The following is a 60,948-nucleotide window of genomic DNA, read 5'->3' as shown; positions in this document are numbered from 1 at the left end:
AGGGTTCTTCATTGAGTAAAATTCACTTACTGGGCTGTAAAGTCTCTGTTTCAGTCCAGTAGCAAGCTTCTTCATAGTCCTTGTCCTCTGAGATATTAGACTTTCTGATGTTCTTGTTTGCAAACCAGAACTCCAGCAATTGTGCCAGTTTTGATTTTTACTCACCTTCCTTCAATTCCTTTAAGGTAGATGCTGATCCCACGGGATGTTTTCAGGAACAAGAAACAGAATTTTTACAAAGCAAATAAAATTATTATGATTAATAAGTTTTGTTTATTCAGCCTATTATTTATAAGAAACCTGATCCAATTGAAGATGTTCCTCCTCACTGTAGGGGGGTTGGACTAGATGACCTTTAACTGTACTTTCCAACCCAAACTATTCTATGATTCTATGATTATAACGTGGCCCTTCTGGAAAATACAGCCTTCATGTTATATAAAAACAGCCTTTCTTCAAATAACACCCAGTACATTGCTGGCAGCTGTTATCAGTGTAATGAAAGCATCAGAGTTTCTCAAAAAACAAGTAACCTTAAATGGGTAAACAGGACTTCAGCTAATTAGCCTTTCTTTGTATTAGGTAAGGAACCACCTCAAAAGGTATATGTAGAATAAAGGCTTTCTGAAGAAAAAAGACTGTAGAGGAAGGACTTCTTATTGTAAGGTAGACACAGTTTTGGCAACTACAAGAGTCAGCCACAAAGATGCAGCCTTCTCTACTTGCCTTCTGCAAAAAAAAAAGGTGTTCTTAGCAGAGGGAAGTCAGCCCATAAGTCAATTTATAAATTGGATAAAGTTAATTCTTAGGAAAGCAGAGCAATTTAACCCAAGCAGATTTGTCTCACACTTGGATTTCTTAAGAATAGTTTTCTAATAAAACTGAGTGTAAAACCGGGTGCTTGTAAAGTTTTTAAATTCATATTTCCCCCTTCCTCAAAGTCTGCTGTCACATATGACGTTATTCATACCTCAGCCCTGTAAACTAATCAGTTTGACAGCAGCTAAACTAAGGAACTCATGAATATCAACACTCAGATAATTTTAAAAGGTACTGTATAACATGTATGACTTTCATGGAAAATATCATAGAGGACAATAAGAAAATATGTAAGTGAAATTGTTTGAAATCTCAAGGACTTCATTCCATAAAACCCAGAAATACTTCAGAATTACCAATGAATGTGGACAGTCATAAAATAGGATGACACAGTGAGTGTTTGCAGAGATGAAGCAAGGACAGAAGAAAGTGCTGGAGGCAGAAATGACACCTGCTTCTGAGTGCTAGCATAATATTTATAATGATATGCTGATACTGGTCCTAGCTTTCTCCTTAAAAAGCAAGAGAGGCAACTGTGCTGCTGAAAGTGCTAAACTCTCTGGCTGCTGTCCTTGGCTGACGCTAACTGCCCCAGGAAGGAAAAAGCTCTACTCTGGCAATGGGATGACTGCTCTTTTTACTCAGTGCAAAATCCACATCCTGCATGAGTTATTGTGGATATTACTCCACTGGATGTTACTATAACATGTATTGTCCCTCTGGACTTCTGGAGAAAGAATTTTGGAGGTATTTAACAATGTAAATCAAAGAGAATAGATGTGAACACCATGGGTTTACAACTTGATTTTTAGTTCTCTGCTGCTTCTCTTGCACTTAAGGTTCCCAAACTGTTTTACAAAACCATCATACACAACTAGTGATCCGATGACAGTTGTCAGCAATTCCTAACTGATGGGTAATTCACATTAGACTCATGACTCAGAATGCCCCCTTGGAAAACATTCAGCCTTGCAGCACACTACAGCACAATCTCTTCTCCTACCAAGGGACTTGGGATGCCAGGAACAGCTTTCACAACAAAAGATTCCCTGTCCCAAGCCACACAGCCGTGTTCTGGCCTTCAAATAAAAATATTTGACTGCCACTACATTGCACAACAGTTAGCACATCACCTGAATAATAAACACTAATTTGCAATGGGCAGAGGTTTAGCTGCCCCCTCAGCTGATGGTGAGTGAGATACAGGGATAGTCGTCTTCCTCCTCTGGAGAAAAAGGAAAAAATTGCTTTACTAGAAAAAGTAATGCAGCTACAAGACTTAAGATCTTAATGAACTGTGACATAATTTTATGTTTAGAAAGTCTGAGAGTCTGTTTCAAGTAAGTACAGAAAAGAAGTGTGCTTTCTTTTCCCTGTGATGTGCTGTCCCTTGCATACCCTAAGTCTTACAGCTCAACTGAAGTTTTGCATTTGGAAAAGACTCAGACCCCAGGGAGACAGCACAAGGTACAGACAAATTTATTAGGTATCGGTCTTATCCAGATATGGGATCTTGGAGCAAGTGTGAAATACGTATGGGGCATACATCTCAGGCGTGAAACATGAGATAGGTGAGGGAGATGTGCCCATGGAGAGCACTGCTCTGGAAGGAGAGGAACAAGTAAGTATGAAAGGTAACACGGTGTATAAAATGCAGTGTAAAATGGTGTGTAAAAGAGAGCAGATGCTTACAACCAACATTTCATCCTGGTGTCACAGCCGATGCCTGGCTGCATAGGGATCACTGTTACCATCTACTCCAACAGGGTACACAGCTGCAGGGAAGGCTCTGCACTTGTAAACAGACCCCTTGCTCACCTCCACCACCACAGACATCCCAGGCAGTTGGTCCGGACAGGCAGCCCCCATGTCCTAACCCATGGCAGTGCCTTGCATGCCCCGGCATGGAGTAAGTGCAGAGATGCTGCTTACTTCACCATTATGTGAAATGTCAGGCTCCAAGGTAAAGTCTGAGATCATGCCAGTGTGGTGCCGTCTTGCAGTCAGCACTAGTTCACCCTCTCTGTGGGCAAAAAAGCCCTTCAAGCAGAGCACCTGACAAACATGGCCAGGTTGGGTTGAAATACTGAGGTTAGTGAGGCAGAAATGTGTGGTCTGCCAGCTGAGTGCTGAGACAGCCGCAGGAGAAACTCATGAATGGAGAGGAGGACCCACCATCTCCCCCTGCATCCCACAGTTAGGGGCTATCACCCACAGCAGCTGAACATCGCAGTGGTTGAAGTGAAGGGGGAAGTCAGCACCACTCACAGCCAGGGTGTGGAGATGAAGGATAAATCTCCTTCATGGAAACAAGGGTTTTCAGGAATAGGTACCAATCATGTAATTAACACTCAGTTACATGAGCTAAATTAATATTCTGCAGTAAGTGGACCTTATGCTCCTTGTTATTGGGCAAAATGAGTATTCTAGGAATGGGTACTCTGAAAGGACAATCTTGGGTAGCTAGCTGGAGAAAATGGGGAAAAGGTAGGCTCCCATTAGAGGAAAGATGATTTGCCACATGATTAAGCCTATAAATATACTACAGGTAACTCCACCCCTGCCTAATAGCTAATATTATCCATTAATATTCATCAGTATAAGCTACTTGCTCCTGCTCTAAAACCTGTGACAGAATTAACCATAAAACCAAAGCAAAGGGGTATTATAGAAAAAAAACAGAAACATTCACTATATGGCAGCCTAGGATGAGCTGTTAAAAAACCTGTTGATTATAAGGGTTGATATAAAAAAGCTGCCCTTTCCACTGCCTCTGTTGCCAGGCATTGTTGATATAGTCAACACAATAAATTGACATGCTTTTCCATGGATGGGAGTGACAGGTATAAAACATACGTTCTTTATGATCACGATACAAGAGTAAGACAAAACAAAGTCTGCTTTTACCCAGGGTGCAGTTTAATACACCTTTAACCACCTCTCCCAAGGCTTTAAACGCAGCCCTGCCATTGCCCTTAGCGTGTTCCCTAAACAGCTGGAATCCACCATCCTCCCACCTGAAGTAACCATTTCCCAATATACAGTTGATATCTTAACTAAAGGTCCAGATAAGGAAATAGTTTGCCAAACTGTTTTTACATACCTGATATACAGGAGGGCAGAAAACTGTCAGGATCTGTTTCAGCAGAGATACAGAATATTCTGGCACATTCTGATAAAAGTGTTGTAGACTTCACCGAGGTCCTGCAGGTTTTGGAGTCACACATGTCAGGCGTCCATATTCCTGCAAGACCCCTGTGCAATTTGCTGAAGAAAAACACAGTGTGGAATTGGGAAAAAAAAAGCATTGTGAAGCATCCAGTGCTTTAGAAGATGACATTTTTTCATACAGTCTACAGGGCCCATCTTCTCTAACCGCCCCTTTTCACTACTGGATATCAGTGAAAGTGATGGCAACCAGAAGGGCAAGGTAAAAAGGACTGCCCTACTACCACTGGCTGTAAATCCTGGCCAGGCTCCCTCTGGGAAAATGTTGCTGGTGTTGTAGGCAGGGCTGCTGCACTGGGCTGGTCACTTGACAAAAAGGAATCAAGCTCTGTCCACTCACTGCTGATGATTTTAACCAGTGAGAGTTTCCCCTGGGGCAGCACAGAAAACTACCATGCAGCTGTATGGGGGAAACACTGAGAAAGGATTTGTGCTACAGGGCAGTCTGGGAACACATCTATAGGACATCTACGTGCCCACAGGAAAAACAAAGAAACAAACAAGAACCTCAGAGGAAAGTGATATCAAATGATTGATAGTTTGGATGAAATAAATGGTGGGGGAGCTTGGCTAGAAAGGGGCTACCTGGATGCCAGTCTGCTGCTTCTACTCCATCCCAAAAAACACCTTCTGTCAACAGGTCACAGTTTAAGAACAAAGGAGTGCAAACCTAGTGTGACTGGGATGGAGTGCATGGATTTTCCAGTTTTCCACCTGCAGTGGAAAGCGGACAACAGTGGGAGGGACTCTAGTCCCACTTCCCAGTGGGAATCCCACCATGGAGAGTCATATGCCAGCTAAACCAGTGGCAAAACCCTGTGAGAAGTCCCATGCAAGGGGTTCATGTCAACAGCAGTACAAAATCTTGTTAAAGCTGAGGTAAACCCCCCTACCTACCCCTGAAGCTCTGGAGCTGAGGTTGTGGTTAAACACACAACTTGAGGTCCACCAGGTAACCCTTGTTTCACAGTGGAAAAAGGCAGGATGCTGCTGACACCAAAGGCAGTAGGTCAGCCATAACTTAGGCTTGCATTATGCCCAAGACCTCCATGTCTTATGTCCAAGTTTTGTTCTCTTGCAGGAAAATGTGGAGATACCTGATCACTGTGGGAAAATGGTGGTTGAGGCACAGCCCTGAAACCAGTCTCCTGTGGGTTCACCTTGCCCATGGAGCAGCTCAGGTATTGAAGATTAACCACAACCCAACTTCACAGCCACAGTTAGACTCTGTTCTGTTACCGGTGTCTGGCAACATGTCTGTGGTAAGTATATGACAATGGTTGGCAGGCAGAGTATCCATCTTCAGTACTATTTGCTTCAAAGGCAATATACATTTTGGACCTGGCAGCATTTGTCATTGTAATGTGATGTGGTTTTGACCAAACTACCTGAAGAGTTAGTCAACCTCTCACACAGCTGAGCAGGTGTCTTATTCTGCACCATTTAAAACCTCAATAGCAACTGGAGTAATCTTCACTATCATAGAATCATAAAATATTTTGGATTGGAAGCGACCTTTGAAGATCATCTAGTCCATCCCCTCAATATGATATATATATATATATATATGCTATATAACTCTCTCAAACTAAATAGTAAGGTTATTCAACATCTGTCTGAAATTGGAAAATGCTTTGGGAAAAGAAAACTAAAAATCGGTATTACACTGATTCAGTTAGCAGGGTGAAAACTACCCTCATTCAGCATCAGCACCAGGGCGGTGGTGGAGTCCCCATCGCTGGAGGTGTTTCAGAGTCAGGTCGACATAGCACTTAGGGATATGGTGTAGTTGGGAACTGTCAGTATTACGTTAATGGTTGGACTGGATGATCTTCAAGCTCCTTTCCAACCTAGTTGATTCTGTGATTCTGTGAATGGTGTGGTGGTATAACGCTTCCTCCTGGGTGGCTCAGTGCTCAGTGTGATCCCCCCCACCCCAGGCCACACACCAACCCAAGATGGATTGCGAAAGGCAGCAGACCAGAGCGTTAAGGCACCCCCTTAACGTACCTGGCTCCTGCTTCCCCTATCGCTTGGGAACAGTAATGACAATCAGTCACCTCCTGACAGCCTGGTACAGGGGTCATGGCCCAAAGGGAGTGATACCACAACTTCAGAATCTGGCAAGTTCTGGGCCTGTGCAGCTGGTGGAAAGTACCAGAGTATTTCCTCATCAGAGCTGAGCTGAAATGGAAAATTACCTGACAGAAGTCGATTATCTCGGACCCTATGAATAGCAACCCTAAGTGACACCCTCTGAGCTCTCCTGGACCGCAGCAGGTGGTGACCAGCACCTCCCCTGAGCTGGGACACCGCTCAGGCTTCTCCAAGTTTGAAGATCGTCTGCCCACAAAGCTGATGAAAGGCCAGGGTGAAGTCAGATTTCTTGATTCTCAATTACCGCCCGTTGAGAAATAGCAGTGCATTGCAAGTATTTGCTCCAAACTTGAGAAGAGGTAAGTCTTAACTGTAGGCTGGCCTCCTCCATCCACCTCTCTACCCATCTATGTGTTTAACTCCACACATTTACCTTCACAAGTGTGGATATTAATACATATTTAATTGGATATCCAAGTATTTGCCTGTTGTTTGTGTGTCTCTGTGTGTATGTCTTGTGTTTTACATATATACATACTTTGATTCAGAATACCTGGTAGTAAGTTAGTGTGAATCTTGTCATTCTTGAATCTGTAATCAAGTTGCTATTTTAATCATAACATATTTTACCAAATTATTTTGTTAATCTTTAAATCAATCATTAAGAGCTGCTAAAATTTAACCTTTAATTTACCTCACACCATTAATGAAACTTAAATTGTTATTCAGTCAGAACCATGCGAGATACCTTCATCTGCAACAGATGGCTGGTCACCAAATGCTACAACTGTACTGCAATGGATGTTATACCTATGTTGATAATCATTGTATTGTTATCTGTAGTAACTTTATTACTGATTTGTTATCTTAAGACTCAAATAGTACATATGAATGGAATACTAATTCAAGTTAAATCGCATGCCAAAATACAGTAAATTGCCATGTTTTCCATTATACATATGCTCACTCTCACAGTGCACAGGCAAGAGGGCTGGTCATTCACATGACAGATTAATGAATAAAGCTCACAGTGCAAAAATAGTTAACAACTGTTAAATGTTGGTCTGAGCTGAGAGACCAAGGGATCAGTGAGCCTCTGCAAAAGCAGGGCCAGGTAAAGGCCAGGCAGGGTCTGGGCAGAGGCTCCAAGCTCATGAAGCTCAAGGAAGAGTGAATGAGTGACTAGATGTGGCTGTTGCAAAGGAAGCTGAACTTAGCTCTGTGTAAAGGAACCAGAGCCTGGTCTTGGGTCTTGATAAACAGCTCATCAGAGGCTACTGGACTTGGACAAATATTTTGCTTTATTTTGGGATCTCCATCTTCTAAAAAGTATGTTGTTTAAGTATGCGGAAATTCTTGCCCACCGCAGAGGTGTGTTTCACCTGCAAACGTGCATTAGCACTGGACTATCCTTAACCTGCCAGGCAGTTAGTCAAAAGTCATCTTCCAAGACAGCGTGAAGCACAGTCTTCCAGGGACTGCCACCAGTGTTGTTTGGTGGTTACCCTGGTAAACTGAAGCAGTCCTTCACTTCACAAACTCCATACCACAGATACTCTTAAAGCATGCAAGAGGATTTAAAAAATTTTGGAATTTGCAATGTTTATCCTGAATTAGCTTCTGTGAATAATGGGCGTTTTTAGGATAAAATCAGTAATTGATTTTGTAGTTAAAAAAATCATCTTGCTGCAACAGAATAGATGACCATAGACACATTGCAGAATACTACTGTCAGACACACCATGAACATGTCAACATCTTACTTTCAGAATTATTTCACTTTACTTATCATAAAAAATACACGATCAACACTGTGAATTCTTTTTAAAAATTACTGACTTGATAGGCAAAAAACTTGACAGGAAAAAAAAGCCATAGGTTCTTAGGTCAAAAAAAAGCAGTTATATGATAGCTGATCTGAGCACATTTCCTGCACATTCAAGTGAAACAACCTGTCCTATCTCTTCCAGCAGCTCCAGGAATATGATGCCAAGGAATACAAACCATGAAGTATATTCTAGAAGGATAACCTCTTTGATTTAAGGACGTCAGGTAACTGAGACTCCAGGTTGCTTGAAATAGTTACAAATCTGAAAGAAATCTTCATCTTTCCATTGCTCTGAATGTGTCTAGATGTCTAGATCCAGCTGTAGCCTTCAGCTCTGTTTGTGACCTCTCCTGCTAGACTAAGAACACATTAATCTGTGAAAAGTCTTTCACAGTGGTGATCAAAATAAGTGACAAATGATACAGACCAAAAAAAAAAAAAAAAAAGAAAAAGCAAACCTGAAAAGAGTAGCATTAAAAGGGGAAAGCAAACTAAATACTGAAAGTGCAAGCCTTTTGGTGATTCTGATAGCTAAAGGTTACTTCTAGACCTGTGACTTAATCCTACTTCCTAGCAGAAAAAACAGACACCAGCAATCTCGACTTTCTCAGGGGGTGAACAAAATCTAATTTCTTCAGCAAATTGAAGAGTTTTCAAACTATATTTTAGCACCAACAGACAGGAGAAATTTTAATCTAGTTTCACACGTTCCCTTTGATAAGTCTGTTTTAAGTTTTTGTGCTTTCTTCTGACAGAGAGGTTCCAGAAGACAAGCTGTTTTTAAAAAATGGCACCTGCTAACAATGCCACTAAGACAATTGTGCATTCTAGTGAATTAAGCTATTGCAGTGCAGACCACCCTTTTCATCTAGCACAGTTAAAAATATTATCTTTTTCCGCCAAGTATTACTGTTCATCAGCTGAGGTTAATGCTCTTATCAGTCAACGCAAATATGACCTTCTTCACTGCAGTGTCAGACCAGTCTGTTGTTCAGGACAACCTGACCTAACTGTTTTGACCTGGCACTGGAATCCTTTAGGCAGCAGTGGCTGGAGCCCTTCTGCAGGCAAGATGGGCATCTCCAGGAGAGGAGCAGTAACTATTCACACCATGACAGCTTTTTTCTTTTTCCCAGAATGACTGTGTCAGTGCATGTTAAGAAAATGTGCTGAGAGAAAAGGGGGAGGAAGGATCACCTGGAGACTCACTGGTGCAGGTCAGCCCTTCCACCTCAAGGCTGCTCTGCTCTGCTGACACTCACAGGGTTTAGCTGTACAACAACCAGGCCCTTGACCCTGTTACAACGTTATAATGTCATTATGTTGTACACTGTTAGCAGCTAACTGTAGTGCTGGGTATTTTTAAAAAGCTTTCTCCATAAGGAAAGACTCAGTGCTGTGATTCTGAGCAACCTATTGTGAATGAAAGCAAACTTCTGCACTGGACAAAACAGAACTGTAGTCTTTCCTGTGGCATTTAACTGACAATGAAATTATAAAAATATCAATATCATAGTAATTTTAATAGCATAAAAAGGTTATTATTTGCTGCTCATCCTTATTAAAAAGAAGTTTCAAACAGTACAGAGAAAGTAATAAAGAAACAAATTCAGAACTAACTGTGGTTGTAGATAAACAGGTTGAAAGGAGGAAGTTGAAACAGATGGAGGAGATTGAAATCCCGTTAAGAGAGCAATGTGAAACTAGAGGATATTTCAGACTGAGTGAGAACAGTAAGATCACCGGGACTCACCATTATCCTTGAAGACGGAAGCAGTGCAATAAAACTACACTTTAGACCAATACTTACAAGTAAATACAAGTGGCAAATGTTTTACTGATCTCTTAACAAGCAGTACATGTCCCAGACTGCTTGATGCCTGATCTGTCACAGCCCAGTTCTTTTCCGAAAAGTTCTATGGATGTCCATGGATGCAGGAGTGAGACCAAGGTGCCTCGAGGGGGCTGCCTTTCTGAAGCTGCTGGCCCTAACTAGGCTTGGACATCCTCTTCACACCATTTGCCTGTGTCCGTGGCTGGAAGAATGGAAGGACTGTTTGTAGGGCACTGGGATGGGAACGTAACTATGTCATCCTGCAGTATGCACTGCCACTGCCAGTAACAAGCCATAAACTTTGTACTGAGGGTGCAGGGCCTCAGGGCTGACATTTGTCACACCTGGTCTGGCTTATCTTTTCTTGACCTGCCTGCAGCTGCTATTTGGTTTACCTTTGACAGCAGTTTCTCTAACTGACCAGGTGTCTATTGCCAATTTGTTTTCCTTTTTTATCCTTGTGTTACAACCATAGTTTTTTATAGCTAGCAGTAACAAGTCACCATTCTGTGTAGAATGAGAGATTTATGGCTGTAACCTAATGATGCTGAAACACATGCCTGATATAATATCAGTGGCCTTGAGAAGTGGAGACAAGGATGTGGTGTAGAGTACAGGCATGGGGTGATGAGAGATTAGGCACAGGCTTAGCACTGGGACCCACTGCTATAAACAATTCACCCATGGTCAGTTAAAACAGTACAGACCTGGACCTGGATAAAACTGGGTTTAAGGGTAAAAAAAAAGAGAGCAAATGCATGATATCTAGGATTTGTGAATGTATATAGTAAATCGAGATACAACATGGAGCTGTAGAGCAGTGAAGAAAGAGCAAAGCGTGGTATCAAGCATACAAAAATGATGTTCAAGTGGATGTGAAAGGGAGGAGGAAGAAAAAATGGACACTGCTCAGGCCAGCGCTCCCCGTAGCAGGGAAGTACCCTGGGTAGAGGCGCGGATGCCATAGCTGTGGGCTCTGCAGGGTGGCCAGGATGATGGGGACGGTGTAGTAGCAGGGTGCCTCATGGGGACAGCAGGTGGCTGGGACCCCAGCCTAACCTGTCCTGTCATCTCTGGCCACATCCTGCCCAGGGGAGATGGGATGGGACATGGATGACAACCTGCTCCAGTGCCCTGGGGCGAGTGGGGAGGGAGGTCATTACAGTTGAGGGTCAGAAAGTAAGAATCTAGTGAAAAACTAGCAAATATAGAACTGCTTAAATTTTAAAGGGCATAATAAAACAGAAAAACTAAACTTCACCCATTTCCCTAGGTAATTCCTGACAATTAAACATGACAGGTGATATAAACAAATGGCACAATGGTTAGTGCAAAGGAGATCACTTCTGTCAGAGTTTAACAGAGCCTATAAAAACAGGTGGAAAGTAGAATACAGTGGAGAAGATGCTCTTTTGGAAAGACAATTTCTGTAGACATTTGATGTTCATGAGGGTGCAGAGGTGATCAAATTATTGCAATTTGCCTGTAGGACAGTAACTCCTCTGACTCTGCCAGGGAAGAAAACGTGTGGGTTTTGTTGATGAGATCGATGCTGAGCATGTACCTAATGCTTAGTGTGGCTTGGAGGCGGGGAGTGAAGTGTCATTATCCTGGCAGTTATTTTGGCTTGGAAGCAGGCCCAGATGTGGATGGCTGTCCCACAGGCACAGTTGTCACCACTTCCTCCTGAAAAGATGAAACTCACTGGCCACTGTGCCCTTCTCCGGACCTCTATGGGGAGAAATGCTAATTCTTTTTCTTGCTAGACCCTCCTCACCCCCTCTGAGCACTCCTTGGCCGCCCCACCACCCATGCCACTGCAAGCCCAAGACAGGGCTGAGCAGTGCCTGCCTGCTCCCTTGGGCCTCCCACACAACCTTTCTTTAACCCAGTTCCAGTTCCTTGGAGAAGGCCATCCTTGATATAACTGCCACTAACATAAATACTGAAAGCATCCACCAACCAGTTCACCAAGAGCAGATTTTAATGGAGCTCTGTCATTTACCTTTCAGCCTCTTTCCATTTTGGCATGACGCGTCCCAGGCTAGACATGTAAGGACAGACCAGAAAGTCAGTTAAATAAATGAAAACAACAGTCTTCTTGGGAGAAGAGGATAGAGAGCTCACCCTTGGCTGTGCTACCAGTGTCATTATGTGTGAACAGAAGAGAGGAGGACAAGGCAGAGAAGGCATACTAACAGCCAGCAAGGATGGAGAGGTGCATATTCTCACCCTCCCTGGGAGCTGCTTGCTCTCCATACCAAGGGCTCCCTGAAAATATGCAGGCAGGTTATAGGAGACAAGGAGAGACAAAGCTGTGCACACTGACTAAAGCTTCTCTGACACTACCACTGCGAGCAGTGCAGGGAAAGTCCTACAGAGTAAGAACAAGAATAGCAAGATGAGCTATACAGAAGATTACCAGCTGCAGAGATGCCACATAATAGGAAGAAAAAATCCCCAGTACTGGCAGTCATCATGGGAATATTGAAATAGGTGGTTGGTGAGCAAATATAAAAAATAAACATCTAAAATATGACAGTAAATGTGTAAGCCATCCATTGCTTGTTCCTTTATGCCTCATGGTTGAAGCTCCTCTGATTAAATCTCCAAACTTTTTTTTCAAATGGAAAATGAATGATCAGTTGGGTGTGGGAGAGCTGAGCACGCACACGACCAATGTGATCAAGCAATGCCCATTTATTACAACTAAGAAAGCCCTTTTATAATGTTCTCCTGCACACGTAACATGCAGTACAAGTCCTCAAGATTGGACAGTTAACTTAGCCCGCGCTTTAAACCTTCTTATGACTGGATAAAAAGTGCCACATCAGCCTTGCCAGGCTTCCTGCCTCGTGTAACTTCCTCTTCCATCCCAACCCCTTCTGGGGGTTGTTTGTCTCATCGTTTCTCCTCCCTCATTCAGGGTTACATCCTTATCACATGCTTGCTCAGGCTGAGGCTCTTACCAGTCATGTTCTCACGCAGGATTGCTCACATGGCCATTCTCTCGCAGAAAGTCCTCTTGAATCCCAACAGGTTGGTCACATCAGATTAATGTTTCTAAAGATGACCGAGTTCTTCAATTACATGTGGTATTTATAAGAGAGAAAGTATTTGATCTCTTTCTCTACAACCAATGGAAGCATAAACAGCAACAAATACAAATGTATTACCCATAATTTTGCGTTTACATGACGTTTACAACTCAGTCCATAACCCACTGATGGCAATCATTTGACTAATTTTTCTAAAGGAACAAGGGTCATTTATGCAATCCAAAACACGTATCCATGTAAGAATATGTATGAGTTTTCAAAATTAAGAGATGCAATCGCTAAGGGAAACCACCACAATGTCACTCAACAATAAACCCATCTCCCTCAAATGCCACCAATGCTGCACTGAACAGAAAGCAATATTTTTACCTTGCTTTAGTTTACAGAAATAGATAAAGTTCTGGCAATTTCTTCAAGCTATCTAAAACCACTTACAATGTGAGGAATGAAGTAATGTCTGCTGATGCATGTACTGGGAGACTGAAGAGCTCTATCTTATTGGACACATGACTTCACATATTAATCAAACAAGACACCAGCTCCTGGCAGTGAAAGATATACAATGTCTCCTTCCTCAGCTCTTTGGAAACAAACTCCAAACTCATTTATTTCAGTAGAAGCAAAAATGAATTTGTTAAGACTGCTGATAAGGAAATGGCCTCAGTTCTTTTTTTTTTTTTTTTTTTTCAGTTTGATGCACCTTTTATTGTAAAGCAAATGTAAGGTACATGACAAGTAACACACTGAAAACACATTTCTACTTATCCTGACGTTATCAGCAAGCATCCATGTGTAGCACTGTAGCGAAGAGTCCATTCTTCAGAATATCTAATGCATGTCCTAGAATTATGTTTTGAAACATATTTAATTGCACTTTATCTTCTTGCATTCACTCATTTCACATTCACCCAGCTGTAGCCAACATATCCCTCTAAACCTAAGTGGTGAACGATGACTACCAGAGAAGGTACAGGGCAAGAAGTTCCACTCTAAATGTAAAAGTAATGAGAACAGAGATGAAATCTTCAAACTAAGATTTCAAAACAGCACCCATAAGCAGTGTCAGAGAACTCCGTAACAAATCACGCAGGGCATCCTAGACAATACAGCGAAAATGTGCTTCCTCTGATCCCTCAGATCCTGAACTGGCAGGGTCATGGCCTAGATCTATGAGGTCAGCTTTCAACACTTTGGCCTATGTGACTAGCACTGCATTCATAGCTGTTATGCAGATAGTATATATTCCATGGGGTCTTCAGCCTCTGCTATATATGTATTTTTAGTTTCATTTATACAACAGGTTTAGTGGCACCTGGGATGGATGTATACATTCAGAAATCAGAAAACAAGTGAAAAGAGATGGAAGACAGTTTAATAATAAACACTAAGTACATTTTACTGTGATTCCATCACTGACAATAATCGCTGTTGCTTCATTTTCAGCAGTAAAAGAGAGCTAGATGGAGAAAGCACTAGCCTTCAAACGTGTCTACCATATTTTTACTGTAATATTTCATGTACAGCATAAACAGTCTTTTGCCTATCTGTATTTCTGCACAGGTGCATGATGTTACTAACATAACTTAAGACAAATCCAAAATGATGGAATTCTTTGTGTTTGATTCTAGACCATAAGAGCTAATGTTTGAGCAGTAGGTCAGCTCACATTCTTAGGGATCCTTCAGAGTTTCAACTAGTTGCCAGGGGAGGGAAACCTCAACTCCTACCAGCTTGATACTACTGCCAATAGAGGCCCAGATCCTGGAAAGGGATCACAGGTCAGGGAGACCACCTGGAGAGTAGCACAAAGGAATTCCAAACAGTAAGTCAGCTTAACAGGGGGCCCAACTTAAATGCCTCTATGGAAATTCATATAGCATGGGGAATAAACAAGAGCAGCTAGAGATGTGCGCACACCTGCAGGACTATGAACTTTATTGGCATCACGGGAACATGACGGGATGGATCCTATGACTGGAGTGCTGGAATGGAAGCATACAGGCTCCTTAAGGACAGGTGGGGAAATGAGGAGAGTATGTCATCCTCTATGTCAGTGACCAGCTGGAGTGCATGAAGCCCTGCCTGGGGATGGATGAGGAGCCGACTGAGAGCTTGTGGATCAATATTAAAGGGAGGTCAGGGACAGATGTTATAGTGGGGGTCTGCTACAGGCCACCCAACCAGGAAGACTGAGCAGATGAGGCCCTCTTAGACAGATAGGAGCAGCTTCATGGGGACTTCAACCACCCCAGTATCTGTTGGAGGGACTGCACAGCAGGGCATAAGCAATCCAGAAGGTTCCCAGAATGCACCGATGATAACTTCCTTCTCCAAGTCATAGAGAAGCCAATGAGGAGAGGTGCTACACTGGACCTTGTTCTCACCAACAAGGAGGGGCTGGTGGGAAATGTGAAGCTCAAGGGCAGCCTTGGCCACAGTGACCTCGAAATGGTGGAGTTCAGGATCCTTAGGGCAGTGAGGAGGGTGCACAGCAAGCTCATGACCCTGGACTTCAAGGAAAGCAGGTGTTGGCCTCTTCAGGGATCTGATAGGCAGAGTAGCATGGGATAAAGCCCTGGAGGGAAAATCAGCCCAAGAAAGCTAGTCAATATTCTAAGATCACCTCCTTCAAGCTCAGGAGTGATGCATCCCAACAAAGAGGAAGTCAGGTAAAAACACAAGGAGGCCTGCAGGGATGAACAAGGAGCTCCTGGAAAAGCTCAAACATGAGAAGGAACTCTACAGAGGGTGGAAGCAAAGACAGATAGCCTGGAACAAATACAGAGACTGTAGCTGCCAGGGATCAGGTTAGAAAGGTGAAAACCCTGACAGAATTCAGTCTGGCCAGGGATGTAAAGGGCAACAAAAAAAGCTTCTATAGGTATATCAGTGATAAAAGGAAGACAATGAAAAATGTGGGCCCTTTCCAGAAACAAAGAGGAGACTTGGTTGCCCGGGACACGGAGAAGGCTGAGGTACCCAACAACTTTTTTTCCTCAGTCTTCACCAACAAGGGCTCCAGCCACACCACCCAAGACACCAAAGGCAGAGTCGGGGAGAATGAAGAACCGCACACTGAAGGAGATCAGGTTCAAGACCATGTAAAGAACCTGAAGGTGAACAATTCCATGGCACGTGATGAGATGCATTCACAGGTCCTGAGAGAATGGATGGATGAAGCCATTATCCATTGTATCGAAGAAGCTGTGGCGGTCTGGCAACTTCCCTCTGACTGGAAAAGAGGAAACATAATCCCCATTTTTAAAAGGGGGAAAAAGGAAGGCCCAGGGAGCTACAGGCCAGTCAGTCTCACGTCTGTATCTGGTGAGATCGTGGAGTAGATCCTCCTGGGAACTATGCTAGGGCACATGGGGAATAAGGAGGTGATTGGTGACAGCCAGCATGACTTCACTATGGGCAAATCATGTCTGACAAATTGGGTGGCCTTCTACGATGGGGTTACAGCACTGATGGATAAGTGAAGATGTCATCTACCTGGACTTGTGCAAAGCCTTTGACACTGTCTCACATGACATCCTTGTCTCTAAATTGGATGGATGGACTACTCGGTGGATAAGGAATTGGCCAGATGGTCACACTCAAAGAGTTGTGGTGAAAGGCTCGATGTCTGGCTGGAGAGCAGTGACAAGTGCCGTTCCTCAGGGGTCAGTGCTGGTGACACGGACAGTGGCATTGAGTGCACCTTCAGCAAATCTGCCAACGACACCAACCTATGTGGTGTGGTTGACACACTAGAGGGAAGGGATGGCATCCAGAGGGACGCTGACAGTCTTGAGAGGTGGGCCTCTAAGAACCTCATGAAGTTCAACAAGGCCAAAGGCAAGGTCCTGCACATGGGTCAGGGCAACCCCAAGCACAAACACCGGCTGGGCAATGATGAGTGGATTGAGAGCAGCCCTGCAGAGAAGGACTTGAGGAGCATCAGTGGATGGAAAACTGACTACAAGCCAACAATACAGACCAGAAAGCCAACTGTACCCTGGGCTGCATCAAGAGACGTGTGGCCAGCAGGTCAAGGGAGGTGATTCTCCCCCTCTACTCCACTCTCATGAGACCCCACCTGCAGTACTGTGTTCAGCTCTGGGACCCCCAACATAAGAAGGACATGGACCAGCTCAAGTGGGTCCAGAGGAGGCCACGAGGATGAACAGGGGGCTGGAGCACCTCCCCTGTGAGGACAGGCTGAGAGAGTTGGGGTTGTTCAGCCTGGAGAAGAGAAGGCTCCAGGGGGACCTTATAGCAACCTTCCAGGACTTAAAGGGGGTGGACAGGAAAGACGGGGAGGAACTCTTTATCAGGGAGTGTAGTGACAGGATGAGGAGTAATAGTTTTAAACTGAAAGAGGGTAGATTTAAGTTAGATGTAAGGAAGAAATTCCTTCCTGTGAGGGTGGTGAGAGCCTGGCACAGGTTGCCCAGAGAAGCTGTGGCTGCCCCCTCCCTGGCAGTGTTCAAGGCCGGGTTGGACGGGGCTTTGAGCAACCTGGTCTAGTGGAAGGTGTCCCTGCCCGTGGCAGCGGGGTTGGAACTAGATGATCTTTAAGACCCCTTCCAACCCAAACTATTATGTGATTATATGATTCTGTAGTTCAATTGTTGTGTAAACTGCAAGATGAAAAAGAAACTACTATACTGAATTTCATTCAATCTTTTCTGTCATAAAAAGCTTACAGAGTTAAGCATATACATTTCATCTTTTTTCTAGTTTCATGTCAACTGTTTCCTTGTTTCTCTCTCACAGTCGCTATGAATACTTCTTTGATGGTCTCCTTATCCAGGTTCCTGCCTGTAAAGAGAAATAAATTAGCTAACTATATCTTACCGTGTATTACATAAAATGCATGCAAGTAGCAACCTGCCAGTCCTCTTATCAAAGAAAATTAATATTATACCAATGAGTGAAAACAGCAGTATTAAAATTAAGCTGCAGGTAACAGGACAACTTTATATTTTACAGGCAAAAACAGACTTCAAGCTGCACAAGTAAGGGAAAGGAGGAAAAATTGGGGGTTTCTGGCCATAAAAACACTTTGCAAAGCAGAAATGTACAACCTCAGCATTACAAGCTTTTCAGAAACAAAACAGATTTTACACATTTTTATGGCTATAATCACCTTCCATACAGTTACTGAATATTTGATCAAACATTCAGACCACTGCCATAACAATATTTATAATTATGGATTTTTAAAATAAAATTAAATATACCAACATAGTTTATGAATACTTAGTATTTTATTTTATATTGAAGTCACTAAATAAGATAGTGTGGATTCCTCTCAGCTAGAATGTAAAATTGCAGGAGGTCTTGATGGATAAACGTTTGTCTGAAGGTTATGCTGAACACACTGTTACTCTGGCCAGTTTAGGCTGGTTGCTTCTCACTGGACAAGTCACAGGATTTTCTGCTGAAAGAACAGCTTCTTAAAGTCAAACTAGGAGATATGTAATTTCCTCTTACCTATTAGGACCAGTCTATTTGTCCTCTTTTCGTTTTCTTTCCAGGCTACTGCAGTCTCTTCCAGATCATAGAGCTCATGGACACCTTGGACTATCACCTGATGAGATTTGCCTTGAATAGATACCAGTCCCTTATCAGAAAAATAACTGTTAGGATATATAAACAAACTTTTAAAAATGAAATATATAAGAAGGGGAAACACTCTGAAAAGAGGCCAAGCAGGGAAAAATAGTTCTGGCAACTATACACCAGTTAGTCCAAATAACCATGCAGTATGATCATTTCTACTTCTAACATCCATTCTCACATGTCCTTATTTTGTTAAAGACTAATAACTACACTTCGCCTTCTACCTTCTGTTCCTCATTTGGTCAGCATCTAGCATGTTCAAACAAAAATAAAATGTCATCAGCTACTATGCTACTTTGAATAGATATATGGTGTATAACATAGAGCCCGTGAAAGACTGATAAAATGAGCAAAAACGTTTAATTTCAGATTATTCTTAGTAAACTCTTATGCTCAGTATCTTCACTATTCTGAAACAGAATCTCTGAATATTGGAGAATGAGCAAACGCTTGTGAAGTTAAATGACTAACAACAGAATTAGAAAGTACTACTATCAGAGTAAGCCCATTAACCCACATACCAAAATCTATATTAAAAGTTTTCATCATTTCATGTAAACCTTTATAAAATATTTTAGTAGAACATATTCTGTAAAACATGTCTTATACTTTCCTACAGAAAAAAAGTGGAAAATATTTCACAAAAAAAAGGTCTGCATCTGACATATTAGTTGGTATTCTATGATTATTACTGCCAAAAGGATTATGGCTGCAGGTAAAATATAAAAGCAACAACTTTGGAACTCATCCTGTAATTACCTGGGGTTCATTTGCTTTGGTGTATTTGTGACTGAGGGCCAGCACACAGCTTATCACAGGCCTCAGATCTAAAGAACTGATCTGATTCCTAAGCTTAATATAACAGAAATGTACTTGTGCATAGCAGTACTGTCTTCAAACAGCTTAAGCTGCATCAGTAGCTATTTTCTTCTATTGATCAAGAAGGTGAAGACAAGGATATTCTCATTTTCTTACTGAAAGAGCAAGAACACAACCTTTCTTCCAATGAAGTGAAAATAGTTATGTCGCTATCCATGATACACATGTGTTCTCAGAAAACAAACCAGAACATATTTTCTTGCATTTTTTACAGCCTACCAAATGACAGGCTTGATTCTCATTTTTTAATGATTTACTTGGCTGCTTGGTATGAAGAAAATATATCCTAAATTGTCACTTACACTCCTCTCAAAACCATGCAACTGAAAAAACATATGAAGTGCCCATGAAGATGAATATTCATGGGCTGCATCTTTAGAACTGCATCCTGACAATACTGTAAAAAGTTGTAAGCATAGACCACAACTAGTACTGCACTGCTATGTTATGTCAAATTCAACTCAATTATAATTAGATAGCAATCTATGGTACCTAATCCCTAGATAAGGAGACCTTTACGTGAGATGGATGGAACCTCAAAGCAATGGAGATGAAAAATTAAGAAGTGATTTAACTACGTCCTGATTATTAACTCTGCCACTGATGTTTGGGACTGTACATCTTCTCCCCCAGTTCAAAACAAGAGGAACAATGTCAGCTGTCAGCTTCCCTGTCAGCTATCACCTTTTGATTTGTTCCACCAGACAGCAGAGAACAAACTGTCTCTGCACAGAACAACGACAGATTGCTATTCTCCATTTTGTCTGCTCTGCCACAGTGATCCAATAGCACCTTTGATGGATCTGTAACTGACAGCACACTACAGTTTTCCAGGTGTAAAAAAGCACAAAACAAAGAAGTTGGTAATTTCTGACTAATGACTAACCTTCAGTCTTATGACATCCATGGTGCACCCAGTCTTATCTTTCACATTCTTCTCCCACAGAAGATTCTATGAAAAGGAAAAATGTTTTCATGAACAGAATGGCATAAGATGACTTCCTATAAAAAGCCACAATGATTTTTCAGTTGACAGTGATGTATCACTTACCTGAATAAAAATATTTAAGTTTTCTTCTTTTATATTTCCTGGAACTTCAAATGTTACTGTAATTATACCCTGCAAATGAGAAGACCCACTTATTATTATCAAGCTGAATAAACATTTTGTTACATTAATTTCAAAAACATTCTTTATAACTTGGCCTCAAGAAACAGCAACTATATACCAATGTCAAATAAAAAAAAAAATCTCCATTTCTGTTCTGCTCTAATTTGCTTTATCATGCCATACTTTTTGATTCTGTTTCAGTGTGCATTAAAGAGGCATATGCAATACTTTGAATAGTTTAATCCCATCAGCTTCTACCACATCATCCTTTGTTGTAGGTGGTGTTCTCAAAAAAAGCCTATGAATTTTAATACTTACAGGCTAGTAAGCTCAATCATTCAAATATGTTTAGAATGTGTCCTGGTTCAGCTAGGATAGGGTTAAGTTGCCCCAGCAGGGAGAGTTGTTCAGATTGTTTACTATTACACTGTTGTATTAAATTTCTTCTTGTTTTAACCTCAGGTTTGTACCCTACTTGTGTCCGAGGGTGGGGGAGGGACAATGGCAACGTGGTCTCCGGTCCCGGCAGGGCTTAAACCATCACAGCCTTTTTGGCGCACCGACGTGGGGCACAAGAGGGTTGAAATAAGGTTCAAAAAGGGACAAATCCTGAACAGAGTGTGTTGGAGCAATCTGTTGGTGCAATTTTTTTTCTGTTTGTACTGTTTGATAAGAAAATGTTTGCAATGCTGGCCCACTTGCTTGCATGGTGGGGCTGGATTAATCCTTATATCCAGTGTATGTTCCCAGTGCTGGGGGTTGTTGTCGGTGGAAAATGTATAAAGGGTCTTATGTTGATGTACTGGCTCCTGACTGCTTACACTGTGTTTGTATCACTGTGTGTGGGGGTGGGCCGGTACCTGTTTGCTGCCTGGGCTTTTGTTAGGGGTCTCACCCCCTCTATGGGTGAGCCAGGGGAAGAGATCCTCTGGGTTTTGAAGAGTTTCCATTATCCTTGAAGCCTGCAGGCCAGTGCGATTGTGGCACAATGCTTTCTGAATGCCTGCCTGATTTTGGTTTTGGCCATGCGGCACTTCTCTAACAATAGCAGTGCCCGGAAACCTGCCCCGAGGTCAGATAATAGTGAGTGGCAAGGGGTGTGGGAAAAGACGGGCAAAGGCCTGAGTCGGTGGGCACCTCCAATGCTCTGGAATTTCACTCCTGAACAAATGCAGAGCCCTGGTAAGCTGATGGAGTGCTTAGAAAGGGTGTGTTACCAAGCTGGCAAAACCCAGGAGACACAAATCGCTGCAATGTGTTGGGGACTTGCCCATGCCTACCGTGTCCTCTTTAATACCACTCAGTGCCCTCAAGGGGGAGAAAGGGCTGCAGGATCTGAAAGTGAACTTACTGGTACAGCAGCTGGGCCGGGGGAACAGGCAGAACCAGTATCAGTCGCCTCCACCAGCACAGCAGCTGAGCCAGAGCCAGCCAGTGCCGGTATCAGCCACCCAGAGATACTAGAGGTGATCACGAATTGTCCACAGAGCAAAGATTCCGGGATGTCACCAGAACAGGAGGTGACACGTGCTAAGGAGGCCCCACCATATAACGAGCTGCCGGATGAGGAGAAGCGATATGCCCTGTTCACTGATGGGTCTTGTCGCATTGTGGGAAAACATCGACGGTGGAAGGCTGCTGTGTGGAGTCCCACACGACGGGTCACTGAAGCTGCTGAGGGACAGGGTGAATCGAGCCAGTTCGCAGAGGTGAAAGCCATCCAGCTTGCTTTGGACATTGCTGAGCAGGAAAAGTGGCCAAGGCTCTACCTCTACACCGACTCGTGGGCAGTGGCAAATACCCTGTGGAAATGGCTGCAGCAATGGAAGCAGAACAACTGGCAACGTAAGGGTAAAACCGTCTGGGCTGCTGAAGTATGGCAGGACATTGCAGCCCGTGTGGAAAACCTCGTTGTGAAGGTGCGCCATGTGGATGCCCATGTACCCAAGACTCGGGCCACTGATGAACATCGACACAACCAGCAGGCAGACCAAGCTGCTAAGATCAGAGTGGCTCAGGGGGACTTGGACTGGCAGCGCAAAGGTGAACTGTTCATAGCCCGGTGGGCCCACGAGACCTCCAGCCACCAAGGTAGGGATGCAACATACAGGTGGGCTCGAGATCAAGGGGTGGACCTCACCATTGACACCATTGCAGAGATCATCCACGGATGTGAGACGTGTGCTGCAATCAAACATGCCAAGCGGGTGAAGCCCCAGCGAAATGGAGAGCGATGGCTGAAATACAGATATGGAGAGGCCTGGCAGATCGACTACATCACACTGCCACAGACCCGCCACAGGAAGCGCCACGGGCTCACAATGGTGGAAGTAACCACTGGATGGCTGGAAGCTTACCCAGCGCCCCACGCCACCACCCGGAACACCATCCTGGGCCTTGAGACCCAAGTCCTGTGGCGACACGGCACCCCAGAGAGAACTGAGTCAGACAACGGGACCCACTTCCGAAACAACCTCATAAATACCTGGGCAGAAGAACACGGCATCGAGTGGGTCTGCCATATCCCCTACCACGCACCAGCCTCTGGGAAGATCGAGCGCTACAATGGACTGTTAAAAACCACACTGAAAGCACTGGGAGGTGGGACCTTCAAAGACTGGGACATGTATCTAGCAAAGGCCACCTGGCTAGTCAACACAAGAGGATCTGCCCGTCGAGCTGGCCCGGCTCAGTCAAAACCTCCACGTGCTGTAGGTGGGGATAAAGTCCCTGTGGTGCACATGAGGAATATATTGGGAAAAATGGTCTGGTTTAGTCCTGTGCCAGGCAAAGGCAAAGGCAAACCCATCCACGGGATTGCTTTTGCCCAAGGACCTGGGTGTACCTGGTGGGTGATGCAGGACAATGGAGAGGTCCGATGCGTACCACAGGGGGACTTGATTCTGGGTGAGAACATGCCGTGAATTATGCTGTGCCTTTGTAAATTGTTGTTTTGTTATTGTTAACTGCTAAATGGCAGCTGGACATGCCGCAGATGGTATAGAATAAAGGGGTGGATTATGTCCTGGTTCAGCTAGGATAGGGTTAAGTTTCCCCAGCAGAAAGGGGGAAGGGATGTGGCTTTTGTCACGGGGAGCACGGGGCTGTCTGTAACCATTGCAGTATTTCTCTGTATATCTTTTGTCTTGTTTACTGTTATTACTGTTTGTTGTTGTTATCATTGCTACTGTTGTTGTTCAGATTGTTTATTACACTGTTGTATTAAATTTCTTCTTGTTTTAACCCGGGGTTTGTGCCCTACTTGTGTCCGAGGGTGGGGGAGGGACAACGGCAACGTGGTCTCCGGTCCCGGCAGGACTTAAAACTATCACAGCATGTTATTTTCTTGGCATACTGATCTTTGTGTCAATTACTGATCTTCATCACAATTCTATCAGACAAAAATTAATCAACATATTTTTCATGTATCTGTACTTGCTTGTTTTGAAAGGCTTTTTATAAACACACTATGTAGGAATACATTCCTAAAATACAGATGTCTGAAGTGATGTTTTACTCCAAAGCAACCACTGGCTTACTGCTTGAAACAAATTATTATCAAAGCAGATGAAAATAAATGTGGAGTTTAAAATTAACAATTTATTAAAAAATAAAGGAAATAATGTGCTTAAACTTATTTTTCTCACTGTCACCTCTCAGTGGCATAGAAGAACTTACAGAGAATTACTTTCTGTACAACCTAAATTTCTTTCAAATGATTATTGCTTTTAGATGAATAGTCTAACTTAAGGAGAAAAAAAAAAGCAACAAGAAGCAAGTAATCTCACCAAAACAACCAAGAGCTAACACTCTGGGCAACTTCAAAACAAGACAGGCAGAAGTTTAGTGTGCCACGCATAGCACAGTATTGCTTCTGTTGACCTTCCACATGAAGACAATAAACATGCTTCATCATCCAACAAGGACTTGCAGCCTACTGTGAGTGGTGTTCTGCTCTCATTTATGCCTTATCTATCTCAACAACCACCTTAGAAATGTGGGTGTTCACCTAAACAGCGATAATAACAATGAATTCTCAGTGTTTCCTACCGGCTGAATGGCTCCACATGACAAAATCAACAATACTTTCCTTCATAATACAAGTACACTATAACTCTCATAACATTCAGGAAGGTTTCTACTTAACTTTTTTTCTATTTTAGGGATGTATTCAGACGTCTATTACTATAACTGAAAGTATTTAAGATGAACACACATTTTAATTAAACCAAAAACTAATAACTTAAGATTCTGATCACAGTTATAGTTAAGGATGAAACTGATTTTACTTAATCTTTAGTTCCAAGATGCAAGAAGACATAATTGCCTTCTGCTGCTTTCAAGACTAGCAACTTAGAAGTCAAGATTTCCAGTTCAAAAAGAAAAATATAGGCATTGTATGCATCATACTTTAACCTGAAAATTAATCATAGCAACTTGCTAGAAGGAAAGCACACTTTTCTAAGATTGTAAAATAAAACCACAATTTTTCCCTTTTTTGCAGCTCCCGAGGGGATTATTGCCCATGGGTGAACTGTACCCAACCAGGGACACCCTGGAGAGGACTGTGACTCACAACCCACCCACAGAGCAGGGTACCTGCATATGGACTGGGGCCTGTGGGTGACCCACGGAGCAGGGACACTAAGGAGCATGGCGGTGACAAAACCACTAAGAAGCAAAAGGAAGCAGAATGCTACTACACAAAAGTACAGGCCCTGGCAAAAAGTCGGTCTTCCTCCTAAGTCCCCTTTAAGTATATTGGAAGGCTGCAGTAAGGTCTCCCCAGAGCCTTCTCTTCTCTAGGCTGAATGACTCCAACTCTCTCAGCCTGTCCTCACAGGAAAGGTGCTCCAGACCCTGATCATTTCCATGGCCTCCTCTGTACCCACTCCAACAGGTCTACATGTCCTTCTTGTGCTGGGGCCCAAGGCTGGATGCAGTACTCCAGGTGGAGTTTCACAAGAAAAATGCATTACTGCAATGACTTGGGGAACCCAGAAGGAGCCTTGGTTCTGGTACTGGGAATATGTGATTGTATACTCTGGTGTGGTTGGTGTAACCATTTCATGTGTGGAGATGTGTGCAGACAATGTATAAACTGTTGGAAAAAGCAGGGACCTGTGAAAGCCCTAGCAAGACAGGAAGATGGCTGGGAAGACACAGGCTGGTGCCAGCTCCAAGGCCACATGCACACAGTATGGGGCCTTAACAGTCCCCTAAGGAAGCATCAAAAAAAATTAGCCCAGAAGTTGCATAAGAGATACAACTACGACCTGTAAAACACTGGGAGGTGTGCTGCTTTGCTGTGGGGGTATGCCAGAGTTTATCATATGCTTCAAATGGAGCCTCAGAAAGATCAGCACCACTTAAAACTCATCACCATCACAGTGACAGTCACTGTTAGACTACTGATCTGCTAAAAGATGAACTAGCAAATACTCAGCAAGAATGACAAAACTTGGATCAAAACTTAGCAGTTGGTAATGCTGAACTGGCCAAAGGGAAAGGTGTGTTTCACCTACTATGGAACCAGTAAGCCAGTTTAAAATTAAGAGAGTCCTATCAGGCAGCCCATGGGAAATGGGAGCACTGGTCCCCAAAGTGCAACCTCTCTGCAACCTTTCACTTGATTAAAGCAGTAAAGGATATCTACAGCTGCTGTCCCGAGAAGTCAATTCTCTAGTGGCTGCAGTGGTGCTGGGAAGCTAGAGGGCACTTGCAAAAATAGAAAGCTCTGGGATTTAATGATAGAGCAGTATGCTGAACTCTATCCTTCTGATCCCACAAACAAGACCTCCATGGAGGGACTGGGAAGAAGGGGCAATTGACTGTGGTCACTTTGACTCCTACTGTGTTTACAGGCAAGGGGTAAGGGAACCTAAAAAGGCTGAGGCCACAAACCAAAAGCTCTGACAGCTAGGCACAATCACTATTAGCTCCTCTGGTATCACCCAATAAGCTAGTGAGACATCCTATTGATCAGGGAGTGACCTAGAGTATGATACTGGGATGAACATGCCAGAGGCAGGTGTGAAGATCAGCCTCATGGCAAAGCATGACAAAATTGCAGTTGTGAAAGTGTCAGGAGGGGATGAAAAATCTCCATGCTGCCACCCTACAAACCGTGACTTGGAAAGGGGAAAATAAGGCCTTCAAAGATCTACACTAAGGAATAAGAAGCTCAGAAGAAAGGTCAGAGTTCAGTTAACATGGTTATAGGATATGAAGCAAGCTCTGGGAAATTAAAGTCAACCGATGCATCATCTTACTCCCCGACTGGGGAAGTATCCATGTATCAAACCCACACATCTGGGTTCTGGATGAATTTATAGCTGTTGGACTCAGTGTATATCCAATCACGGTGTTACCCTGTGGCTGTACCATTTGTTTGTTTGAATATTTGCTTGCGTATTAAGACACAGTAAGTAAATGAAACAGTCGAGTGTCTTGGTTTTGTGTTTTGCAGGAACAAGGCTTGAATTTTGCAGTAAGCAATTATAACCTTCGTAATCTACACCAAAGTGTGGAGTCTACAATGAAAATATGTAAATTCAAACCCTGATAACACTAACCTCCATCATCTCCTTCGCAGGAGACTGAGGTTAAATACAACTATTTTTAACATGTATATTCTGACTCCTACAACATTAATCCTTACAGTTTAACACTCAGTGGCAAGGAGTGGAATGCACACTAGGTGTTTCTGATAATGTTAAGGGTGGAGTCTATAACTGATACATGTTCGTAACAGCTCTTTAAGTATGTGTAAGCTTACAAGGCTTATGTAGCAAGGGGTTGCAGTGCTGAGGGGTATGGGAGGACACCATCAACTGCCCTGTGTGTCTCACAACCCATTCCAGCCAGCTCTGAAACCAGTAACAGTAAAAAAAAAATCCCACACATCTTCAGGCAGAGAAACACATGGCACCCTGTTAGAGAGACAGACACCTCCATCCACTTGGGGCTGAAGAGTCTTTGAAGGAGGCATGCCATGTCATGCCAAAGCAGGTACATACACCCCTGAGACGGCAGCTTGTTGTTTACCCACAGAACAGGGGCACTCCATGGGTACTAAGGGCACTGTATGAAACACAGGGAAGGAACCCTAAGGAACGGAACAGTGATGAGGCACAGAAAGTCATGACACAAACATCCCCAAATTCCTATGCAGCCTTGCTTATAGGTTGTGGATAGACTAAGTGTAACTCACTGAAAAAAACAGGGGAAGTTAGGAGAAAGAGGGAGAAAGAGAGAGAGAGGTTTTTGTGTAATTGTTTTACATTTCTTTTTTTTTTTTTTTCAGAACTCAAATCAGTAATTATAAGGTTTTGTTGCCTGGCAATAAATTCAGTAATTCCCTGACTTAAGACTGTTCTGCTTTTGAGAAGGATCTAACCAAAAAGAGATATTGTGATTATAACATTTTGGAAAAAAAAAAAAAAAAAAAAAAGAGAAAAACAAAGAAAATTAAAAGGGAGCTTTTCTAATAAAACCTGTAAGTCATGGATAAGACAGGTGCTTAAAAGTAGCAATTAGCATAGAACTGTTTATATTCTGTAAGGATGATGGACAAGACCTGTTTTCCTTAAATTCATCTTAGAAAGTAGCTATGTTAAACACAAAACATATTCACTCCAAAAAAAAGCCACAAAGACAGAGATGCTATTTGCAGTTGCACACAGGGAGATAAAAGTTTCTGCCTTGATATAATTACACATTGGGTCGAGTATCAGGGTGGAGAAATACATTTTAGAGTCTAATTTGACATACTAAAACTAACATCAACAGAACTGTTTCCTTTTTTTTTGCATTTAGGATTGATACCTAGTTTATAGGGGAGAAGTTACTTCACTGTTACAAGTTAAACTGTTACTATTTCATGTGAAAACAATAGGAAGCACTCACAGAATGGAAATCCACACATGCTTTAACTACTCACTGAAGTTTTATTATAGCTTTAAAGAATGCAAAGTCATGAATAACACATCTCTGATACCTACATACAGAGACAACATCTGGACAACAAACCTACAAGATAATGACTGGCTACAAATTTAGAACTTGATTCTTCAAATATTAAAAAGAGTAGTGCTATTTGTCTGTTTCAGTGATCCTCTCCATGTGAATCAATCAATTATGTGACTGGAGCAGTGGAAGCCTATAAGCTATTTTTGAAAGTAAGGCTTACTATATCCATTTAGAATCTATCTATAATAAAGCATATTCCTATATGTATTCTATGTGATCTTCCAAAGATCTTAAAACACATTAGTCCTTAACTGTGAAATGTGAAAAGGTAACATGATTAGCATGCAGTGACTGAAATTACCCTGAACATCCCTGTTGTTACAAAAAGATTGAAGCAGTAGTTTTGGTAATTACCTTATCTAGATGTGCATGCGTTGTCTTTACAAGCTCAAGCTTTTTCTGCAGACTGAAAATAAGTAAAGTTAAATGTCACATTTGAGTAGGATGGACAAAATGTCATTATTTGAAAGTTTAAATAACTCTTCAGTATTGCAGAGCAAAACTAAAATATTAAAGATAGACCGTAAGTTCAGAAAAAGCATCAACTGTTAATTCAATTTTAATCTGAAAATAGAGAAGTTTACACTGGTTTGACCTAGTTAATGATTTGTGTTAGAATGTTAGTTTTTCTAAAATATAAACACAATTAGATTACAGCATCATTCGCAGTATCTTCGGGGTTTTAAATATTTATACTTCAAAAAGTACAACACCCTTGATAATCCTTTGTGTAGGAACAAAAGGCAAACTATACCATTAAAGCAAGAAAGGAAACATAAATCAGTAGAATTTGACACTGTCCTGCATGACATCCTTGTCTCTAAATTGAAGAGACATGGATTTGATGGATGGACCACTCATTGGACAAGGAATTGGCTGGATGGTCACACTCAAGAGCTGTGGTCAACAGCTCAATGTCCAAATGGAGATGAGTGACAAGTGGCATTCCTCAGGGGTCGGTGTTGGGACTGACCTTGTTTAACATCTTTGTTGGCAACATGGAAAGTGGGATCAAGTGCACCCTTGGCAAGTTCACCAACAACACCAACCTGTGTGGTGTGGTTGACACACTAGAGGGAAGGGATGGCATCCAGAGGGACGCTGACAGTCTTGAGAGGTGGGCCTCTAAGAACGTCATGAAGTTCAACAAGGCCAAAGGCAAGGTCCTGCACATGGGTCAGGGCAATCCCAAGCACAAATACAGGCTGGGCAATGATGAGTGGATTGAGAGCAGCCCTGCAGAGAAGGACTTGGGGGTATCAGTGGATGGAAAACTGACTACAAGCCAACAATACAGACCAGAAAGCCAACTGTACCCTGGGCTGCATCAAGAGACGTGTGGCCAGCAGGTCAAGGGAGGTGATTCTCCCCCTCTACTCCACTCTCGTGAGACCCCATCTGCAGTGCTGTGTTCAGCTCTGGGGGCTCCAACATAAGAAGGACATGGACCTGCTCAAGCAGGTCCAGAGGAGGCCGCAGAGATGATCAGGCGGCTGGAGTACCTCCCCTGTGAGGACAGGCTGAGAGAGTTGAGGTTGTACAGCCTGGAGAAGGCTCCAGGAGGACCTTATAGCAGCCTTCCAAGGGGAGACCACAGCAAAGATGGGGAGGGACTCTTTATCAGAGAGTGTAGTGATAGGATGAGGAGTAATGGTTTTAAACTGAAAGAGGGTAGATTTAGTTTAGGTATTGGGAAGAAATTATTTTCTGTGAGTGGTGAGACCCTGGCACAGGTTGCCAAGAGAAGCTGTGGCTGCCCCCTCCCTGGCAGTGTTCAAGGCCAGGTTGGACAGGGCTCTGAGCAACCTGGTCTAGTGGAAGGTGTCCTGGCCCGTGGTAGCGGGGTTGGAACTAGATGATCTTTAAGACCCCTTCCAATCCAAACGATTCTGTGATTCTATGAATTTGTTCATTTATTAGATACTGATTTTTAAAAAAACCCTTTTGAATAATTATTTGAAAAGAAAAAAATGTACAAAGCTGTTGCTTGTGAGAATGAAATCTGTAACACTAAGAGCAATACAATATACCACATTCCATTTCAACTTTGCTGTACAGCTCATTCCTACTGCACAGCATATGCCCGCTAATTTAAAACTGCTACTCTCTACTCCTAAATGAACTTGGGGACTTGTTTTGTAAACTAAGATTCAGGGTCTTACTACAGGGTTTTACTGCAACTTTAGATAACATATCCATATCTGTCTTTAATCAAGATGGTGGAAGGTTTCTTCAAACACTTGTTTCAGCACCAGAGAACATTCCCTCTGTCTTATGTCCAACACGCAGAAAGAAAGAGTATTGCAGCAAAAGTCACTATGATGACAGCTTTCTGCTACTTCAGAGAAGACTGCCCATAAAAATGTCTTCTCCTGCTTTAAGGACTGTAAATTTTAAGAAGCTTTAATGGTGAATAAAATGGTGCTGAGTGCTACTGAGGTAACATTTCATACTCCTACTTCTTGCATCATCTTTGCTTTGCTGTCTTCCTCACATACTGCATTCCACAGAATTCAGAACTCTTCATGTGTTTCCTGTCACTTCAAGGCATGTATAGACTACAAGGTTCTACTAGTACAGTCACATGGATCAGATGTTGTATCTGTCTGCTGTGCTGGCAGAAATCATTACTGTAGTATGCAGTTAAAAGAGCAATTTATTAGTGTACTGGTGTGTATTTGTGCTCAAATGGTGCTGGATGCAAAGAGTTTTTCTGTTAGAGATGATAGGGCCACCACTAATACTTTACATAGAGATTTCTGTATCTATGAAAACTACGAAGGCCTCCAGTTCACTCCAATGTGAAGTGAGAAAAATTTTGAAAATCTTTAATAGAACCAGGAAAATGTACAGATCTCTACTACTAGCATTAAAGCAAAACTTGTATTTTGGGGGAAAAAGCCAAGCAATCATGCACACCCTAGCTCATTTAACTTCATAAGGTCAAAAAGCTTTTGCTGCATACATTTCAAGTGGAAAAAAATTCTCAGTCTCAGATTACCACTTATAAAGCGAGAAATTTAGACAACTGACTAGTCTAGATTTTTTAAAAGAAACTCAGATACAAGTTTGAGACAGTATTTGAATGTGTCTATTTCATTAATGATTTATACAACGGGCATTATTTCTAATAAAAGACAGTGAAATTATCACCATACCTTATTCCAGATAAACTGTCAAAAGCATGCAGGTCCAAGACACTGGAGAGATCAACTCTAAACAGGGGGAAGAAAGAAAGTTTTGTATATTTTTTATATTTAAATATTATGTATACTTAAGTAATTATTTTTAAAAAGGTTCACTGAAGCTTATGTACATTTTCCTGCCTATCATACTAATGTCATCAATCCTTAGCCTTATTTTTGGGTGCTGGTGGTGGGTATTGTCTCCTACAAAGAAACGTTTATTTTCACAGTAGTAATGTTTAGTGCAGAAACATAATTATAAATGTATAGTAAAATACATGGTATTTCCAAGAAAGATGATAAAAATTCCTCACAGTGGATGCCTGAATAAAAACTGGGTTTCCATAAAATGGAAAAATGAACCTTGAAATTCTTCCCTGCAATTGTTCTGCGCCCTTATAGACACACAGAAATCGCTAGAATATATGTAGCTTATACTGACACACTGCTAGCAAATAAAACTAATACAATAAAAAGTGCTAATATGAATAATTTCAGCTCTAACATTTGAAACAGACAAATTAAAAATGCAATAAGGAACAGTCAGCACTGATCATATTTACTTGTAAGAACACCTATCTATAAACTTGCAGAAGAAACTTTTTTTGTAAAAAGCAACACAGACTACAAGTTTCATTGCTAATAGCAACTGATAGCTTTTGTTCTGGTTCAGCTAGGATAGGGTTAAGTTTCCCCAGCAGAGAGAGAGAAGGGATCTCCAGCTGGGTTATTCATACCATGCTGAGGTCAGGTCCAGCACAGCAGCACAGGATATTTGTTTTTCCTTTGTGGCTTTGGTGGCGGGGAACACAGGGCTGTCTGTATCCATTGCGGTATTTCTCTGTATATCTTTTGTCTTGTTCACTGTTATTACTTTTTATTGTTGTTATCATTGCTACTGTTGTTGTTCAGATTGTTTATCACACTGTTGCATTAAATTTCTTCTTATTTTAACGCGGGGTTTGTGCCTCACTTCCAGTCTGACTGGCTGAGGGTGGGGGAGGGACAACGGCAACATGGTCTCGGTCCCGGCAGGGCCTAAATCAACACAGCCTTCTAAAAGCAATTAATGATACGTGGCTAAACACAAGGAACATACAAGAGGCTAAAAAAAAAAACAAACCCAAAAAGACCAGACCTCTGGAGTGTAGCCAGTAGTATTAAACTTTTACACCAAACAGTAGCAGTTTCTAAAGAAGAAACGCCTATCATGTAAAACACAAAAATAACCCCTCTCAAGTTCATGACCAGCTCGGTGTCAGTTGTCCTTTCTCAGCAGCGTTCTGAAAAATCATACAGAAACACTAAAGAAAACACTATATTGGTCCCCTTTTAAATGTGGGCTTTTGTGAGACAAAACCCCGTGAATTAAAGAAGATGTGTTCCCAAATAACATGCTAATAACTTAATTTCATGCTTATTTCTCTTTTTGAATGTTTAATCATGGGAGAGACAGTGTCATCCACTACAGAATATTTACTAGTAACACAAGAGTTGTCATTGAGGACTGAATCTGAGATCCACTTAACCTAATATCTAAAATTTAATGCTGGCATTAGACACAAGAGTATGATACAGATGTGGATACTGTACTTCACATATTGTATCTCTTCCTAATGGACATGAACAGATACTGATTTAAGACACAAAGCGTGAAGTTTAATATCCTCTACAAAACTGTTAGCCCTGCTGGATACCTTCATAACCTTTACAGAAATGTTTTGGGGATTTTTTTCCCATGTTATAAAAATCTTTGCCTCAAACTTGCACTGATTTCCTAGGGCAGTCAGACACATGCATATGCAATTTAAGAGTAATTTAACTTTATCACTAAAGAGTTTGCTTCTTTTCCCCTCCTCCAAAGCATTTCATTGACCATTTCTGTACTCTGCCTTGCAACTAAAGAACAAGGAATTCCTGATCTTCTTTCTCAAAACCACTGTTTGTTCTCAGTAAAAACATGTTGCCTCTTCTTTGATTTCAGATGGAGCAATCAGTTGCAAATCTTTTTCACACAAGTGTTTTTCTAAGTCCTGATCATCCTTCATGATTTTCCTCCCCATCCTGTGGCAAAGGTAAAATTTCCCATTCTTTATAATATAAAATAAATTCCAGAATTTTAAAAATATCATGTTCCCAAAAGTTTACTAAACAGGAGGAAAGGGAAATGCTGCAATTGTATCTCTGCAACTCTATCCCTTTGCAGTATTTGTTCTTCTTTTGTTTTTCAATCACTCATACTGCACTCAAAAGTACATATATTACATGAAGAAATATCACACTGCATAGATATAATGAAAACTCTAAGTAATACAGAGGTCTCAAAAATAAAAGATAGACAAATTTGGATATTGTGAAATTAACTGTAAGTAAACACCCAAGATTTACATTCAGAATAAAATCCTGATTAAATTTAATCTGGAGTCATTAGAGCATTCTCACCTCCATTTGCAGACAAACGCCAGTAACATTATTGTAATACACTCAACTTCATGAAACACTGCTTAATAATACTGAATTTACAGAGTAAGACAAATTAACAAAAGTCTAAATTTTGCAGCAGAATCTAGACTATTTACACATTAAAACTCTTCACATATCAAAAAAACTGATAAACATTAAAAGCTTGATTGTAAGAATTGCTTACAAGTTTATTCAACACTTCCTGTTTTGAACATTAGTCCCTAAATGGCAATAAACCCATTGAAGGAAATAACTTTATGTAAGACACACACACTGACCTAAGAGAAATGTTTGCTGAGGATCAATAGAAGAGCAAAAAATGAATGAATGTGAAACACTTTTCAGTAAGAGAATTTTCTTGTTCTAAGAATTCTTCAACAGAATTTGCAAGTTAACCAGAAAGGAGTGTGAAGCTGTCAAAACTACTTGAACAAAGTAATGAGGACAGTATGAAAATAATCTTTAAAAACTAACAGAATAGTCACTGAAGAGAATGTTTTTCTGAGTACAGCTGTTCAACAGCAGTACATAAAACTTCAGTGACCAGACTGCAGACAAAATTTCAAATAAGGTAAAGCCAATAGCAACATTAACAAGATTAACATTTTTAGAAATATAAACTGAGCTGATCTTTAGATTGAAGTCAGATAAGCACCTGCCTTCAAAATCCTGGGTTATGAAACAAAATACAGGCACTCGGTAGTCCTATCTGATCAGCCAACAACAGCAAATATTCTTCTCTACACTTTCAACTATATTTGACAATAACTTTTAAAAGTCAATTATACTTTATTATGTCTATTATTTTCCCTTCAAAAATTGCCTAAAACAGAAACCTATATTATATGAACATTTATCACAATACAGTCTAATAACTGATGTAACAGTACACAAATCAGTCCTAGCAGACTGAAAGATATGGCAGCTCTGCTAACATCCCTGGGAATACTATATCCATTTAATATCTTATTAAAGAAGAAATCTGAGTCAGAATTTCAATGAAAAATAGCAAACGCAATGCAATTACTTTTATTTCTTATCAACTTCCTTGCACAGCTTTTAAAGTCTTTTTGTAGTAGCAACTTATTTGCAGCAGCCATCATAAATGAGAAAAACCTTTCTGCTGACACAACAGGAAGAAAACATCATAGCGCACTTGATCAATGATTAGCTCAGAGACAACCTGGCCTTTCAAGTTGCTCTATAGTTACAAGACCTGGTTAACAGGATACGAGAAACCGAATTCCTACCTATACCACTCCCTTAAAAATCTGCTACATTTTTGGAATATTCTGAAGCCAATTAAACTATGTCTGTATTGGCATTTTTCAGGAACTTTCCAAATGTTATTACTCCATAAATAGGAATGTGACTAAAATGCAATTTTAATAATTAAAAACCATATTCATAATAAACTTAGAGCAAAATGCATATTTTGTGGGTTTAGCTATTATAAAATCCATTTCTCATGTAAATAAGAAATACTTACGGTTATACTTCAAAGTCCGATAACTGATAAGCTCTGTAAATTAAGCTACATCTTAACACTGATTTTAAAAAATGTTATATGTTAGAGTGTAGGATGTGAACAGTAACAAAGTACAATACAAAAGAAAAATGCGTTTTACTTATTTAAAAGAAAACCTTACCTAGATGCTTATTCATAAAATAAATATTGAGTTAAATATTTCTAACTCAATAGCTTTCCTTCACACAAACTGATCTACAGCACACTTAAATCTGTCACAAAATAAGCAGATCTGGTACCTAGTAATAGCGGCCATTTAATACCTTGATCTTTGCGTCTCCACAATTTTAACAAGTCCATTTATTGACCTAAAATAAAATAGAAAAATCAGAAGTTAGATGAAAATGCAACTGGTACTGCTTGAACAAGTTAACCATGGAAAGCAGCATGAGAAAGAGCACCACAACACTAACCCCCAACTCTGTTACCAACTTCCTGAACAAACCAACAGACATCCCAACAAATGCTTTTTGTAACTTTTTCATCTGCTAAGTAAGGGTTGGGGAACTTTAAAAGTTTGACAACAAAACTACCAGTGAGAATAGCATTTTACTATCCAAGACTCTTTATGATATACTCTGCTGAGTCTAAGCATTTTTGCTTTTGGAATTCAAAGTACTCATAAAGTTGTATTTAAAAATTTTAATGTTTAATTTTAGTTATCATGGTATTCATAGAAAAAGATGGGATATGTTTTCGATCATTAATTTGATTCAGCCCATTGCTGCTTCTACATCCATGACAATGACTTAGGACTTCCTCCAGATATCTTTGCATTTGTTCGTGAACTCATATCTACTAGCAGATTTTTTTTTTCTCTGATGCTAATTCTGAAAAATGGGAAGAGCTGCCCAGAAACACAAAAATGTGTACACTTTTAAGACAAAGACTTGTCTTTAGTAAGTAACATTAAATCTTACCCAGATAAGCAAACTGCTAAGATTGTAGAAGCACATAAAAGTATTGAAATGCCTTCAGAAAGGGGCAGCGTCTTTTCACTTCTGAGCTAATGTAATTATGAGATCTAATTTCTGTATTAACAGCACAAAGGAAGTAATTATGCTTAAATAAAAATAACCTTTGAGCCAGCAGAGTGTTACAGTTATGACAAAACTTTCATACCTGACAGATGTTCTGACTTTATGCAATTCTTCCCCTGAAACCAAATCTGTTTTATTGATGATTATAAGATCAGCTAATGCAACTTGCCTATACATTAAGGAAATCAAAAAGAAATACATGAGCAAACAATACTTTTACTGTAAGGCATAAACATCATCTCTCCAATAGCACAACAAAAATAGTATGAGCATTGTTAGTACAAAAAGGCAAGTATTAATCAAACTAGAACGTCATGGAGTATGACTAAAGTACTAGTTAGTGGCTTCTCCTTGAGGTGCTCTTCTGTGCTGTAAGAGAAGTCTAACAACCTACAAAGGCTTCCTAGTTTTGGGTTTGTTTTGTCTTTTAACAAATGTCATCTAATCCACAGTGCTTGGTGATTTATGAACTTCACAAGCCCCTATCTCTCTTGCATGTAGTCTTTCTAAAGTCATACTTGAAATCTCTTTGCTTTATGAAGTCTTCTATTGTTACAATTATCCTTACCACTGTGGCTCCACATCTAGCAAAAACATTCCTCTATCTCTGGTTCTACTTTGAGCTTCTGACAGATCCTAGCCCACAATTCTTTATTCCCCCAACACAGGTGGTTGCCTTTCACTTACATGAAATCCCATCCCTCTTAAAATATATATTAGAAGAGTCAGATCTTGTCAAAAGACCAAATGGAGCATGAAGCAGTTTTTCTATTTTCTACCTCATTACACCAATCTATCTTTGTTTAAAAGCAAAGGAGGAGAAAAAAGCCTTAGAAAAAGAAGCCATTTGTAATGAACTATACAGTGCAGTTCCTAACTGTGATATATAAAATTAATTTATACATTCATACCGAGATGCTTCATTGACAAGACCTTCTGGCTTCTCCTCTGTCAAGTGCTAGACAAAAATTAAAACAATTGGATTAAGCATATTCAAATTACATTTAAATTCATTTGCAATTAAAGAAAGTCAAAACCAATTCAGCTGAGGTATGTTTTTCAAAAAGACACTGAATTTGGTGTCTAGAATTTTTCTGTAAAATGATGGTGAAAAAGCACATTTATGCATTCAGTATTAGAGCAGCTTATTTCTTTTATAAAATAATTTCTCGTTTAATTAGGTTTATGAATAGAATGCAGAAGAGTTGGAAAACCATTTTATATTTAACTACTTTTCAGATTTATGATGAAGTTAAAAAAGTCATCATACAGTAACCATGGAAAAACATATCTGAAAAAATGAAAGTACAGTCATTTTACTAATGAGTGTGATGTCACCTAACTGCTGAAGATGGGTTAGGCTTGCAGTATTGGATTTCAAACACATAACTGCATACTCCTTTTGTCTGAAAGATATGACAAACTGTACTTTTACAGTAAAAATTTCTACCTTTTTCTGTGTTTGTACAAATAAATCACTACTTGGCAAGTCTGCCCAACATCAGTGTTTGCAGCCTCTTCAGGTTGTAAATAGGCAGAAGAGTCCGTCAGCACTGACAGAAGCAGAAGCTTCTAGTCACGCTGAAAGTTTATTATCATCCACAGCTCTGTGCTTCACCTGTCTGCCCAAGCTCATGTCCTCACAGAATAACTGATGAAAGGCAATGCCTGCATCTCAAGCAGCAGCATGAAGTTTAGCAACATAAAGCCTTACTTAATTTAGGCAGAGCAACAGGCTACACTGAAGCAGCAAAGGTTCATCTACAAGTTATTTTCTGCCCACTCCGCCATGGAGGCAGAGATCTCCAGGGGAGAAGCATCACCGCAGACCCCTGGAAGCAGTAAAATTTTAAACTGATGCTGTAGTATTAGTAAGAGCTCACCACTTAGGCCTTACATCCACAAAGATTAGAGAGTAGTATGCATTCCTTCATCACCAATATTATTTTAAAGACACAGGGATACCAAATGAAAGTGAAATTAATTGTCATGGGAAATATATACATTAAAAAACCCTAGAAAAGTATTTTTTCTTCAAATAGAATTATAAGGCATTACTTGACTTGAAAAACAAGAATAGATTATTTCATACTGTCAGTCTGTCACCTTAAAAAAAAAAAAGAAAAAACAAAAACTATTTCCTGATTGTGCACAACCCAAGCAGAGCATAACAAGAGGATGACTGGGAAGGAACCTCTCCTCTGACCTTTTCTTTGTAATCCTCTGTGTATTGATTTTAATGAATTGAATGTTGTCAGATTTGTTGCCCTGAAAACAATGTCAGTAGTCCAGATGTCAAGTCCTCAAAGTAGAGAGCTGTCACTTCAAGTTGTCCAACTGTTTGCTCTTGATTTTAAAAAATGAGTACTTCAGATTGCTGGGTGACAAATCCATTAGAGTGATAACCCATGATATCAATTACCACTTCGGTTTCAATTTGGCTGACTGGTCACAGGGTATAATTTGTCATCTTTACTTGTGATGGGTTGGCTCTTTGAAGCATGACACCTTTAAATTGCTGCCTATTATCTCAATGTCATTACCAATATGGCTTTCAAAATTCTTTGAATCACAAGCAGCTGCTAAGGTCAAGCCTTGCAACCAGAGAAACTGCACGTTAGCATGTGCTTTATACAAAGTAAAAGTTGTTTACTTGGCATATAACTGAGAAAGTCTAAAATTTCTATATTCTGAGTGGATGTCAGGATCACTGATTAAATAATGTAAGAGTTTTCAGTGACCTGTCACAGATAATAATGGATAGAAAAGCTGAATGTTTCAAAACATTTCTGTGGTTTTTCTGACATTAAATTTTTAATATTTAATTTTTTTTAAAAAAAACAATAATTCGGTGCTGGTGGGTGCAACAGAGTTATATTTTATTCAAAGCAGCACTGTGTGAACAGAAAAACATTTGTGCAAGTAGTAAAATATATCTGAATTAGTACGAAGGCACTCATCTGAAAAGGGCGCCTGACTTAAGACATGCTGTAGTTTCTTTTGGTAGCTGAGATGATTTAAAAGTCCGTTCCTGCATAAAAGGGCAAACCAACTCTCAGTCACTTCCCCTTATTCTTCTGCCAACTCCTCCACAAAAGTCCCTGCAAAACACGACGGCTTAACTTGCCAAACTGGCATGCTATGGGATTAGATGAGTTCTGTCCTGGTGCACCACAAATTGACAAGAGGCTAGGACTGTGTCCTTCTGGTAAACCAGCTATTAGACCAGCTCAGCTGAAACAAGAAATCCAAATAGTCCAAACAAAATAACATCTTGCAAAGGGGGAATCACTTCCTTATTTTTTAACCATTATTCTTTAGTTTTCTTAGCTTTTCACAGCTCTGTAAAATACAGAGATATTAAAAACACTTCACAGCATGATGGGATCTTTATACCATGGAGGTAACCTTTCTTATGGTCACTCTTATTTTGAATCGTTCAAAATCAATACCTAATAATTTAGGAAGTGACTACTTTGATTAAGTTGCAAATAATTGTATTTATTACTAGGTATTACCAAAAAAAAGTTGAACTATTTGATTTAATCAATTTCTGTTGTTACCCAAACTCAGTGTTGTACAGGTATGCTCTTACTTTACGCTTTATATAGATTACTCTACTACCTGCTCTTTTTGTCTGCTTCCATATAATGAAGCAATCTTTTAATCTGAAATGGTACCTAAACACCTGTCTCATCTCTCCTCACTACAGTTGCCATTACATTAGCAACTTTCCCAAGTGAACCCTAACTCACTTGTTACCGCACTACTATCAAAGGTCTGTTCTCACTCCTCTCCTTTCAAGCAACATGAACAAATGACACTGCCAGACAAATTTCTCCACTGTTTTTACATTAATCCAAATGCCGATTTGGAATACAACCAAGATTACTGAGTGAAGTGATAGAACTAGAAGGAATCAAGTAGTTAGCAACCTGACAACTCTTAGTAGGTATGCTGCTGTGTTGGTAAGAATCTGAATTCTATGAGTATCAGTACTGTTTTTCCCCATTCAAAGTATAGTACTGATGTACCACAGCAACTGAAATCATCCTTTGTAAGAATCAGAACTACTGTAAAAATTTAATTCATCTGCATGAACATTATTGCAATAGCTGTTCTAAAGCTGCAGTTTTAAACCATGTAACAAATCCAGTAACTTACCTGCAATCCATGCTTTGCATCAACAACAGATACAATACCTAAAAGATCACATTAAAATAGAATTGTGCTGAAAGCAGCGAACAATTTAACAATTTATAAACTTCTTATACAACTATGACAGTAACAATACCATCACATTTACAATTGGTTATAATACTTCCAATGCTCCCATTGTGCCTGAACATTAGACTTGTCACCTAATTATTTCCTTACTTGTTAGTTCTATCTGTGGTAAAAAAAGTCTCCCAAACCACATAAGAGAAATTCTCACAAGGCAGATGCCTCTCCTCCTTCTTCCAGAACAGCAAATTGGCAGAGGTATGCTTTTACAGGTTATCAAAACAAATTAAGAGGACTGAGGTATGCAGTTACTCTAATTGTAAGTGACTAGGAATCTGCAATTCTCTGGCAGAAACTTGGGAAGCTGTTTCCTGTTCAGCTGAATGTTTCCTTGGCTAGGTGGGCATTTCACAGACTGACCAAAGTGTTCGTAGGATTTTTTTTAGATAAAAAAGTAAGGTTTCTTCCTACATTTTAAAAAAAAAAAAAATCAACATTCAACATGCTCTTTAACTACATATAGTGATGATGTGTATTACAGTAAGAGTTCAGAAAAAAAGAAATCATTTAGGAAACACTGCATTGGAAAAACAAATAATGAGGGCTGTAATATTACTCCTAAATAATGTCTTATAGCATCTAACTAGTGAGGGTTTTTCCCCCCCTCCTTACACCACAATCAAGATCTCTCCATATCTGATCCCTTAGCAGAGCATTACACAATTTTTGTTGGATTCAGCAAACTGAAACAGCTCAGCAAGTAGATAAATGAGCATCAGAATAAGCCAGTAGATATCTGTGGTCAAATCTGGAAATGTAAGAACTAAGATCATGCATTTGAAACATCTTCTGAAACCTTTCCTTAAATTATTAGAATATATTACACTAAATTCAGATATGGAATGCCTGTACAGTGGAAAATAAATTCGCATGTCTTACCATCAAGATAGATATCACTTCCCAGTTCAGAATCAACCCAGAACATGGAGGCCACAGCTCCTAAGAAGTGCAGTACATTTAGTTGCAAAACTGACATTTCCAGTAAACTATCAATATTCAGACATTTCATAAAAAACTCTATTTGTAGTCCTGTAGTTGAAACTCCTCTCTGCCAGACTCAGGAAGCATCACAGATGTCAAATATCCAACTGCACATTCAATCTAACAACAGCTATCAAACTATGTGCACATCAACAGCTATGACTACAAAAAGCTTTCAAAATCTCACAATTCCAGATGGATGTAAGTTGTCTAAATTACCTTTACTCAATAATATTAGCTACCTGTCATTGCTATACTCCAAGGCTCCCTCATTTCTGAAGAATTCTGTACTCCCCCTTCTTCACCTTTCAGCCAGCCACTGTTTCTAGGTCATGATGCATACACACATACACACACACACACAAAAAGAGAAAGAAGTTAAAGGAAAATGAACTGGGACATTTGAGAGAAATCAGCTTCCTCCTAGGAACCTTCTCTTCTTCATTGGCTTCTATAAACTCTCCTATGCAGTTTCACACATCATAAATCAACAGAATGAAGTCAAGAATAACTGGATATAGAAGAGAATGTTTTCCTTAACTATCTCAGGTCTACACAGGAAAGCTTCTGGCTTTAGATAATTTTAAGAAAGATTAAAAACTATCTACTGCAGGTTCAGATTTACAAAGATACTGTACTGAAGGGAAGTTTACAAGAGTAAATCATGATGGATCAATCTGGGAAGGCCACACCTAGCCTTCTGTGAAAAACTGATTGTATTTGTAGACAAGAGGGAAAGGACTACATGCATTTTACATCATGTCTAGCAAATTTCTGAACACTGTATTTGAAGATATTCTAGTAACTAAGCTGGGACATTACCAGTCTGAATGGAAAGACAACTAGGTAAAACTGGTTGGTTAGTTAAGCTCTAAAGGTTGCAGTTAATGGGTCATACACTCCTATCTGGAAGCTGACAGTGAGTAGGGTATTGTGGGGGATTCTATCCTAGGACCTATCCTGTTCAACATCTCCACCAGGAATCCAGGAGGGGATGGAAGACATGTCCATCAAGTTGGCAGAGAATTCAGAAAGGAACAATTTATTTATCCAAGGGCAGAACTATCTTTCAAAGGGACCTGGTCAGGCAGGAAGGAATGGGCAATGAGAACCTGATGAAATTCAGCAAGGAAAACTGCTGAGTAATAATACACTTAAGAACAAAGAGTCTCTGGCAATAACAGACTAGGCACAGACTGGCTGGGGAGCAGGTCTGCAGAGGAGGTCCTATGGATCCTGGTAGGCAGCAAGCTGATCAAGCAGCATGTCAGGATCAGAGAAGGCCAAAAGCACCCTAGACTGTTGGAACAGAAGCACAGCCAAAGGAGGCTATTCTCTATTTAGCACTTTCAAGTCCACATCTAACTAGCACTTCCAGCATAGGGATCACTCATACAGGAAAGTCAGCACAGGATCACCAAGACAGTTTAGGCTGGAGCACAGGCCCTACGAGGAGAGGCGGGGGAACTGCATTTGTTCAGCCTGGAGAAGGGACACCTCCTGTCGAACCTAGCAGCAACCTCCCTAGTACCTACAGGTGAGTCACTGAGAAGACTGACTGAGGCCGTGGCAGAAGGATGTGAAACAACTGTAGTAAGTTGAAGTAAGCAAGGTTCACATGTATCAGAAATTTTTTTTTTTCACCATTAAAAGGCAGGCACAAAATAGGTTGCCTGGTGAGGCTATGTCATGTTTACCCTCAGAGGATGGAGATATATGACTGGATAATCCAGAGAACCCAGTCTTGTCTTATAGCTGACCCTGCTTTGGGCAGGAGGCTGGACTAAAGACCTCCTAACATCCCTTCCAAACTGAACTATTCTGATTATATCATTCTAGTATTTTTCACATGCTAGGCCTCAGTATCCACGGAATTTCCATCAGATGACGTGCTTCTGGAATAATAAAACATGTAGTACTCTCTCTTCTTCGTAGAGCCATTTGTATTCTTCAGGATGCAAAACTGAACATACTAAATGGATAAGTCTTGATCAAAAAGAATCAGCAAGTATTTGGACAACTGGGAACACGTTCTATCAAGGACATGGAATCTGTGGCCTGATGCCTGTGTATTACATGGCCTAGGAGTATGCTACTCCTGTTGTCTGTTAAAATAGCCCTGTAAAACAGATTCTTGCAACTGTAGGATGTGCTGTAGGATATTTTGTAAAAATATCGTAATTTGTTATGAAACAAACCAATTTAAAATGTATCAGTGCCACAATATGAAGGACAGGAGAAGCTGACAGCAACGACAGCACCTGGTTTTTTTCTATTATCAGATCCTTAGTTACTGTCTGGCTGTCTAAGACTATCAAGCACATCAAAAGAAAAAAAAAATCAGTAACTAAACTCATTCGAACACCTAAAACTGTCCACCTGAAGTGACAAGATGCAGTCCTCCAAATATCACTCTGTGTCAACACCAAATACCTGCCAGTTGTTCACAGTGCTTACTCATGCAAGATCTAGCAAGGGCCACAACATCTAATGGATTTCTGGTACCTATCGATTTTTTTCCAAAGAGCTTAATAGTTTTCCAATTTGACTCAAACAGAATTTGTGTGTAACAGAGGCCAAATCAATGTCCTTTCTTTTAACGAAAATTACCCTACCATGACAACTATTTAGCTTTGAGCTGGAGTGTCAGTCTCCTAAATGGAAAACTATTGAATTTCTGTTAAGAATTTCCTTCACTCTCGATCAACAACACCTTTTTAATTGAGTTGGTTCTGAAAAAATTGTTTTAGATAACTAACATGAGCTCAAGTTTAAACACCTTTTTATAATAAGTATCACTAAAGAGCACTCCAGGAATTTTGTAAGATCTGTTACTGTTCTGTACCTACCGGAAGAATGTAGTAGTCTGTTTCACTGCATATATGACTTCACAGAGTATAAGGCCTATCACAACCAATGTAACAATACATCAGATGCTAAAAACTTATACTTTAGAAGGAGCAGTGTAGAACAGCAAAAGCCTCCTGAAAACTATCAGTTTCAGAGTGTGCTTCTCTTTTCGAAGCCCTGTGGTCTTCTCTTGATAGAAATATATTTTAGCTGGATTTCTGTCAATATAGAGCAAATGCAGAAAAAACAAAACACCCAACCAAACAACCCCGACCATAACCCTACTTCTGCACATTATCCAATTCAGTATTAGTCTCTATAGGAACCAAAGTATGTGCCAGACAACTCGCCACTTTGTATTACATTTTGCACAGTGAACTGACTAGTGAACAAATAAGCACTTCATAAAAACACAGTAATTATCATGGTTATGAAAGCCATAACATAAACTACCTGGATCTGCCAAACCAGTTGTTTCTAACAATATATAGTCAAATTTTCCCCTCCTTTGCATCAGGTTCTCAATAGCCTTCACACCACTGTCCCTGTAAGAAGAAACAATTAAATCCAAGAACAGAGAAACCAAGCTAAAACACGTATAAACATGTATCTTTTGATGCTGAACACAGTGTCAGCACCATCAAAGCAAAGTCCTGAGTCAGGACTTACAGTCAACAATGAAAATTCAGTTACCAAGCTGCTGCTCTACTACTAGGCAAATTGTAGTTTTCTTTTTCATTTTAGTCTGAAAATAGTATTTGCCTGCTTCTGACAGGCATAATAAAGTCAATTAAAATGAAAATTTATTTTCAAATACTGAAAATCCCTGTAAAGGACAGTAGGGCTGTGGAAATATGTAACTATTTGGTGTGGCAACTGAGATTACAAAAAGAAAGGGGGTGTGTGGAGGGGGTGGGGGAATGGAACCATGTTCACCTGTCTTTCCACCTCACCTATAGCAAAATTAAGATCTGTCATTGACTTAAATCTCAGCTGATGAAGTCAGTCTGAACCAGAAATGTATGACATATTACATAAGAAACAAATGTATATAAACCAGTGCCATAGCATCAATGGCCACAGTCCTTACATACCAGCAGAACACAATGCAACAGGGTTTTCAACTTACTATACCAATTTAAGGCATAGTTTTTCCAAATTTTCAGGACAAACATGACACCGTTTTTATCACAAACTTAGCACAAACAACCCATCATTCAAACAAGCAGGGTAAAAACCTGTCAAAGAAACACATACACTCCTGCATTTTAATGTGTCCATCAGCTTATAATTTGTAATTAGGTCACCAGAAGGTTCTCCCTCCACTCTCTGAGGTACACAACATTCAATTACTAACCAACATACAGAGAAAGAGACAAAAAGTATTTAATTAGGAAACCTGAGTTCTAGTTCTAGCCTCCCCGAATCTTTAGCTCTCTATATGAAAGCACATAACACCAACAGAAGAGGGAAAGCTCCCTATCCTGCAACACCCAAATTGTGTACAAGCTGGTATTTACATTATTTTTTCTGAAAGACACCAAATCCAGTATGTCAGTAAAAAGAAATAAACTTTTGTCTTCCAAATTCCAATTCTTATTTTATCTGACAAAAGAAGACTCAATCAATACTACCATTGGTTTTAGGAATCAAATCCTGGATGTCTTCTTTCCTCAATTCCCTCAAAGCCCATTGTTAAGAACTTGTACAACTTCCTTACTTTACTGAACAGCACAGGCAGCCATTCCTGAGCTCCAGCCATTCTTCATAGAGTTCTCCCCCTTGACTGATTGACAGGGATTTCTCCAAGGCACTTCCTGGAAATATAAGTAGTACTGTAATTTTGATCGACAAACTTGCACGACAGCGCCTGCAGAAGAGGTATGAAGTATTCAAGCTGGTATACATTTTTACTCTTGGGAGTATATTTTTTTTCTTCTGAGACCATGTTTCTGATACACTCTTCAGAAATTAGGATTTTCTATTTTTGAGAAATTTAAACTACAAAGACTAAAACCCAGAGGATGAAAGTAAAGCATAAGTGCCACAAACTTTTCTAAAAGAAAGGGAAGTCACCTCTACTTCCATATCACATAAAGGCTCTGTCTATACATCTTATTTTAGGTTCCATGACTAGAAAAGTGGCACGCATCTCTGTTGATTAAAACAAACAAATGAAAAACAACACCAACACCACAGTGCAAACTGTAAACAACACTACAGTACAGATTCAGAATTATAACCATAAGTTAAAAATCCTGAGAAGGAAAGTCAAGTTCAAAGAACCACAGACACCAAGCACACATCTCCCCATTTTCTTGGTCCAGGATAATTTGTGATCTGTAAGTGATTGAGGGGAAAGAAAATCTGATCTACCAACAAGTTATTTTAATGTCCATTTCCTTGAAATCGAGTAGGACAAATGGAAGTACAGCACTTCCAAGAGGGTGATATATTCATTTACTTGACTCTGAGGGACTGAATTTATGTACAGAACAGATTAATGTATACCATTATTTTATGAACAACAGCCAAAAGAGTTTCTGCCCTTCTGAAGACTACAAGCTATGTCCATAATTTCAATAATGGATTTTAAACTACCATCTTCTTGATCTCCAAAAACTTCACATATTTATCATTTTATGGCTAAAAAAATAATTCTGCAGGTTTACATACCTTCTCCAAACTCATTCAGAATGACTGCTATCCTTTTATTATGCTGCTCTGTCAGTATGTAATTTAGAAGAGTTGTTTTCCCAGCTCCTAGAACACAGGCCATATTTCTATTAAAATGTTAAAAAAGCTTAAATTTTCAAATAAAAACTAAATATTGTTGTGCACATGCACATTTCAGTCAAATCTGTTCACTCTGAGACACGAGTTTTCATCCTGTATCATGCATTCTACTGAAACACTGTAAAAATAAATTTGTAGAGATATTTGACCTCATAGAACTATCTGCACATTAAATGCCACCTTTAAAACACACATAATGTTCCATTCACTAAGTGTCAGTGCTTGATAAATATACAAGTCCCCTAACAGCTGAGCAGTCTTTTCCTGGAAAACTGATTTTTATGTTTCTCTTAACAAAAGGTGATCTTATTCTTCTCCCTCACACCACCTTTTCTAACCAGTTCTGCTGGCATCAGTAATCACTGATACGGTATCTGCCATTAGACGAAGCACTGTTAGGCAAGGTGTTCACAACCTCTGTAATACCACATTACTGTCAGTTTTATCCCATGCAGAAGATCCCAACTAGGGAAATTTTGTAAAGCAACCTTCCTTCCCTGCCCTGAGGATTTTTTGAGAAAGTATGCTACAGCACAAAGTTAAAACTTTTAGAACAGCGTTGGCAATCCTAAATCTGACCTGCTCTTTATCATATATGACTATATTTGAAGCTCCCAAGAACTGTGCTGATTCAAGAGGGAAGCCAAACCTCATATCCGTAACATGGCAATTCGGTCTGCATTTAACTGAAGCCAATACGTTACACTATCCTGACATTAAGTGGCAAAAAGCGATGTGTCAAACCCGGCCAGAACAAATCAGACCCTGAAAAGGGGCTAGTAGAAGTAGCAACGGGAGCCTGTACAGCCGTTCAAAACCCTTCCGCAAATCTCAGTGGATCCGCGCTCACCGGAGCGGCGTGAGGACACTGCGCCGACAGCGGGGCGAAGTGCGAAGGGCTCCTTCCCGCGCGGCCGCCGGGGTCCCGCTCGCTGACGGGAGCCTGCGATCAGGCCGGCCGGGCGCCTCTGCCCGCCTGGCGCGGCGCAGCCCAGCCTCCCACCGAGGGGTTTCCCGACGCCACCCAGCCGAAGCCCGCAGGCCGGACGCACAGCTCTTCCCAGCGCCGGGAAGCGCGGCACGCCGCTGGCAGGGAAGCGGGGCAGGCCGCTCCTCACCCAGGTATCCGGTGATGATCGTCACGGGGATCTTCCTGCTGGGGCCGGGCTCGGCCTTCTCCGCGCCGACGGCCTCTATAGGCACCAGCTCGGGGCAGTCTTCGTTCTCCATGAGAGCGCGGGCCGCTGCAGCTCGGCGCAGCCCGGCCAGCCCTGGCGAGAGAGGAGGGCGGGACACGGGGCGGGCGACGCGACGTGCTCAATCGGGACAAGGCGACGCGCCCCCCTCCCTCGGCCACATTCCTGCCGCGCCGCTCCGCCGACGCCGCCGCCAGCTCCCAGGGCCGCCGCGCCGGGGCCGGGAGCGGGGCCGAGGCCGGAGCCAGCGCCAGCGCCAACCCACCCGCAGCCGCCCCGCCCCTTGGCGCGTGCGCCTCCCCGCTGCCGGCGGCCTCCCGCCGCGCAGGCGCAGCAGGGGGAAGGCGGGGCGGGGGCGTGGCCGAGCGTGCGGCCGTGCCGCGCTGACGGGCTGGGCGGCCCGAGGCGCCGTGTCGCGTCGCGTCCGTCGTGTCTCCCGTCAAAGGCGGCCCCGGGGCAGAGCTCCTCCCGCCCGCTACTCCTCGTCAGCCTGGTCTCAGGAAGAGAAATGCCGGGTCTGGCCCACGGGGAAGGCTGAAGACAGCGGGTCGGGTCAGCAAACCTTGTGCGGAGTGGACGTCTGCCTTTCATTTATAATCAAATAAAGTTAAGCTACAAATTCATTGTTCATATTCTCTGTTTTCCATTAGGTACCATGAGGAGGAGTGTACGTGTGTAAGACATGTCTACGGTTAACTTTAAGTGTTGTGAGCTCTAGGTTTTAGCAAACGGGTAATACCTCTTCCATTTCTTCATGTCAAAAGGTGTAAATGTAACAGTGTTGGGGGAGGCATGGAGAAAAGATTTGCCAGATGCATGCTTACATACGCATGCTCCTCAAAACTCAGGTGTGCTTCTCTGCTCTCAATATAAGGCCCATTAACACTGATTTGAGTACAGACTGATGAAGTATGTTGGGCTTCATCTTGTTTGTTGGCTTGTATGGCAGCAAATATACTTAGTATTTATCCTTTAATCTTCTTGTGCAGGGTAACACATTCTGTAATACCAATTATATTTTATGATACTCCACTCTAAACAGTTTGCTTTTACTTTGGTCATTCTGGTTATAACAATCATGTAAAAGTCAGGTCTAAAAAATATGATCAGATAACTCATCTAATCCATTAATTCATCTTGTTCTTGGAGATACAACTGTATTTATTCCAGCAGAAATACCTATAGGTTCATGATTGTCCAGATAATAAATTCAAAAGCAAATTATCAAAATCTTGATTTGTGAGAGAAATGGATTTTTTTGCTTTGGTTATAGTTAAAATAACTATGCTGTCCTACACAATAAATCTTCTGCCGGCTCTGTGGAATGTCAGCAGTGGCACAAGCATTAAACTTAGAAGTTTAGCAAGGTTAGTGGGTAAGGATAGCTGACAAGAACTGGTTGTAGAGTTTCTATTTCCTTAACTGTGGAAGGCAGTAAATCTCATCCATTCATTAAAGAGCGTAAGTATATAGGCTGCTGATTTGTAGAGTTTTAGAACTAATACATGGTAAAATGCATCTTTTTGCATTCTGGTTTCAGCCACTTGGGTCATCCCCTTATATGACACATCCTGTTTTAAATGAAAAACCTGATCAGTTTTTCAAAGCTATATCTGTTAGAACTCTGACCGATGATTTGCTGTCCCAAGACTGGTCAACTTTACATAGTCCTGTTAGTAAGAGATTAAGAATTTTTTAAGATTTTCACTGCAAGAAAGCTCAGGGGTAAAGATCAGAAAGGTATTGGGAACTAGCAGCTTAGCATCACAGAGCATATAAAAGGCTGTAAGTTGTCTTTCAAAAATGAGACTATCTGTAATACTGAAATCCCATTTACATGTCAGTGAGACATTTGGTATTGGGGAAGAAAAAGGTGATGAAACCAGTGTCCTCGTTCTTTAAACTGTTCTGCTTTTCATCAGTTCACGTGACACTGCTCATTATTTTTCTTTTGAACAAAATTACCTAAAATAAATACTGTGGTTTCTGGGTTTCCTCCTGGTTTCTTTAAAGTTTATTTCAAACATTGGAATTTTGCTGCGTTAACTGTCTTTGCATTTGTACCGAACTGTAATATAACCTACTCTGCAAACATAAATGCAAAACCTGCATATTTTATTGTGGTGGCAGCTAAAATGAGCATAGCAAACCTAAATCTGGGTGGCACGGTTGGAGTGTTTTATTCTAAGATATTTGTAGACCAGACATACAAGATTGGAAAGCAGTAAAGTGTTGATGGGTACCAGGAAGTTGCATTTAATTACTTTAGGTGGCTGCAATAGAAATAAGCTAGTCCCTTCCCAAATACTGAAGATCTCAGTGCAAGCAATGCCATTTGCCTCAGACTGATATGGGTGATGGAAAAGTGTTTCACGGTCTTTGAGGAGAATTCGGGAAGAAGACTGTAAGAGCCATGAAAATAAGGAAGACAATGCACTGAAGAGAATTACAACCTACCGATCCCTCATACTGTAGCAAGGGGAGCATGATCTGATTGAATCAACAGGAAAAGAAAATCACTGGCATTTCAATATTATGCAGAATATAAGAGCCTTAAAGTATCATGGCTGCTGAAGAAGGACATTCCTTTATGGTACTACTAGTCTATATAGTACAATAGTATAGTTCAGTGTTACAGAGAAAGGAGTTGTCAACAAATTCATACAATGATGCCAGATTTTCTGAATTATAGTTAACCTGCAAAACAGTGTGGAAATAGAAATGAAGTTCAGTTTTGTGATCAGCTCAGTAGCTGCTGAGCAGGCCCACATATATTGCAAAATGCAAGCTGGTAAGCAGAGGCATAACTTTAGTATGATTGCATACTCCCCTGCGTACATTTACTTCTTCCTTGCCTGTTATTAGTTATTTCTATATTGAACCACCTCTATTTTCTTATCTGTATTTGAATTGGCAGTTTCTCCTGAAAACTGGACTTTATTTTTCTTTGAAGAATGCAGATTACTCACACATCGTGTAAGAGAAGGAAGATCTTTCTTCAGTCAGCGCAACAGCTTTTTAACACTGCTGCTTTTTATGACTTACATGCTCAATATGCTGTTACAATGTGAAACGTAGTGAAATTGAGAACACTAGAATAAAAGTATGTCTTATAGTCAGTATTTAAATAACATATATCATCTAGCAAGCTGCCTAATTGTACATAAGAAAATGGTGACGGTAAGGGAAAGTTTTACCAGTGTTGTCTCTTCTTAAGTTCTGTTTACTGCTAAGATGAGCAAAGAAATGTTTCTTTCTGATAAACTCTGTGCTGAGGATCTAATCAGTAACATTTTTACTTCTCCAGAAAAATCTGCACAAACAAATGGAGAAAGAAGATGTGCTTTCATATAGCCTTTTTTTTTTTTTTGAGTCAAGTCTTCTATGGAAAAACAGAAGGCTGCAAAGTGATCTAAATTTCCTTTCTCCTGTTTCATCAACACAGAAATGAAAATTCTAGGAGTGAGTTTTTAATTATTTTTTTTTAAGGAAGGTTCAGTATTTCATTGCCAATCTATTTAATACATCAGTAGGAGTAATGGAAAATTACACTTATTTTTTTGAGATTTAGCCCACTAAATTTCATATAACATTTTGTTTAAAACAATCTTGAATAAAACACTTAGATTTTGTTGGATACAATCAAGATCTATGCCAGCAAGAGCACTGAACTTGAGGGCATGTCAGCTTCCTTTAAGGAGAGAGTATCTAGTTGCACTGGCTACATCATACATCTTGTAGGAAGGTGGAATATGAGCAAATGTTAACAGGCATTGTGTTTTACTGGCAGGTGCTGAGATCACCACAGTTTTCCTGTTGGCATGATCCTCCAGATATTCTTAGGAGGTAATCAGATAACAGTTACATACAACTTTTTATAATTACTGAAGTTATATGCCACTGGTGTACTTTGCGCAGGATCCAAACTCAGAATTATAAAATATATTGAGAAAATTCACAGGGACTTAACTCAGTTGCTGGTTGAGCATCAAAGGTACATTCTCTACAAATAAGCAGGTGACACTTAAAGCTTCCACAGGGCTTTGTAATCTGTCACTATCCTGGGATACAAAGTTGTGTTTAATAATGGGTGTGATGCTGTAATATTCTATCACGTAATAGTGTTCTTCACAGTAATACCACTGCTGTCAAAGAAGTGACTGCTAAATTACTCTTTTAAGAAAAAAGATGTTTGGACATGTGTGTCTTAACAGAAAAAAGCTTCCCCTGGTCAGTGGCGTATAGACATGCCGATTATAGTCTCTTCCAGTGTTTCCCTAACCCCAGCTTGCAAACTCCTTCAAAACAATATGCAAGAGTAGCCGTTCTGCCCAGATGCTCGCACTCAATGTGTGCTGTCATTACCACCGCTCAGCTGCTCTTTGTAGAGGGGCCTGTTGCTCTTCTGCCTGCCCAGGTACAGCAACCAACCCGCCTGAAACCACCACCTCCAGGTCAGTTTGCAGGAGGAAGACCAAAGTGTGGTGATAGCATACAGAGGAAAGTGCAGCTTTATGATTAGGATCACCGTTTGGGATGCATGTGTGTGCAGCAGAAGGATGGGGATGAGGAAACGGTGAATGTAAACATGGTTTCTGTCATACCATATACAGGACCCACCAACAGCTGCTGCCATCCAAACAAGGTAGGTTTGGAAAACCATGTTCTGTTCTGAGCTGCTAGAAAGATCTCCTGACTGGAAAGATCATGTTCTTCTACTTGTTCTGAAGTTGTGATTCGACTTCATAACCTTGTATATAGTAGGTTTGTTTGTTACAGGAGTTCAAACAACAGTGCTTAACAATAAGCTAGAGCAGTACTATTGACAATACTTAAGGATAATATAGCTTAAAAAAATAAATTTACCAACATCTCATCTGGTAGTACTCTAAAGAGTGAAAATGATGTAACCTTTCTTGATAAAATTCTTTTTTCCTTTTTTTCTTTTTTTCCCCAAATAAAGGCAATCAAATTGCTGACATAATAGAGGAAAGCAATATTTAGTGAGTTTTACTGCTCATATGCTGAAGTAGACTGCTGATAATTCAGTTCATCAAAAAAGATAAAAGCTTAAAATTATCTAATTGTTTGGTCTACACTAGCAGTTTTGGAAGCCTTACATTTTTGTGTCTCCTCTGGCATTTTTTCCTGCTTGTGACAAAATATTTTTGAGTAATCCTTTTGTCCATGCTTACCAACAATGCATGAAACTGCAAAATAAATAGTTGTAGCATTCATAAATGGGTATATTTGTGCAGGTTGGGATGTTATTTGCATTGCTGCTAGCTCAATTTGTGTGACCAGTTTTGGCAATCTGTTAAGATGAAGCTTGGACTCTTTTAATGCAGCTTCAGTAAAAAATGAAGTGTTTTTTTTCTTGAGTAGTTAGCAGTTCTGGAGATACAGCTAAAAGAAGAAACATCTTCTTCTCTTAAACAAACAAACAAAAAGCAACACCCAAAACCCAATTAACCACAGACTTCAACAAAGGGAGAACATCAAACTCCTTTCATGAGACCTGCTGTGAACAGAAAGATGGGTGTGAAACCTATCTAATACTGAGTTGTTGTCTTACTGTCTCTACAACCAAACAATGTACAAAGTGATTAATGGAGCTAACTGCTTGGTCTTCATTGCTTACAATCTTCTCCTTAACTTGTAAGCTGCTATCATAGAAACAAAGGCATAGTGCATCATGGAAGCTTTTGAAATTAAATAATGAAAAAGCATGGTTATGATTTTCAAAAGCAGTATTTTGAGAAACAGAAAAGGCCTGACTGTGGATGAGCAGTCATTCTTCTAATGACAGGTTATCTATAATGCACAGTTAAGCTACCAGAAAGCAATTTCATGTGATAACAAGGAACTACAGTACTAGTGGAGAACTGCAAACATTTTTCTCTCTGTTTTCCCTTCTTTTATACAGGAGATAGAATGAGGTGGAACTGAGATAGCCCACCTCAAAATGTACAAAGAGTATCTAAGAAATGTTTCTTGCCTGTCCTGCAGTGGTCTAGACAGCACAGAAAATTGATCAACTGGTGTTTATTTCATGGCTATTTCATGGCATCTTAAGGAGAGCATGTTTAATATTAATCTCTAAGCTAAAATTCTGAAAAGCAAAAAGGAGAGAAGCAGCTCCTCTGTCCACCAATTTCTTGTAAGAGCAAAGAAAGTAAGTATACTAGAAAGACCAAGATGTTAAAATAAATATTTCAGCTGGCTTTTGGATGCATAGCTTTCAGTGATGCTGAGGTCCTTGAGTCCAAGTAGAGTTGGTAAGAAATGCGTAACATTGATCCAGGAAAAAATAAAACATGTGCATGTCAAATTATGCTCTCCAAAATAGATGTCTCCACTTAAATTACATGGGTCTATTAAAATTTTAAGAAGGTTACATTTTTCTTGTTTCTTTCCATTGTTGACACAAAGTGATTGCAGACACCTGTCAGAAGGCGGGTTGCACACTCTGAGTTTCTTGTAGAGCAGTAGCACATCTATTAAAACCACAGCCAGTTTGTGCACTGAATAGAGTTCTGAAGACAGTGATCATCTTTCAACAGACATATGCAAGTGCAGGCAAGAAGGTGGTGTGAAGCAGTGTCTTGCCACAGCCAGCATCTCTGATAGTCAACAGTTTTCTTGTCACCAGCACACATGCCGTATCATGACTACGTATCAGTGATTTGTAACTAAGTGATATTTAAGTTAAAATTACACGGACATAAGTGGCCTTAGCTTTCTCTGGGGGACTTAAAGAAAGGATGGGTGTGGTGGGTAAATTCTCTGCAGTTACATGTCTAATTTATTCTTCCCAATGCAAATGTTTGTTAGTTACTACCATTCTATTAATAGTAGATTTTAATATTTTCTTTCTGAAGTTCTCAGACTCATTGTCACAGATGAAGGTATCTCACATAGTTCTGATTTAGTAACAATTTAAGTTTCATTAATGGTGTGAGGTAAATTAAAGGTTAAATTTTAGCAGATTGATTTAAAGATTAACAAAGTCATTTGGTAAAATATGATTAAAATAGCAACTTGATTACAGATTCAAGAATTACAAGATTCACACTAACTTACTACCAGGTATTCTGAATCAAAGTATGTATATATGTAAAACACAAGACATACACACAGAGACACACAAACAACAGGCAAATACTTGGATATCCAATTAAATATGTATTAATATCCACACTTGTGAAGGTAAATGTGTGGAGTTAAACACATAGATGGGTAGAGAGGTGGATGGAGGAGGCCAGCCTACAGTTAAGACTTACCTCTTCTCAAGTTTGGAGCAAATACTTGCAATGCACTGCTATTTCTCAACGGGCGGTAATTGAGAATCAAGAAATCTGACTTCACCCTGGCCTTTCATCAGCTTTGTGGGCAGACGATCTTCAAACTTGGAGAAGCCTGAGCGGTGTCCCAGCTGAGGGGAGGTGCTGGTCACCACCTGCTGCGGTCCAGGAGAGCTCAGAGGGTGTCACTTAGGGTTGCTATTCATAGGGTCCGAGATAATCGACTTCTGTCAGGTAATTTTCCGTTTCAGCTCAGCTCTGATGAGGTACTTTCCACCAGCTGCACAGGCCCAGAACTTGCCAGATTCTGAAGTTGTGGTATCACTCCCTTTGGGCCATGACCCCTGTACCAGGCTGTCAGGAGATGACTGATTGTCATTACTGTTCCCAAGCGATAGGGGAAGCAGGAGCCAGGTACGTTAAGGGGGTGCCTTAACGCTCTGGTCTGCTGCCTTTCGCAATCCATCTTGGGTTGGTGTGTGGCCTGGGGTGGGGGGGATCACACTGAGCACCCCAAGGATGGGGACTGAACCACCACACTTGTACATGAGATTCTGCTGTAGATCCTTGTGGGGTTTTTCCCCAAAATATATCAATATTTGTTTCCATTTTCAACTCTTTTTTTTTTTTTTACTGCTGTTTTCTGTTAAATCTTTCACCTCTTCAGCCTTTCTGCACTTCCCTAAGGGCACATAGACACTGCTCTTCAAAGACCATAGGGATTAACATTCATATTTGAGACCACCCATATTTAACAGTGCTCTAAACAACGATGAATCCTCAAGAGTAAAAGATAATTGTTAGTAGCACAATTTTAGCCCTTTATTATTTGAAAATCTTCCATTCCTTGCCTCAATCATGCTGTTTTCCTCTAGAGGCTCCAGTTCAGTGAGAATGGAGAGACAAGCTATGGCTGCCTTTCAGTGGATGAATCCTCATGTTGTTGCTACCAAGGCATGGATTTAATAAAAACATGACAACCTAGAACTGAATTGTCTCTGCTAACCCAGTATTCATCTGTAGAACCATGTCTGGCTTATGTTTCCTCTTTCAAATGAAGTCTTGAGTTCTGCTAATCTACAGAAGCGGTCAAATCTGCACAAAGGCTCAGAGAAAACCACCCGTCAAGAAACACCACTCTAACACAACCACAAGACACTCCATAATACTGGCCTTTTTAAAATGTTGACCTGTGAGCGCAAGTGAAGAAAACAGTGGGGCCCGCTCTGTGCGAAGCTGGGTCGGTATCTGGTGTTGGTATGTGTGAGTTTTCCTCACACACTCACGCAGTTTAGGGGTAAGAGAAACATACCGGTTGCACATTTGTGTGGGGAAAAGATCATCTCAGCAGGCATCTATCGACGTGTGGCACCTCACTCTCTCCACCTGCCCAAACGGCTGCACCCGTGCGTAGCGGGGCCGGAGGAAGGGCCCTGGCTATCTCCCCTGCCTGAAGAGCGGTGGGCACCGGACAGCCCTGCCCCGACCTGCCCTGCCCTGCCCGGTCCTGCCGGCTCCGCCGGGGCAGGGCGGGCGGGACCGGCGGCGCCCGGGGCGGGGGCCGGTCCGGCGCCCAGCGGTGCTCCGCGGCTTCCTCGCCCGCTCCCGCAGAGTAGCTCTCGACCCCCCGGGCGGGGGTGTTGGGGGGACACCCGCACCGCGGTTTCCAAAAGAAAACGGGTTGGGGGATGCGCAAGGGTTTCCGCAGCTGTGCGCGTTCGCGGGTGCAAGGCGCCTTTCCATCCTGCGCTTGCTTAAACGCTTGCCTTCCCCGCTGCTTCCCTCCGAAACACCCACGGGCCGTTCGGGAGTCGCCCGTGTTCCACAGGGAGGGGGAGCTCCTGCCCCCTCCGGTGCCCGGGTGCGCCGCCGCCGCGACGGGAGCCGCCGGGGGAGGCCCGGGGGCCGGGGCCGGGCGCTGCCGGCCGGCGGGGGTAAGGAGCCAGCTGTGCACAGGGGCAGGTCCCTCCCACTCCGGCCGATTTCGGTGAGGAAGGTGAAATGCGGAAGTTGCCACCCAGAACCGTCAGAAGACCGTCGGTTTTTTAGCCCACGGCATGCTGTTAAGAAATAAATAAAATAAAGCCGCCCTTCGTGCGTACAGCCGGCGTCGGTCCTCGTCGGCAGCCGCCGCTCGCGGCCGCTCTCCCGCATGGCGACATTACCCGCCGCAGACAGGAGGGCGTTCGCCCTAAAAATCAACAGGTAAGGGGCTTTCCTCGTCCCTCGCAACGATCCCTCGCCTGTCGTAGCCTGAGACCCAGCCAAGGCAGGCGGTCTGGCTGCGGGAGCGGCGCCGGGACGGCTCCTCCTCGGGAGACCCCCGGGGCGTGGAACCGTCTGCCGGCTCCCGATAGCCGGGTGGCCCTGCCGCCGCCCAGCCTTCGGGCGGCACCCCACACCCCACACACCCCCCGCCTGGCCGCTCCTGCGGCCGGCAAGCGATGACCCTTAGCGCGCCCCGCCGGGGCTCTCCCGGCCCGGGGCGGTGCAGCCCCAGGGCGCGCTTCTGCGGTAAAGTCCGCTCTGACGAGGTGTCCGCAGACGGCCGGCTTCGGGGTCGTGTCCTCTGTCAGGGAGGAAACGTCCAGTCCCACCCCGCGACATCGTTCCCCGTCCGTTCTGGCTGCTCGCTGGCGTCGGGGCGCAGGGCTGAAGTGCCTCCCCTGCACGACGCGGCAAAGCGACCTGGTGCCTACCTTGGCGCTCCTGGGAAACGAGGGGTTTATGCAGGGCAACAGTATTACAATGACATATATCCGTGGGACTATTTTTTTTTTCACCCCTTCGTCTATGAAAAGAAGAAATCCTCCTGATGATTTAAAATAAATCTACTTCCCCCCCTTCCTTCCCCAAACCAAATAAATTGGAATTTAGCAGTTCAAACACCACAGTCCTGCGACTGAGCTTGCTGTCTGCTAGACTTTGGTGTCTTTTCCCAGGGAAGTGCTGACTCTCAGCTGCTCTGTGCTCTGTGGTGGCAGTCAGAAACCAAGATGATTACTTTCATATTGTTAGGTTAAAGGAAAACACAGACCTCATTTTCAAGAGTCTTGTCATCTGAGAAAAAAACTGTGTTTCCAGGGTGTTGATGTAAGTACAAGGTAACTGAGTTTGCTGCCACGTAAAAGAACAAATACCATAATGGTAATATAAACTGAGAATAAGTAGCTGTGCCAGAGAGAAAAGTATGCAGAGAAGCTCCACCTCCTCAGCAATTTATTGGAAGACATGGGGTTTGCAGTCACAGAGGATAAAATTAGCTCTGCTGTGATGTGCCTTTCCCATGGCAGAATACACATCAGTGTACCTTTCTGTATCCTTTGGGAATTAATTTTAAATTTATCATGGAATATTCACCAAAGTAAGACATTGTACTGAATTGGGCAGTTCACAGTGGGATCCTGCCGCAATTCCTGATTATTTGGAGACCGAAGACCGTAACTGGCTGATGCTTAGAGGTTTGGGGTTATTTTCTTTCTTCCTATTTTTAGGGTCAGCCTTCTGGCAGCTTTTCCCAGCTGTGGTGATGGTCACTGTTCATCTGTATGACTAAAGCCTTACAAAGTAGTAGAATCATAACAATTAATCTGGCTTCATTTCACAAAGGCTCACAAAAGTTTTGCTAGTAAAAACTGTTGTGAAATTAAACCATTGTTACAATTTAAAAAATTTCTTTTTTCGATTCGATAGTGAAATATTCAGTATTTTTTGTAGGAAATTAAATGTTCAGATGTATTATTCATCATGTTCTGAATATGATTCCGATTTAACAATCTACATGTTTCTTTTGCAGCTAAGAATATACTCTTTTACACAGTATAGTAGAAATTACATACATTTGCTAGCAGAGTGACATGCTTCCCTTTCTTCAAAAGGAGCAGGTAATTTTTACATGACTCAAGTGCAGTTTGTTCTGCTGACAGTAGTGATGGATCTTCACAAAAGTGGTTTTGATGTGGTGCTGGGTTTTTTTAAAGGAATTTTCAGAATAAGAAGAACAATAGGTCAATTTCTTGCCTGTACACAAACAGCTAATTTACAGATACAGAATTTTGTTCCTCTTCAGAGTTCCTGAGTTTACTTCTTCAAAATACAACTCTCAGTGAAAGCTGAACTTTACTGGCAAGGCATCGTTTACAGGAGTTAGTCTGTATTATTACTCTCCAATCACTACAAATTCACATGCAAGTTCATCGCTTTCTCACTCTTTCTCTTGCCAGTGACTTGACTAAGCTATGTTTTTATGAGGACCAGTAGAATTTTAGGCTCTGTACTGGTTCCTCAGTACAGTGACATCAGCTGCCTCCCTACTAGTTACGTAAGGTGTATTCTGGTGTGTTCAGTGAAGCATGGTAGATATCTAACCACTTTATGAACTGTGTTAAACACTCTTCTGTAAAAAATTAGCAGTGACGTGATCCAAAATGTTATGTTAGTGGTCTTGTCATGATTTAAAGTTAGTGTGAGTTACCAATCATAAGCACTGGAGCTGCAGATGCATCAGGAATAGCTGTTACATGATAAGCATCACATTTGTTTAAAACAAGGTCAAATGTTAAAATTAGGCCTTCAAATGCCTTCAAACCTGTAAGCTGTATATGCAATCTGCCCACAGAACCATGTCTTCCTATCACTTCATTCTTCCTTCCACCCATCTGGTGTCTATTGCCCCAGCCTGTTGCTTCCTGCCTTTTTTAATCCTGCAAAGACTTGCACGTATGTTTTTAATGCATGTATTTTAGTAGTTCTTCCTGTTTCACTGGAGTAACTTTTACGTATAATGATGTTCATCTCATGTAGAAGTGAAGGAGAAAGCCTTTAG

The 60,948-nt window shown here is 41.3% G+C and overlaps 1 protein-coding gene across 15 annotated transcripts; it reads right to left on the bottom strand.

The window, feature by feature from the left end:
• Positions 1-14,221: 14,221 nt before the first annotated feature.
• Positions 14,222-49,116, bottom strand: LOC141973997 (zinc-regulated GTPase metalloprotein activator 1A-like). 15 transcript variants are annotated; one of them, XR_012635647.1, is made up of 15 exons: positions 48,742-49,115; positions 47,504-47,590; positions 46,548-46,644; positions 45,281-45,372; positions 41,876-41,935; positions 40,877-40,914; positions 37,624-37,670; positions 36,795-36,881; positions 35,936-35,980; positions 31,655-31,711; positions 28,851-28,902; positions 20,406-20,474; positions 20,241-20,306; positions 18,347-18,457; positions 14,222-17,671 (listed from the first exon to the last, which is right to left on the bottom strand). XR_012635647.1 is itself a non-coding variant. In XM_074933175.1 (15 exons), the coding sequence occupies exons 1-15, from the start codon at positions 48,851-48,853 to the stop codon at positions 17,598-17,600; spliced, it is 1,113 nt and encodes a 370-aa protein (XP_074789276.1). In that variant the 5' UTR covers positions 48,854-49,114; the 3' UTR covers positions 14,222-17,597. The 15 variants fall into 15 exon arrangements, 14 of the variants coding, with proteins under 14 accessions (XP_074789276.1, XP_074789279.1, XP_074789277.1 ...); XM_074933175.1 differs by having other exon boundaries at positions 18,347-18,476; positions 48,742-49,114; XM_074933178.1 differs by lacking the exon at positions 20,406-20,474 and having other exon boundaries at positions 18,347-18,476; positions 48,742-49,114.
• Positions 49,117-60,948: the final 11,832 nt, after the last annotated feature.

The sequence above is a fragment of the Athene noctua genome, chromosome Z (assembly GCF_965140245.1).
Source record: "Athene noctua chromosome Z, bAthNoc1.hap1.1, whole genome shotgun sequence".
In the NCBI taxonomy this organism is placed as follows: domain Eukaryota; kingdom Metazoa; phylum Chordata; class Aves; order Strigiformes; family Strigidae; genus Athene; species Athene noctua.
This window is presented reverse-complemented; position numbering and strand designations above follow the sequence as displayed.

What these genes read in the sequence shown, in the direction of transcription:
- LOC141973997 (XM_074933175.1), bottom strand. Translation starts at nt 48,853, where the DNA reads ATGGAGAACGAAGACTGCCCCGAGCTGGTGCCTATAGAGGCCGTCGGC. An exon ending in TGCCTGTGCTGTTCAGTAAA is followed by an intron (nt 45,373 to 46,547) that starts GTAAGGAAGTTG and finishes TTCTTCTTACAG; the next exon opens with GGACAGTGGTGTGAAGGCTA. An exon ending in GACAGTTTATCTGGAATAAG is followed by an intron (nt 28,903 to 31,654) that starts GTATGGTGATAA and finishes ACTTATTTTCAG; the next exon opens with TCTGCAGAAAAAGCTTGAGC.